The sequence below is a fragment of the Cryptomeria japonica genome, chromosome 2, assembly GCF_030272615.1.
Source record: "Cryptomeria japonica chromosome 2, Sugi_1.0, whole genome shotgun sequence".
Lineage (NCBI taxonomy): Eukaryota > Viridiplantae > Streptophyta > Pinopsida > Cupressales > Cupressaceae > Cryptomeria > Cryptomeria japonica.
The window spans coordinates 618,642,794-618,714,882 of NC_081406.1; the positions used below are offsets into that span (position 1 = coordinate 618,642,794).

Sequence of the window (72,089 nt, forward strand, 5' to 3'; positions counted from 1 at the left end):
TGACTCATACCCGAGATAACAAAGTTGCTGAGTTTTTGTATGAACAAATTTTCACAAGATTTGGGGTTCCCAGAGAGCTTGTAACTAATCAAGGACCTCAGTTTATGTCTAATCTGATCACTGCACTAATGAATGACTATAAAATCAAACATAGGAAGTCCAACCCTTATCACCCTCAAGCCAATGGTTAGGCTGAGATAACAAATAGAGAAATTGAGGTGATCCTCACAAAGACAGTGCAGATCCATAGAAAAGATTGGAGCAATAGACTTCCTGAAGCAGTTTGGGCCTACAGAACTACATGGAAAACAACAACTGAGTTTACACCTTTTGGGCTGCTTTATGGGAAAATAGCCATATTACCCATAGAATTTGAACACAAAAATTTGAGGACAGCTCTTGAACTCAATATAGACATATCTGAAGCACAGAAGGACCGTCTCCTACAACTAAATGCTTTGGACGAAATGAGAAAAGCCGCCCTACAGCATACAGAAGCAATCCAACAGCAAAGGAAGAAATGGCATGATCAGCACATCAAAACCAGGAAATTTTCTACTGGAGATTGGACTTTGTTATATGATTCCAGATATCAAGAAAACCAAGGTAAGCTCACAACACGCTGGCTTAGCCCCTATGAAGTTGAAAATGTGTTCGACAATGGAGCTGTATAGCTGGTAACAATAGACCCAGTCCGCTTCAAATTATTAGTGAATGGCCACCGACTCCAATTATACCACAAACTAGTCTCCAAAGAAGAATTCATGTAGCAATTCATTCAGGTTCCTCCCACTACTCTTCCTGTAGCCGAAGGCTTTAGCCTTTCTCCTGCAGCGTCACCGTAATTTTCAAAAAGCATGCCCATAATAAAGGTTTTCTTTTTAAAAAAGGAAACCCCTTTTTGTCCATTCTCATTTATCGCCCCCATTTCACTTCTTTAACTTCCGTCCATTCATTTCATCTGTTAATTTCACCCATCCACGTCACCCATCTACAGCAGACTTAATTAAGATATCTTTCCCACTTGTCAATCCATGCAGATGTCGTCATCTTTCTTCACACGTACGTGCAATTATCAAAGGTACGTCATATCTTTTCTTATCGCATATTTGATTTATTTCATTCTATTCATTTACTGCTATGCATGTACTGGTCATTATTACCCGAATCTTTACCTGTTCTTTACGACATGTGAGGACACATGTCATACTTTAAGTAGGGGGTGGGGTAATCCATCCTTTAAAACCTGTCTTTTCGCCGCTGCCATAACTGCAAAATAATCTTTCTTTAATACTTTTCTAGTACTTTCCAACTATGATCGCATGTCTTTCTTTATTGCATAATCATGATTAAGACTGCTTGTTCAAAAAAGTTCATTTTTGGAAAAGAAAGAAAGAAATGTGACGGCACGAAAAAGAAAAAAATCAGAGCAGAAAGGGAAGCAGAGAATTTGAATCTTCAGCAAAGAATTGAGTTCAGTTAAAGGAAAACTACAAACATGGGTGGTCAGTTGGTGCGACATGAGCCTATAGCTCATGAAATGCTATTGCAAAATCCACAAACAGTCCACGCATTCAGCCTCTGTGGATGGTTAAATTATTTCTTGAGCTTAAATGATTTTGATGAGGAGGCTGCTGGAGAATTTTTGAGAACCCTTTCTGAAGGGGAAGCCACCGTATGGGGTCTAACGGTTGTTGCAACTGAAAACAGAATTGCAGAAGTCACTGGGCTTCCAGCCGTTGGAGAAAACTTTTCTTCAGATGCTGCAGCTGCAAGGGCTGAGTTTTCAATGCCTACTGATGGACCTTTGAAAGTCTCCAAGCAGGGATGGAAGCATGTATCGTTGCCTCCTTATTATTCAGAGTATGCTACTTACATAATCAGGTATTTGACCTATGAAGACCGTTTTTCCTATCTACATTCTCATCATTTTAAATTATTGAGCCATATGAGGCATGGGTTAGTTATAAATGTTCCAAATTTCTTGTTAAAATTTATAGAACACAATGCCCACAAAACTCAACAAGGGAAAGATAATTCTGTCGCTCATCATGGCCTTATTAAATTACTGATTGAGCGCTCTTTGAGGGATGTCTCACCTCTCTCCTGGCAATAATTTGTTGCCCAAAAGAGTTTGCAAATTTCACAACCCCCTAGGGTACTTACCCCACGGCCTCAGAAAAAGAAGAAAGAAATTGCATCTACCAGTAAAATAGGGCAAGGGTCATCTACTCCTATAGCACCTGGTCCTCCAGCTTTCGCACCTGAATCCTCTGCTAGGGTACAAACAAGGTTTGCCACTAGGAGTGAGAAGGGAAAAACAAAGGCAGAAGGGTCCCCAGAATCTGACCCTTGTTCTCGGAAAAGGCAATGCCCTTCTCCTGCAGCACCTTCCCCTGCAGTTGTTTCTCCTACAGCAACACCTGTTGCTATTACTAGTTCACCGTCATCCTCTGGTAGGGCAAAGCTCTCTAAACAAACAAGGAAGAGGAAAGCTACCGGAACACCTCCTGTAGCCGCATCAGTGCCAAGAAGGATTTCCGCAAGGAAACAATTTAAGACCTCCCCTGCTTCACCGCAACCAGAGGTGATTGTAATTTCAGAAGGGTCTGTTGAGTCTGAATTTAATATTTTTCAGAATGTGTCCGAAAATGCTGCCCAGAGTTCGTTCGTTCCTGAAGAGGAACAAGTTGAGACAAAAGAAACATGGCATAATGAGTAGGGGTTACCAAATCTTGATGATTTGGCTACTGCTGCTATGCAATTTTAAGAGGAAGCACAAACTTCTCCACCGCAAGAACAAGAAGAATTTATTTTGCAGCAAGAGCAAGAACAGACTAAACAATTGAATGTGCCTAGTGAAGTTGTATTTCATCCTGCAATTTATAAAGCCATTGTTGTGTATAAGAGAACGTTTTTAATGGAGTTTCGGGAATATGTTAAAGCTAATTGGGAAATAGTTACATTGCAAACCCTAACTTTCTGATACATAGCCCAGACTGACATGCAATAAAGTCTATGGGAAATAGAAAAGAAAAAATTGAAAAAGAAAATTGAAAGTCAGAAGCAGGAAATTGCTGAGTTGAAAGCAAAAATGGACAAAATGTTAAAAGTAACTGGTCAGATTACGGAATGTAGACCACCACCCAGAGTTTATGCTCTGTGCCTTAAAGAACAGTTTTTATAGTTCCAATTGATGATAATTTCTAGAAACCAAGATCCTATAATTCATTCTACCAAGGAATTCTATGAAGCATACCAGGCAGCCCCTAACTGGTTAAGAAATTCTCTTTGTGAATTCTATTTGCATGGCTTTTTAATACCATTTGAAATAGAATGGAATTCTCTTCTATATATTGGTGATATTCATTTGAGAGCATTTATGTCATGGACAGCCAATGAGGCGAATTATAGCAGACAATGGGAAACATATGAGGAAGCTGAGAAAACAGAGCTTGTTCCATTACGTTCTCAAAGTTCAAACCCCCATGCAATGTTGAAAGATTGGTTTTCTCTGACATATGGTATTAATAATGTTTCAGCAAGAAAGAAAATATTTGATATCAGAAAACAAGTGTATGATGAATTCCAGGCACAACAATATTCATTTTGGAAATTGGCATTCACCAGAAGTGAGAAAAGATGGGAGAGATTAACTGTTGGGTTAAGAAAGTCAGAACCACATGGTCCCTTAAATTTCACAACAGCTCTCAAGCGAACCAGCAGGTATATTCAATTGGGACTTCAAACAAGATTTGAACTGTGGTTGTCGCTGACATTCAGACCCCCTGTGCTAATGTGGCCACTTTATCCTCACCAGGCTACAAATCTTAACAATGAATTAGAAGACCAAAGGTATGAAAAATGCTGGGATTTCAGAGGGTTTTATTACAAGTTTAAAAATCCGTTTCAGAGTCATGTAGCAACCACCGACTTCAGAGAAACTACTAGGAAAGTTAATGCTGGAGGACCAGCATTAGACTAAGTAGGGGGCAGTGATGAGCTTAAAATATGTTCATAATTTGGATGTTATGATAAAATTTTAAATGCTTTTACTTTTGTTATTTCATGGACGTGCAGACTTTGTTGAAACCTTTTTGGGATATCCTGTAGCAAGATACTTTTATATTCCTGCAGCTCATTATGTTGACTTGATTTCATTTATTGCCCCGTTGACTCCCTAAAATGACTGGTATATCGTATATAGTTTTTGAGAACCCTTTCTGAAGGGGAAGCCACCGTATGGGGTCTAACGGTTGTTGCAACTGAAAACAGAATTGCAGAAGTCACTGGGCTTCCAGCCGTTGGAGAAAACTTTTCTTCAGATGCTGCAGCTGCAAGGGCTGAGTTTTCAATGCCTACTGATGGACCTTTGAAAGTCTCCAAGCAGGGATGGAAGCATGTATCGTTGCCTCCTTATTATTCAGAGTATGCTACTTACATAATCAGGTATTTGACCTATGAAGACCGTTTTTCCTATCTACATTCTCATCATTTTAAATTATTGAGCCATATGAGGCATGGGTTAGTTATAAATGTTCCAAATTTCTTGTTAAAATTTATAGAACACAATGCCCACAAAACTCAACAAGGGAAAGATAATTCTGTCGCTCATCATGGCCTTATTAAATTACTGATTGAGCGCTCTTTGAGGGATGTCTCACCTCTCTCCTGGCAATAATTTGTTGCCCAAAAGAGTTTGCAAATTTCACAACCCCCTAGGGTACTTACCCCACGGCCTCAGAAAAAGAAGAAAGAAATTGCATCTACCAGTAAAATAGGGCAAGGGTCATCTACTCCTATAGCACCTGGTCCTCCAGCTTTCGCACCTGAATCCTCTGCTAGGGTACAAACAAGGTTTGCCACTAGGAGTGAGAAGGGAAAAACAAAGGCAGAAGGGTCCCCAGAATCTGACCCTTGTTCTCGGAAAAGGCAATGCCCTTCTCCTGCAGCACCTTCCCCTGCAGTTGTTTCTCCTACAGCAACACCTGTTGCTATTACTAGTTCACCGTCATCCTCTGGTAGGGCAAAGCTCTCTAAACAAACAAGGAAGAGGAAAGCTACCGGAACACCTCCTGTAGCCGCATCAGTGCCAAGAAGGATTTCCGCAAGGAAACAATTTAAGACCTCCCCTGCTTCACCGCAACCAGAGGTGATTGTAATTTCAGAAGGGTCTGTTGAGTCTGAATTTAATATTTTTCAGAATGTGTCCGAAAATGCTGCCCAGAGTTCGTTCGTTCCTGAAGAGGAACAAGTTGAGACAAAAGAAACATGGCATAATGAGTAGGGGTTACCAAATCTTGATGATTTGGCTACTGCTGCTATGCAATTTTAAGAGGAAGCACAAACTTCTCCACCGCAAGAACAAGAAGAATTTATTTTGCAGCAAGAGCAAGAACAGACTAAACAATTGAATGTGCCTAGTGAAGTTGTATTTCATCCTGCAATTTATAAAGCCATTGTTGTGTATAAGAGAACGTTTTTAATGGAGTTTCGGGAATATGTTAAAGCTAATTGGGAAATAGTTACATTGCAAACCCTAACTTTCTGATACATAGCCCAGACTGACATGCAATAAAGTCTATGGGAAATAGAAAAGAAAAAATTGAAAAAGAAAATTGAAAGTCAGAAGCAGGAAATTGCTGAGTTGAAAGCAAAAATGGACAAAATGTTAAAAGTAACTGGTCAGATTACGGAATGTAGACCACCACCCAGAGTTTATGCTCTGTGCCTTAAAGAACAGTTTTTATAGTTCCAATTGATGATAATTTCTAGAAACCAAGATCCTATAATTCATTCTACCAAGGAATTCTATGAAGCATACCAGGCAGCCCCTAACTGGTTAAGAAATTCTCTTTGTGAATTCTATTTGCATGGCTTTTTAATACCATTTGAAATAGAATGGAATTCTCTTCTATATATTGGTGATATTCATTTGAGAGCATTTATGTCATGGACAGCCAATGAGGCGAATTATAGCAGACAATGGGAAACATATGAGGAAGCTGAGAAAACAGAGCTTGTTCCATTACGTTCTCAAAGTTCAAACCCCCATGCAATGTTGAAAGATTGGTTTTCTCTGACATATGGTATTAATAATGTTTCAGCAAGAAAGAAAATATTTGATATCAGAAAACAAGTGTATGATGAATTCCAGGCACAACAATATTCATTTTGGAAATTGGCATTCACCAGAAGTGAGAAAAGATGGGAGAGATTAACTGTTGGGTTAAGAAAGTCAGAACCACATGGTCCCTTAAATTTCACAACAGCTCTCAAGCGAACCAGCAGGTATATTCAATTGGGACTTCAAACAAGATTTGAACTGTGGTTGTCGCTGACATTCAGACCCCCTGTGCTAATGTGGCCACTTTATCCTCACCAGGCTACAAATCTTAACAATGAATTAGAAGACCAAAGGTATGAAAAATGCCGGGATTTCAGAGGGTTTTATTACAAGTTTAAAAATCCGTTTCAGAGTCATGTAGCAACCATCGACTTCAGAGAAACTACTAGGAAAGTTAATGCTGGAGGACCAGCATTAGACTAAGTAGGGGGCAGTGATGAGCTTAAAATATGTTCATAATTTGGATGTTATGATAAAATTTTAAATGCTTTTACTTTTGTTATTTCATGGACGTGCAGACTTTGTTGAAACCTTTTTGGGATATCCTGTAGCAAGATACTTTTATATTCCTGCAGCTCATTATGTTGACTTGATTTCATTTATTGCCCCGTTGACTCCCTAAAATGACTGGTATATCGTATATAGTTTTTGAATGATGAAGTAGATTTAAAATGTGTGACTAATGAATAGATATCGTGTATGTGCCATGCACCTTTTCTGTTGCCTGTTACCTTTTGTTTCGTAGGTTGTTGAAGAATGATCAAGTCAAGTGCAGCCGATCTCGGCCTTGCAGTAAAGTCCATTTCCTGCACGACTTTGAGGAAGCTTCGACAAAGACTCTTTGACCGAAACCATGGGAAATAATTTTAATGACAAAGAGTGGAGTGCTAGATTCTCTCTGGATCGGGTTGAACGCATAAATTCATTTATGAAGTTTGTTCCTTGATTCGAGGATATGTTTTACTTCCATGTCTTTCTTTGATGGGGTTAGTTAGTTAGTTGCTCTCCTATTTTTAAATAAAGCTTCTCCTCCTACGCGAGAGGAGGGTTAGAAGAGGATAAAACCAGAGTAGTAGATGTCATGTAAGAATCAATATGATAATGAAAGAAAAAATCTATTTAACCAGAGACAGAGTTTGTTGTTAGTTTTCATATCAACAAAACAATGTATATCATTCTATTTTTATGAATAAAGTTCAATGAAGTTCTGAGTTTAGCATCTGTGTAATCACGAGATGCTTTCTAAGGGGGTCCACTTAGTAGGTATCTATAGCTAGTTAGTTAGTTGTTCTTTCCTGTTAAGCTTCAGTTTGCTTTCATCTTTAAAAGTTTTTATACAAACTCAGCTTTACATTGCTCCTGCAACACAAGAAATCCATCACTGTGCCTGTTCCTGCAACATAAGGCTAGTTCATAGTTTGTGTTTCAGTTGTAGTTATCATGGTTTCTGTTTTAATCAAATCATAGTTAAGTTAAAGAGCTTTGCATTACCTTCCTGTAGCGTAGGTAGAATTTCTTTCCAGTATGTATTTCCACTAAGATTTGACCAAAATGAGTTCCTAGTGCATATATTTTGTTGCGCCATTTAAAGTATACGTCCCTTGATTTGACAAGTAAATGAACATCTACAGAGAGAGATATTGGTCACCTGTTGGAATGCCCAATTCCCAGGAAAGGTTTTACTGTGATTTTCATATCCTTTTGTGGGCATGACCATCAATCATATCTTTTCATCCTCTCTATAGGGAGAAAAAAAGGAGTAGTCATCTAGTGTAGAGAATAAATACTGAGCCTCCTCCATCATTTGTCTCATGTTAGCATTAGAGATATTTTTGTTGTTTCTAACATGATCTATAAAGTTTCTCCATCTGACCTGATCCCCCTACCACAAAACATAACCATGAACAAAGGTGCCATAACATTGGATTAGGACCTTTTTAATCATCCTAAATTAGTTCAAGTCAGTAAGAGCTTTATCTTTTAACTAGATATCATCTAAGAACCTGGTACACCTTCCCTCTTCAGCTAGTTTTTCCCCTCCCTTTCGTAGTATAGTCTTGATTTTGGATATATTGTATAGACTATTGTGTTTAATGCCTCTCTCCAATATACATGTGGTAGGTTTTCTTCAGATAACATACTTCTAGCTGCATCCAAGATAGTTCTATTTTTCCTTTCTACAACTCCATTCTGCTATGGGATCTAGGGAGCTGATAACTGTCTTCTGATTCCATTTACTTTACAAAATGTATTAAATTCCTTAGATGTAAATTCATCTCCTTGATCTGATCTTAGACATTTGATTTTCTTGCCAGTTTTATTTTCTACCATCACCTTGAATAGTTTGAACTTCCCAAGTGCTTCTGATTTTTCTCTGAGAAAAGTAACCCAACACATTCTAGAATAGTCATCAATGATTAGCATTAAATATCTATTACCTTGTAAGCTTTTAGTTCTAGCTAGACCACATAAATTAGTATGAATTAAGTCAAGAGCATTATTGGATTTTTTTGGAATACTTTTGAAAGATACTGTAACTTGTTTTCCAGATTGACATTCCTTACATACTGGATTGTGAGGTTTAACAATCTTAGGTAAATCTCTAACTTCCTTGGTAGTACATATTTTCACAATGCAATCAAAATTTACATGATAGAGTCTCTTATGCCATAGCCAACTTTCATCAATATGTGCAATCAAGAATGTCTTTTCACTATTATTCAAATGAAAGATGTTACCTCTAGTTTTGATTACCGGTTGCAATTTCCAAACCAGTTCTGTTCATAATTTTACATTTCCCATTCTTGAATTGTAACTGAAATCCTTTTTCAACTAATTGACCAACACTCAAAAGATTATGCTTTAAACCTTCAACATAGTAAACATTGTCAGTATTATGCTTACCATCAAGAGATATAGTACCTTTTCCTTTGATTAAACAAGCTTTATCATCTCCAAATATTACTAGACCTCCATTATATTACTGAAAAGTCAAGACTTTGATTTTATCACCACTCATATGATGTGAACATCCTGAATCAATGATCCATTCATCCTTGACTTCAATTTTAGCTGCTAGGGCCTGATCTACCGGTTGAATAGTAGGTGCCAGTTGATCTTCAGTTATAGCAACAAAGACCCATCCATTATCTACAGGATCCTCATCAGAATCATCAGTGACTCCTTCATCAACAAGATAACAAGATTTATCTTTATTCTTCTTAAATCTGCATCTCTGATATTCAGGGTTAGGCTTCTAGTTAGGTTTCTATGTTCTTCTAGCATCTTCTCTTAGTCTAGCATGTCTATCAAGGTATCTTGAAGCCATATGACCAATCTTATTATAGTTAAAACATAAAGGGTGCTTTACCTTCATACTTACTTCCAATTGGACCTTTGGGCATTTTCCTTGCAAATAGTGCTTCAAAGTTCTTCATTGTCTCTCCTACTTTCTTCAAGTTCTCTTCCATAAAAGGATTTCCAATCAGATTTGTCAAATGATGGTTTAGATGATGTTGATGCCTTAAAAGCTAAATCTGTCTTTATAGTAGCAACAAGACAAAATTCCTTAATTTTAAAAGCTGAAAGTTTTCCCATCAATGTGTCCCTAGTTACTGATGTATTAGGCATTGTTCTTAACTCATTTATAATAGTAACTTTCATTTTGTATGCCGGTGGAAATCCTCTTAAAACTTTTGAAACAATTTCATCTTCACTTAATGTTCCTCCACAACATTTAATACCCAAAAAAATTTCATTAACTCTTTCCATAAAAGAAGAAATCCTTTCATCTTCTTCCATTTTCAGATTTTCATACCTGACTTGGAAGCTTTCATGTTTTGGAATTTTGACTATGGAATCTCCTTCATTCAATGTTTCCAAATGGTCCCAAATAGCTTTAGCAGTAGATCTCTCTAATAATCCCATGATTTGTTGATATGATAATGTGCTCAAAAGTGCTTCTCTTGCTTTGCAATCATTTTCTTCATATTTTCCTAAAGTAGGTGGAATAAGCTAATTTTGAGTAGGAGCAGTATAGCCATTCTTTGTAACTTCCCAGATGTCCTTTCCAATGCAATTTAGATGTGTTTCCATCCTGATCTTCCATATGCCATAGTTGGTTCCATCAAGATTAGGACTGTCCTTCCTAAAAATAGTTAGAAGACATTGGATCTCCTCAAGCTGTTAAACTTCTGCAAAAAGAGGACTAGGCTCTGAAACCAATTGTTAGGTCCCAGAGACAACTGAGGCAGGGGTGGTGTGAATAAGTTGTCTAATAAATTCAAACCAAAAACAACTTATCCAAACTTAATGCTTAATACCGGTAAACCAAACTTTATGTCGGTAGACAGTTAATCAATTAATTGTAGTACCGGTAAAGATTAATACATGAAACAGAAAGACAATAACATCCACAACACATAACACCAATATTTGTACATGGAAACCCTATAAGTGGAAAAATCGTGGTGGGAAACCTTACCCACAATCAAATGATACTACTACAGATAGTATGTGTATACAAATGGTTCCTACACATGCAGAAAGCCCAAGTGCCTAGAGCTCACTGCTCAAACACAAATAGGAGTCACATTGACTACAATTGGATGGTTAAATCCAATAATAAAGTACTGCTCAAAATAGCCTCCTTCGCCTTCAAATGATGTCTGTGTGTATAGCTCTACTTATTCTCGCATATACCTTCTTACAAATCCTTTTCCCAATCACATAGCAATATTACAAGTACGATCTTACATATATACCATAACCTAAGACCAATTTTAGTAGGTCGGCTCTAAAAGATATTACAATATAAACAATTTATAAGTAAAACAATAACCAATGCAATATATGATTCAACATGTCGACTTAATGCATTTACAATATTGATAAATCATCTCCAAAGCGTACCATGCTGATCTGGAATAGATAAGCCTGTCGGTGCTTATTCTGTACCTATTTGTCAATAACAAGAAATATGCAAACATGAATATACCAATGAACAAATCTCCAAGACAAAGTGTCCAAAGGATGTCTTCAACATAACTAAGTCTTTTCAATATCATTCCGTGTGCCGATGAACAATATATTATGTTGGTAAACCAGATACCGGTGCCTGTGCATAAAGTCACTTGCTTGCCGGTGAACATTGCCAATTCTCCAAAGTGCCAGAGTTGATAAGTGTTAATAGGTGTTGACATCAATGACAAAACCATATCAACATATCCAAAATACCAACATGATAGGATCCAGAATAGAAGCAACTTTAATACTTTTTAATCTACCTACCTCTTTAAGCCTTTGGATATTCCTTCCTAATACTTTGGCAACAATGATAAATAGGTAGGGAGAGAGAGGGTCCCCTTGGAGGAGGCCACAATCATAGGAGAAGTATTTATGAGGTGATCCATTAACTAGTATAGAGAGCATCGAAGTGGTAAGGCATTATGTAATTATCCTTATAATTTTTTCTTTAAAACCAAACTTGTTAAGCAATTCAAAGATGAAGTTCTAGGATACTCTATTATAGGCTTTTGATATGTCTAATTTAAAAGCCATACTAGGTTTTCTAATATGTTCCATGAGTGGACTAGTTCATGGGTTGCGATAACAACATCCATAATATGTCTCTCTTTGACAAAGCCTTTCTGGTTAATAGATATCATATTTTCTAGCACTAATTTGAGCCTATTAACAATATGTTGAGATAAGATTGTACATACAAGGTATTAAATAGGCTAATAAGTCTAAAATCCTTAATGGAAAGAACATTATCATTTTTTTTAATCAAATCAATAAAGGTAGAATTGACTTGTTTAAGGAGTTTACCAAACTTGAAGAAGCCCTTGGAAACATTGAAGACATCCACTCCAACAATATCCCAAAAAATATTGAAAGAAAGTCAAGGAGAAGCCATCCAGCCTTGTGGCCTTATAATACCCAAAAGAAAAGGAAACCTCCCTCACCTCCTAGAATGAAACTATGGAATTAAGAAGGTTAAAGTCCTCATTTGTGATAAGCTCAGGAATAAGCTCGAGCAAGCCATCAGAGTCCCTGAAGCCACCCTAACTATTATTGTTTTGATTTCAAAAGAAGAAAACAATAATCTCAACAATCTCCAACTTGTCCTCCTTTAGCTATCATATCTTGTTTCTGCTTCTATGCCTCATAGTAGATAGGTGAAATAAATTGGTATTCTTGTCTTCTTTTGTGAGCTATTTAATCCTAGATTTTTGTTTCCAAAAGATCTCTTATTTTTTATTTAATTTGAACCATTGCTCCCTCAGCAAAATATCCTCCAAAAAATAATCATGAGATGAAATATTTCCTTCAATCTTGTCCTGTATAGCCTTCAACTTGGTTGAAATTGTCTTTTTCCATTCAAATATGTTCCCAAAAGAGCATTTATTCTAGATTCTCAGTTTATTTCTTAGCAATTTTAGCATTTGGGTCACATAAAACATGGGGTACCATTAATCTGAATGTTCCACCATTGCTCAACCAAGTCTCTAAAGTCCGGATGAAGATTCCACATGAACTCATATATAAACGAGTAGTTCCATTTTTTGACACCATCCTCCCATGACAAAATAATAACATTATGGTTCAATCCTGACTTTGGGAGGGAGCTAAGTGATAGGGATTGAACATCTCTCTAGTTAATTGAGGCCAATAATTTATCTAGTCTAACTTGGATAAGGTTTTGTCCCAATCTCCTATTGGACCAAGTGAATTTGGAACCAACAAGGATTATATCCATCATGCCTGCCAAGGAAGTAACGTATACAAGGTCATTCATACTATTAGAATAGTCTTCAAGGCCTCCATATTTCTCAGAGGGATATTGGGGGGACTTGAAATACCTAGCCAACATCCAAAAGTCATCTGTGGAGCTTCAAATAAAGGATGCCAGAGAAGACCAAAGGCTAGCATGAGGTGATCTCGTAATGGGAGCGTAGATATTTATGAGGATCCATTCAAAGTGGGTTAGTAGGAACTTTAGTTTGACAATAAGACATTTTTTGGATAAGTGGATCAATCTACCTAAAAAGGAGGCAAGATTCCACAAAGTAACAATACCCCTTGATGCTCCTTAAATATCACTAACAAAGAGCTGAATAGAAGGCAAGATGAGTAGGACTATTTTCTGAAATTTTTCAGATCTCATTTTTTATTCATATGGTAGGAGAATATCATCTTTTTGATCCAACGACATACATTTCAGCATGTGTTCTTTCATAGGTCTATTAGGTCCCTCATGTTCCAACATAAGATCTTCATCAAAAAAAAGGATCCAAGAAGCTACTCAACCTTGAGTAGTATAAACATCTCTCATTTGAGGGACACACATTTACTTTTTCTTCTTCTTTGCTTTCAACAGACCATCTCATGGTCTTCTATTTTCCTCTAGCAATATCTCTCGTTGCATCCTTGTTTCTGGCATTTTATTGTGATGGTATAATAACTTTATTCTCACCTCCTACAGCGGATTTCTTCTTATTTTTGTTCTTAGAACCTACTTGAGTCCAATCCAAGTCATCCTCTCCTTCTTCATTAGTTGTTTCCTGCCAGGTTGCTTTTTGCATTTGGAAATGAGATGATCATATCTTCTGCAAGATTGATAGAAGGCTTTAGCATTTTCATATTCTATGGGTTGAATGTAAGACCCAAGCCTAGAAAGGAGCGTGACCTAGGTCAACAAAATAATGTTAATAACCACATTAACAAAATTTCTAGAAAAGAAGAGTCTAGATTTAGATTGGATGATTCTATCCACCACTATGAAATTTCCAAAAGAATTAGTTATCCCTTTAAACATACCTAGATTCCAAAACTCTAGGGGTAACCCAGGAAGACAAATCCAAGTAGGGGCAACAACTCCCAGATATTTTCGACGGTAAAGACTGGGTTTCCATTTGCATAGGAATAAGAAATTATTACTACAATAAGTTCATGAGCCCTCTATCGTAATCTTGACCAAATCTTGTTGCTTAAAAAAGATGAATAGGAAAAGTTAATTTACCATAAAATTGATAGACATACTACCTTTAAGTTTCCACCTAGCATTAGCCCATTTCTTGACCTGATTAATAGAAGATCGAATAGCCAGAAACTTACAAACAAGAGATAGGTTGACCTCAACAATAGTCGTATTGAGAAACACATCAAGAAGCTCAACTCATTTCTCTTTCAAGATGCAACCCACTGGAGGAGTCATTTGTACTGGGGATTTACCCATTTTAGGAGAACTTTCCCCTAACAACTTATCAACGAATTTGGCAGGTTCCTCATCCAAAAAATAGGATTCAAGATGGTACTCAAGTGAGGATGAAGGAAGGAAATTCACCTTGACCAAAGAGTTATCTTTCTATCTTTGTACAAATGAATCCATAGAGGTCACATGATACCCCATAGAGTGGGGAAACTCATAGGGGGCCCTGTCGTTCCCATCGAACATTGTACAAGCAAGAACACAACAAGCGGAAATGATCAAAACCCTAGAAGACGTAGAGCCAACATGTTTATGATACAGTGACTTGCTCATTTCTGGAGTAGATGTTGGACAACTAGCTATATTTCTTAATACCCCACTTCTTTTTAATTTTTATTTTATTAGCTATTTTTACTTGATTGTTTTTAAACTCTAGTTATTTTAGCTTTTATATGTACGTTTTATAAACTCTTCATTTGGTGATCTTTCCTAATCTTTCTCTCCAAACCATATGGTGGTTTTTTTCTATTTTTAATGGTTTTTAACTTGGATATGTAACGGGTCAGAGCTCTTAATATAATAAAAATGAACAAACAATAACTATGTTCTAGCACTAAAATTGATTGGGAATGCTCGTTTAGGAAAAAAAACTCTACCACTAAATATATACCAAGCTGGTATTATTCAAAAAAATAATGTAATCCACTCTAAGCTTTTCAATCTAATAACATTTTGGCAACATAACATTACCTACGAATAATCATACTAAAACCCTAAGAAATGGATATAATTTACAGAGATTTAAAGAAAGAATATCATAAGTAGTTTCTTAAAAGAAACAATAAAATAATCATTCTATAATTAATTAAATATTGAATAATTAATTTAAATAGATAAAATGATACAAAATTTACCATACACCAAATTTACCAGTCCTTATTATCAAAAATTATAAAATATTAATTAGACATGTTCATAGGATTTAGTTTCTTTGGAAGAACGTTCTATTTATCTCTTTCTAAGAGAACGTCTATTTTCAATTTTGTTTAGCTCATACATAAAACCATTGAATTTATTGAATTTTGACTAAGATGAGCTAGCCATGGATTCAACAACACATGGATCTAACAAAACCAATAAATTACATATTCTTAAAATAAAATGCCTCACAAATATTCTAAAATAGATTTTTCTTAGATTTAAATTGTAAGATTCGAGACAAAACATAGAGAAACTTATGAACAACTATTATGAAATGAATAAAGATAAAGTGATTAAATATAATTATACAAAATAATAAACATGTGAATAACATGGATAAAAACTTAAAATTTAAATAGAAATTAACAAACAAAAAATAAACATGCCACAATACAAAAATTTATAAGAAAAGTCTATTTAGGAAAAAAACTCTAATACTAAAGAGATACCAAACTTGGGTTAAACATTACCTACAATAAATATACTAAAATTGTTTTTAAATGGATCTAATTTATAGAGTGCTAGAGAGAGAAAAGCATAAATTTTTTCCTAAAATCAACAAAAAAAAAACAAAAACAATGATTTGGAAAATTTTAAATGTCCCATGATTAAACTTATTAATTCACTCGATATTGACATCATGAAGATCACATTTTTGACCCATGAAAAACGTGAGCAACATTCTCAAATCTAGCAGTAAAGTTTCTATCTAAAGTTTCTATAGATAATGTGGGCCCGACCATTATAACAATATTCTCGATTCTCCACATTGCTACCACATCTAAACAATAAAATCTATTTTAATGTAAGATCAAAAGATGTAACTCCCTCACTCAATATAGTTAAAACAATATTGCAACTATCTCATATATAATTAAATTTTCTCTCAACCACACATAGGAACATTCAAGTAAACCTACATATATGCAGATATATTATCGTATTTTGATTCATTTAAATACACATCATAGGCACAAGGTTCAAACACTTTTAGAACCCACAACCACTTAAAATAGTAAAATTATATATATAAAATTAGTTAATTCTAGAAAATCTCCATAAATAGTGAATATACAATACGAAACCGGCATGCGGCATGCATCTGTGAATTAGCACTGTGGAAGAAGAATCTTCTCCCATCATTGCATGGATAATTGCTTCAACATCCAAGAGTGAATATACTATACGAGACTCTGCTGTAGTATGAAGGCCTCAATATTGGATGCCTGAAAATTATAATGCTTTAAGGGCAAGCTTAAACAGTAAATTCTAAGTTCTATTTGTTTACGTAATTCATTTGAAATCTTAATAGCTTCTTCAATACGACCCAAGTAGTAATAGTGTATTTCATCCAAATTAATCAAAATTCTACCATTTATAAATATAATTTCAAATAAATCATTTGAACAAATCAAAACTTAAACTATAATATCTGAATCATATGAACAGAATCAGATACTTGCTGACGACTATAATATCTGAATCATATGAATAGATTCAGATACTTGCCGTCAACAGTGAAACATCATTCCCTGGTTGTGGACCAGTTGCAATGTGTTTGATTTCTTGAATTGACTTTCCTTCCAAAGACACTTCCCACTTCACCAGACAATTAATATCCAATTAAATTATCCGAATAAGAAGAGTCAACTAGAATAACAAGAAATATATAAATGACAACGAAAAGTGTGTGAACAAAGTTGACATATAACCTTAAATCTTATTCATTCATCTCTAAGAAAACCAAATAATCTTTGTGGAGAGACAGGAAGCCAGAGTGAAGTTGCAGGAAATATGACAAGCTTCTCATGAGCTTTGCTCATTCTTCTGCGTCAGAGTTGAATGGAACAACACTTAAAAAAATTAATACTATTGAAGAAAAATTAATACTTAAAAAAATTGAGAGGTTGCTTCTGCTCTTTTATTGAGCATCGCCAATTGCTGACATTTTCAGTCAAGGATAGCCACCCATCGCTGTGCATCAAAGAGCTTATGAAGGGGCTCACTGTTCTCAACCCATGTTACCTATAACCAGAAAATAGTACAAGCAGATTGCCTTTGTAGTTAAATATACCCATATAAAGGCTTAAAAAATTTAAGGTTGGCAAAAATGGAGCCACCAAGAAAGAATTTTCGTACTTCTATACTTTTATCTGAAGATAGACAGTAAACTTTTTAACAATCTCCTGCACCCACAAGTACCATAAAGTATGGAAAGAATGAATATATTTGTAGAATTTTGAACCTGACCTATCCTCTCTGAACCAACTAATTAGCAAACAATAACAACAAAAAGAAGAAAACACCAATATCTTTATTGAAGCTTAATTAAAAAATTACATAGAGGCTGTATATATAAAGAATTTGCAATCTAGAAGAATAAATAATAACTATAGTTCTAAATATATTCCTAGCTTTGCATGGAAAGCTACTAAGGCTCTCAAACTAAAAAAAACAAACTACTGTCTAAATTAAGAATACAACAAGTGCATGCACAACATGCTTTATTTACTAAAAACAAACTCATGCAAAAAGCAAAACTAAAAATAGTCCTAAGGATTCATGCATGTTGGATTACATGCTTTATTTGCATGAATAAACAAAAAAAAAACTATTGACTAAAAATAGCTTATGCATGGTGATGAATGGATAGCTTCATGTCCAAACTGGAGTTGCATGGAGCTGTATGCTAGAGCAGCATCACTTATCAACATACTCCCCCTTGATGCTGAGAGGGCTGACAATCTTATCTCGTAGTGCTATAAACTGAGCTTTCGCAATAGCTTTGGTGAATATATGTGCTAGCTGATCCTGGGTGTTGATGTGCTTCAATTTGACATCCTTCTTTTGCACCAAATCTCGTATAAAGTGATATTTCAAATCAAAATGCTTAGTTCTGCTATGATGAACTGGATTCTTAGCTAACTTGATGGCACTTCACAATAAATTACTATAGGCTGAATTTATTTTTCTCCAATTTCTTCCAAAACTTTTTTGAGCCAAAGAGCTCGTGTACCTGCTGAGGTAATTGCAACATACTCCACTTCTATAGATGAGAGGGCAACAATACTTTGCTTTTTTTGAGCTCTAGGTAATTAAACTAGAACCAAAAGAAAAACAATTTCTAGATGTAGATTTACGGTCATCTATACTACCTCCCCAATCTGAATCACTAAAGCCTACAAGATTGAACTTTTTAGAAGAGTAGTAATGAATACCAAAACTTAAATTCCCTTTCACATACCTCAAAATCCTCTTGGCTTCCTTCATATGTATTTCAGATGGATTTGTCAAATACCTTGAAACAAGTGAAACTGAATAGGCAATATTAGGCCTCGTGTGGATTAGAAACATCAAGCTCCCCACAATACTTCTATAAGTTGTCTCATCAACTAAATCAGCACCATCATCTCCACATAACAAATCTCCATGAGCACTTGGAGTGGAGGCAGGGTTACAATCAATCATATTAAATTTCTTCAGCATATCCTGTGCATACTTTGTTTGACAAATAAAAATCTCATCCTTACTTTGATAAACCTCCATTCCTAGAAAATATTTCATTAGACCAAGATCTTTCATCTCAAATTCTTTCATCATAGCAGCTTTGAATTCATCTTTCATCTTAGAACTACTACCCATATACAAAAGATCATCAACATACAAACTTATGATGAGAATATCAGTACCTTCTTGTTTGTAGTATAGGGTAGGATCACTCTTACTTCTCTGGAAGCCATTCTCCTGAAAGTATCCATCAATCCTGGCCTACCACGCTCTTGGTGCTTGCTTGAGGCTGTATATGGTGAAAATGGATAACAATAATAACAATATTGATAGGCTAAATGAATCCAACCACAAAAACCCTAGCCTAACAACAACAAAGATCTGCCATAACATATGAAGATTACCTAAGATAATGCAAATCAAATGAAATCACAAATATTATACCATCACATGTCCAATAGGGTTTTGATCTCCATTCTTCCTATCTCCATTGATCTTGCTTGATATATTTGCTCTCAGATTTTATGTGCACAAGAGCTCAACAAAGAACGGAATGTGGTTGCAAGTAGGATCGTAGTGTAGCCAAAATAATCATTAGGTCATTAGGCATTAGGGTTTGATAATGAAGAAGGCATCTCCTTAAATAGAAGACACAATATGAAATGGAGGGATAAGATTAAGAGGTGTAAAAAAGGAGGTCGGCTAGGAGTAGAGGGTAGGTAAAAGAAATACCAAAATAATGAAAGAGGTAGGTAGTGTAGGAATTAAGAGATGAATGACATGTGTCATGTGTAGAAAAAGCTAATGAATTAATTAAATAAATAAATATTTATTTAATTAATAGAGGAAATGGGATAATTAAATAAATATTTTTATTTATTTAATTTAGGAAAAGAATAATTTAAATAAATAAATGTATTTATTTAAATGAGAAACAAGGCTAGAAGAGGATAAATGAATTAATTAAATAAATAAAGATTTATTTAATTAATAGAAGAATTAGGCTTAGATAATTAAATAAATAAAATATTTATTTAATTAGACATGACAATTTTGGGTGTCTACAGAGGCCATACAAAGCCTTCTTCAACTTGTAGACATAATTATCTTTTCCTTCCACTTTAAAACTTTGTGGCTGCTCCACATATACTTCCTCTTCTAAGTACCCATTCAAGAAGGCACTTTTCACGTCCATATGATGTATGCTCCACTTCTTTTGAGTTGCTAATGAAATCAACATTCTTATGGTCTCTTGTCTTGCTACTGGTGCAAATGTCTCTTCATAATCAATTCCATACTTTTGTGTGAAGCCTTTAGCAACTAATCTCGCTTTGTGTCTTTCAACACTCCCATCACTGTTAAATTTGGTCTTGTAGACCCATTTGGTGCCAATCCTTTTTTGTCATGTGGAAGTTTTGTTAACTCCCAAGTATCATTCTTGTGAATGGAATCCATTTCTTCTTCCATGGCTTTCACGCAAACCTCATTAGTACATGCATCTTAAAAACATGATGGTTCAAAATCAGCCTTAGCTAATAAAGCAAAATTCACTATTTCACCTACTGGGTTTTCTTCATGTACTTGATTTCCACTCCTCTGGTAGATATCACTCAATCTCCTTACTTTCCTTGTAGAACTTGGAGAAGAAGCTGGACTTGAACTTGGTACTAAAGAACTTGATGAAGGGTTGCTTGGTGGAGTTAAACCACTGGATATAGAAACATTAGTTGGCTGCTCATGATCAATATCAGCAATTATATCATCATTCAATATACATTTTGGCTTCTCAACATGGCCTTTTTTATGACCATAAACTCCCCCTTCATCAAAAATCACATCTCTTGAGACAATAAGCTTGTTAGTGAGGGGATTATACAATCTATAAGCCTTGCTTTTCTCACTATACCCAAAAATACATGACTCACTCTTTGCATCTAACTTCTGTCTATTCTGATCTGGTACATGCACATAAGCCAAACAACCAAAAACTTTGAAATGATTAACATTAGGCCTTTTACCATACCAAGCTTCATAAGGAGTCATCTTTTCTAGTGTACTGGTGGGGCTACGGTTGAGGATGTACACCATTGCAGCAACTCCATCTCCCCAATAAGAATTGCTCAATCCCTTGGTTTGTAACATGCACCTTGCCATTTCAACCACAGTATGATTCTTCCTTTCAGCTACTCCATTCTATTGAGGTGTGTATGCAGTAGTAAGTTGCCTCTTGATGCCATTAAAATCACAATAATTTTTGAAAGCCTTTGAGCAAAATTCTCCTCCATGATCAGTCCTTAAACATTTGATCTTGCACCCTTTCTCATTTTCCACAATGGCTTTAAACTTCTTGAATGTATCCAAGGCTTCATCTTTGGCCTTCAAAAAATATACCCAACAATTTCGTGAGTAATCATCAATAAAAGTGATGAAATATGATGACTTACCCAAACTCTTAGTCTTCATAGGACCACATATATCTGAATGAACAAGCTGAAGTGGGTGATGAGCCCTCCATGCATTGCCCTTTGGAAACTTTTCTCTTGCATGCTTTCCTTTAGCACAACTTTCACAAACCTCCTTGTGTTCCTCAACCTTGGGCAAACTAGAAACTAATGCATGTGAGGTTAGAAACTTCAAACTATGAAAATTTAAATGCCCATACCTGAGATGCCATAACCAACTTGAATCTTCATAAGCCATATTTGCCAAACTGTTGTTATGTTCACCAAATCTCAAGGGGAACATCCTATTTCTTGTCATAGGAACAACAGTGATCACCCTATTATCCTTATTCTTATCATAGATAGTACAAGTCTTATTCTCAAAGACTACTTTATAATTTTTCTCACATAGCTGCCCAACACTTAACAAATTGTGCTTCAATTGTAGAGTATAATAAATATCATGAATACTCTTTATACCTTCTTTTGTTTAGACCTCCGTAGCTCCGTTGGCAGCAACCTCCAATGATTTATCATCACCAAGCTGGATCTTGGATTTGAAACTTCCATCCTTTGTTGAGAACAACTTCTCATTCCCTGTCATATGGTTAGAGCATCCAGAATCTAGGTACCAAACATCTTTACTAGTATTTTCACCCTTGGCATAAGATAAAAATAAGTGATCAGGAGGATTCTCACTACTTTCTTGAGCATAGTTAGCACTTTTACTTTCTTTCAATCTGCATTCTCTTTCAAAGTGGCCATACCTGTTACAATGGTAACATTGAACATTTCTCTTATCAAATCTGCCTCTACCTCTTCCTCTGAAACCACCTCTTCCTTTTGAGCCACCTCTTCCTCTGCCTCTTGAAGAATTTTGGCTTTGCCCTTTACCTTGGCCTTGATTGATTTTGGCACTACTGCTGCTTGTATGTTCATTTTTTGTGATTAGCAATTTAGAGGAAAATGCTTTCTCTACACCTTCAAAAGAATCTTTCAATCTTTCTTCATGAGACATCAGGGATCCAACCAGTTGATCAAACTGTAGTTTTGTCAAATCCTTGCTTTCTTCTATGATTATTGCTACATGATTCCATCTGGGTGTCAAAGATCTCAACATCTTTTTTATCAAAACTTCATTGCTTACAATTTCTCCGAGTGTAGCCATTTTATTGACCACATCTTTGACTCTAACACAATAATCACTTATACTTTCAGCTTCTTGCATCTTCAAATTCTCAAATTCTCGCTTCAATGTCTGAAGCTTGACCACTTTAACTTGATCACTACCTTGGTAAGCTTCTTGTAGAGTCTTCCAGACATCTTTGGCAGTTGTTGCTCCTGATATTCTTAGAAATAAGCTCTTATCAAGAGCTATCTGAATGTGAAACAAAGCTTGAGCATTCTTTTTTCTTATTTCCTTTCTTGTTGTTCTTTCATTGGCTGTAAGGGCATTCCAATCAGTTGGCTCTTCATAACCTGATTCAATAATCTCCCACAAATCTTTTCCAATCAAAAAGGTCAGCATCTTAATGCACCAATAATCATAATCATTCCCATCAAATTCTGGAACGGGCATATGGTTAGAATTCGACATGATTAACTTTGGCGAAATTTCAACAATAAAACTTTAACCCAAAACAATTTTACCTACTTTGATACCACTTGTAGAATTTTGAACCTGACCTATCCTCTCTGAACCAACTGATTAGCAAACAATAACAACAAAAAGAAGAAAACACCAATATCTTTATTGAAGCTTAATTAAAAAATTGCATAAAGGCTGTATATATAAAGAATTTGCAGTCTAGAAAAATAAATAATAACTGCAGTTCTAAATATATTCCTAGCTTTGCATGGAAAGCTACTAAGGCTCTCAAACTAAAAAAAAGAAACTACTCCCTAAATTAAGAATACAATAAGTGCATGCACAACATGCTTTATTTACTAAAAACAAACTCATGCAAAAAGCAAAACTAAAAATAGTCACTTATCAACAATATTAAGGAAAATAAAGAAAGAAGGTAGCATAGCCGTTTTAGATTCACTGTGCAAACCTTGTACTGTCCGTTTGGAAGTAGTTGAATAATACGACCTGAAGTATTTTTTTTAAAGGCATGATGCATACCCCGTCCATGAAGGTTTCGACCAGCGTGATTCCGGCCATGAAAACAACAGAAGTGGCTTTTGTGTACAAAGATGATCTGTGGTACCCATGAACACTGGAAAGATCTTTTGTAGGCGTTGTCGAGGACCCAGAAGAACCCACGAGTGCCATTTGAATGACCTCTTTCGCGACATTCATGGCAGCTTTGACTAAATCACAGCGGATGCGTATGCTGTGACTAATCTGCATCAACAAACGATCTCTATTAAGGTTTGAAATTCATAACCAAAAAATAGGAACTTTCATTAATAAGATCCCTAATTACAATCTTACGTCCTCCTTCAACATATTAGGGTTTAGAATATATAACCAAAATAATAGCAACTTTGATAATAAAATCTTTAATTACAATCTTACCTCCTCCTCCAACTTGGAATTCTCCAAAGTAAGACGCTGCACATATTCATTCAGGGGAAATTCTCGAGACAAAACAGGTCCTTCGCGTGTTAGCTTGAAAATTCTCAATCGCATCTTTAAGACTTCGGTTTTCACTTCTCAGAATTTCGTTCTCTGCATGAAGGTTGGTCATTCGTGCAGCCTGCGACTCAACTAAAATAATGAGGCTTAATCATTATGGACCTTTAAATTCAGCCATTGGAAATAAACTGAAATAAATAGAAACAAGATCTAACCTTCATCTGGGCAAGCCTATTTTGGAACCAATATTGCACCCTGTGGGGTGCAATACCCAATATTACACCCTGTGGGGTCCAGCTTCTGCCTCTTTTTTGGGCGCGGGCACACCCTGAACAAGCTGTACGTTCAAGGGCAAAACAACATTAGTAGCCAAGCCAGTACAGATATCATTCCATATAAAGAATTGCAGAAAAAGAGTTAATTAAGGCTTACTCCTCCATTTCTTGAATTTGTGCATCAGTAAGGCGCACCCGCTTTCTTGACCTCGCCGGTGTCTGCTGGTTATTAACTTGGATCTTGTGCTTGTCCATGGGATTCGATTTTTTGTTCTCACGGTTAGATTAGAGGAAAAATGCTTCTCAACTCCCGTCACTTATAGCTATTTCCACAATTCCTTTTTAAGCCTTCAACATACAATCTGTGAAAGATTTTGGATGCTATCGATGTACATCATCTCACTAGTATTATTTCAGTTGTAATTAATTAATTATTGAAACCACTCCATCAAATATACAGACAACTTTTGCAGTTCTTCCTCTCCGTAGCTATGGTGTTTGGACTAATAATCAAATGGAAGCTCGTGCTTTTTTTGTTGGGAAGTAAAAAGCTCGTGGTTTAATTCGTAGCATGTTGATTATGAGATGAATTTTATGAATTTAGTTTCTCTTTTCAATTATAAATTTTGTAAATCTTGTGTCTTTTATTATTCAAAATTTATTTCTTTTGTTCATATTTCTAGAGAAAAGAATACTGATACTGATTTGCTTGCTAAGTGGACATCTTTGGCTCTCAATACATAGAAGATTTGAGATTGGAAATCTCTTTCTCTTGAGAAAATATCTTAGTTTTCAAATCTTCTTTAAAAAGATTTGGATTACAGTAATTTGTTGGAGTCATGTGGTTTTGAACATGTTTGTTTGTTTGGTAATCTTTTAGACTCCTTTTGGTTTTTACTATGATAGCTATGACTATCTCAATTTTTTTTTGGTTTATTTTTGAATTTTTTGATTCATAACAGTTATTTCAGTATTTGCTCAACGTGAAGAAACCTCTACTATATGTGTAGTAGGCTTCCTTCCTGGCTCTATTTATGGAAAAATTGAGTTTTCCCCTACTCATGATTGAGAGGGTTAGGGTGTTCCAAGGCGCTCCTTTTATGGTTTTGTCTGATACTAGTAGATCTCTTGTTGTTTTTTATTAAGGATAAATAGGGTTTGAGGGGACCCGAAACCCCATACAATAGGTTTTGAAGGGACTCGAAACCCTCAGATTTTACAAAAATCTGGATCTTGGAACCAACAATAAAACACTTCCTAGAGGAATAAACATCAAATACCAGCAGCCCAACCACAATCGAGACTAAAAAGACTAGCCTCTAATATATGCACAAGGATTTCACCAAGGCTCCCTTAACCTTTGAATGACACCATGGGTGTTCCAGGAACCCATAACCTTCAAAGACACCAGACTATAGTAGGTAGCCATACATTCACAATCTGGAGTCAAAGCATTTTGAAAGGCTCCCCTAACCATTAGTCTAGGTTTTGAACTGGCCCCCAAAACCAAAAACCAAAACAGCAAGTGGGCAGGTTGGGCCCTTGAAAAATACTAGCATCCAACCCACCTGTGGGTTTCAAAAGGCTCCCACAACCTGAGCCGAGCATTAAAAAAATAAAAGGAAGATTTTGAAAGCCATCCCGAACCTTCAAAATGGGTTTTAAAGTGGATGCACTGTCACTTCCCAGCATGTGATGAGAGTCTATCTTCCAGCACAACACCTCTCCACCTCTAAAGGAAAGGGAACCACCAAATAACCCAAAAACATAGACTAGAAACCATCAAATAATCACATGATGCTTAGCTGGAAGGAATAGTTTTGAAAAGGCTTCCAAAACTTTGAACATAAAAAGAGGCCAACACCAGAAAGACTATATGCCAATCACAAGAGCACATCCAACCTCGAAAAGAAAGGTATCTGATACCCCCAACATGAGTCATCCCACCAAACTCTGACCACAACTCTTCCCCTCTATAGAAGAGTGGTCCACCTCAATAAGACAAAATGAGAGAAATGGAAAGAAGACAACCTATGAAACACTAGAGAATCTCTTGAATTGAATAGATCCATAAAAGAACTCACAATCTACAAGAGAAAACTTAGAAAAACCACCCCAAAATGATGCAGGGACCTCCCAAACAGAGTCCCCCATCCACACTAGATCATTCCCAAAGGAAAAAACACAACCTAAGGGGAGAAAGGACTCCAAAAAAACATAACCTCCACCTGTATCCCAAACATCCCTATTGCACATGATGATGTAGATAGTAGATAATTTTTCCTTCTTGTGAGTCAGTGCATCAGGATATTCCTTGTCTTCCAACTTCAGTTTCTTGGGATTACTACTTGATAGATATTGTATATTTGGGAGACATCATTGATGATATTAATCTCCTCTTTGATGAAGATGATCCTTCTTCGATTGTTGCAAGGGAAAACTCCGACCCTCTTGTTCATTCTCTACCTGATCAATTTTTTTAGGTTGACATGATTGTGGATTCTTATGTACAGTAGTTGGAGGGGGTCTCTTTATCTTTAGAGAAGACATGTGAGTCTTTGGATATTGGTTTGCATTCATCTCCACTAGATATTGGAGTGCCTTTTTCAGCAGTGTGGATCAGTACACCACCTTTGGAGGGGGTAACTTTCAGCATCAACATGGGGACATTTGAGCAGTTTTCAGAGACTTCATTCATCATCAGTTTTTTTCCTACATCTTCCCTTCATGGTTGGGGAGACTTCATGGATACATCTTTGGTTTTTTTTCTTCCAAACGGGAGGAACATTGTTCGATGATCGTGGAGTAGTTTCTTAATTCATTCTCGAGCTTCTACCATTGGCAGAGATTCTAAATTGAGGGAGGGATACTTAGTCTCTCTTCCTTGTCTTCTTCTTCTTCTCTCATATGGGGGGGACATTTTCCTCACATGGGGTTTGCTCCTTCCCATGCTTCTTTGAGAGTTCTTTGTATAGTTTTCATCTCTCTTTTAGGAGAATTTTTTTTCCCATTGGGTTTTTCTCTCTTTCCTTGCTTTATGGGAGATTGGATTTTCATTTGTACATGGGTACCTAATATGGCCTTGTAGCTAGGACCCATCTTGCATTGCTTAGTTACATTGTAGACTTAAGTGCATTCCTCTAAGTTGCACTTAAGGGAGGGTGTTGGTGTAATTATTTATTCATCTTGGTGTAATTGCACTTTCATGGTGTGATCTTCTTGTTACATTCCACCTTCGGTGGGTGATCCACCTCATGTGGAATATTTTACTATTTCTCCTATCTATCTCTACCTACCCTTGCACCTTATTGAGCCACATGTCATAATTATGTGCTCTCTTGTCTTTTAGCATTGCCTTTAGAAGCAGGCTCATCTACATTGTATGTAATTATAATGATGATTCAATTGATCTCTTTTACATCTTGATAGGAATAGAGTTTATTCTTGTCATATTTTATCTCTCTTGTCATTTTCCTATCTATTGGTCTCTTTGATCTTGGTTGCTTCAAGCATAATCTCACAAAATTGAAGGGTTTCTTGTCAAATTTCTAAGCAACCACATCATTCTAGGAGGTGACTTCAATACTATTTTTCACATCTTGAAAAAAAGGGGTGGTTCTCAATTGATGGGTCGATCCTAGGTAGATTTCAATGATTGTGTCTATAGGAACAATCTACTTGAAATTGAGATGGGCAAAGGAGAGTTCACCTGGAATAATAGGAGACTAGGCTTTAGTCAGATTGCTAAGAAATTGGACAGGTTCTTTATTAAGGGAGACTTATCCACTCTCTCTTTTGACCTTAAAGCTTTTGTTCAACCTTGGTCAGGGTCAAATCACTACTCAATATTGCTAGAAATAATAGGAAACAAAAAACCTCTCTGGTCTCCTTTCAAATTTGTGTTTATGTGGTTAAAGCACAAATATTTCTTTAAAAATCTTTAGCAATGGTGGAGGAAGGATTAGTTTTCAGGTTCAATTTTTTTTGTTTAGTGTCTAATCTCAAAGCCAACAAAAGAAAACTTAGAAAATGGAATAGGGAGTAATTTAAAGATATCTTCTCAAAAAAGATAGGGATAGAAAACAAGATGTTAGGTTTGAATGAACAAGTTCTTAGAATAGGGATGGATCAAGAGAGTTTCATCCTCAAGAAAAATCTCTTGCAAGAATATGAAGACATCTTAGCCAAGAAGCAAAAGTCTAGGGAATCCTGGCTAGAGGATGGAGACAAAAATTCAAAACTCTTCCATAACTCTTTCAAGAAAACAAGAGCAATGAACAAGATTACAAGAATCTACAAAGAAGATGGATCGATTCTAGATGACCTGACCTTGATTGTGAAAAGTGTAGTTGACTACTTTAGAACCATTCTAAAATAATTTGGAGGGTACAAAGCTAGTAAGAGAAGATGCATTCAATTCATCTCGAAACTGATATCTGATGAGAAAAATTGGATGCTCAATGAAAGAGTATCTAGGTTTGAGGTAGAAGTAGCCCTATCTCAGTTTTAGATGGATAAGACACCAAGACTAGATGGCTTTCTAGCTAGTTCCTATTACAAATATTTGAATATCATAGGTGATGATGTGGTGGAAGCCTTAATAGATGCACAAAAAGCTGGGAGATTCCTAATGGAAATCAACAATACCTATTTAGCTCTTATTCCAAAGAAAGAGAATTCCTTAAGGTGGGAAGAATTCAAACCCATTTCTCTGCGCAATATGCTATATAAATGGCTAGCTAGAGTCATGGCTAACAGACTAAAAAAGGTTCTTCCAAGCATTATCTCAGATGAACAAATTGGTTTTTTCCTAGGTAGATCAATTCTAGATGGCATAATTCTAGCCCATGAGGTCATTAATTCAATCCAAAGTCAAAATAGGCCAAGAATTATTATCCAGGTTGATATCAAAAAAGATTATAATAAAGTTGACTAGTGCTTCTTGTGCAAATGCATGGAGGCTTTTAGCTTTAGTAAAAGATGGATAGATTGAATCTTATCATGCGGATCTACTCCTCGCCTCAATATGTTAGTAAATGGCTCACTAAAAGGATTCTTTGAAACTTATAGAGGACTGAGAGGCCTTAGGAAGGGGATTCTTTGAATAAAAAAGACTAGGAAAGATTGTAGGCATTCAAATTTCTAGTGGGGTGGAACCATGCACTCGTCAGCAACTTGCAGATGACACCTTGTTGATGGGTTTCAGCAGCAAAAAGGAGGCTCGAGAATTCAAGCTGATTCTTAACTAGTATGAGAAATCCTTAGGCAAAGAGGTGAGCAATGAGAAATCTAAGATATCATTTTTTAATATGGACCCAAGAAAGGAACTTGAGATAGCCAATCAAATGAGGTTCAAGAGTGGAAAGCTTCCATGCTCATACCTAGGAATTCCTTTAGATGGAGGCATTCGAAATGCTAAATTGTGGGAACCACTCAATGAAAAGATGGAAAGAAGGTCAACCTCATGGGAAGATAAATGGCTATCTTGGGCAAGGAGATTAGTGATGCTCAATGAAATCTTATCAGCCATGCCAATATACATGTTATCTTGTCTTGATCTCCCAATTGGGACCAACAAAAAATTAGTCCAAACTATGAGAAAATTCTACTGGCAAGGAATCTCAAAAAAGAAGAAACTTTCTCTAATATCTTGGGAGAAATTATGCAGATCTCTAGGTAGGGTGGGGGTACAGACATCGGAAACTTGATCTAGTAATATCACGCTCTGGGAGCAAAACTTGCTTGGAAAATCTATTCCCCACCAAATCTCAAAAGGGTAAGAGTCATTCAAGTGAAGTATTTAAACTCTGCTAATAGAAAAAAGATTTTAAGAGTACCAAACCCTCTGAAAGGATCTAGAATATGGAACTTCATCCTGAATAGTAGGAAGGTGCTCTTGCATCATATTTCATGGGATTTTTTTATGGCAAGTCTTCTCTTTTATGAGAAGATTCATGGGAAGGTATCCCGTCAATTAATAAATTGATGGACGCCAGTTCATTCAATGATTTCTTCATCTAGAATTGGGGCACAACTCTTCACTTCTATGTAGATTTGGATTCTCATCACTCGCCTTGGGGTTGGAGATGGAAGGATTTCCCACCTCACATGAGTCAAGTTGACTAGGATGGACTGAATTATATTCTATAATCTAAGACTCTGATCTTTCAGAAAGGCTATGATAAGTTCATATGGGCTAAATAAAAATATGGCCAACAGTATTCCAAGGATGGATTCCATGTGGTTTACAATGATTCTTAGCAGATTAGGGATAATTTATCCATCATTATTTGTTGGGACAAACTATGCCCACCAAAAGTAGGATCCTTTCCCTTGGAAGCCATCCAAGGTAGGATTTGAACTTCAGATTATTTCAAGAAAATTGATGTTTTTAGTCCCATCTAGGTGTGTCTTGTGTAAAAGGGTAGAAGAAAAACCAAATCATTTGCTTCTAACATGCTCATTTGCCTGGAGCGTTGCTAGAAATGGCTAATCAACAAGCTAGGATGGTCAACAACACTGTCCTTGAGCATTATTCAATGGTTCAAAGGGTGGCCAATCATGAAAAAATCGAGTTTGTTTACCAATCTATAGACTTGCAGCCCATCTATCTTGATTTTGGAGTTGTGGAAAGAGAGAAACAACAAAATTTTTAAAGATAAAGAGTTAGAAGCAAATAAAGTCCTCGTCAAAATCGAGGTTGCCATAGTTAAAGTTGTGAATAGTAGAAACTTGAAGCATGTTAGAAAAGATTCCAAATTTGTGCACTAGGATAATCTACTGAGAAATAATCGGAAAGGTATAAGTATTCCCCCCTTCTTTGGAACAAATAATGATGAAACACATGGTAAAATAAGACTCTATGTTTGAACTGAGCCTGAGCATGTTGTTGTTAGGTGTTGGGTGCATCATTCAATTATGGGAAAAGAAAATCATTGCATACAAAATTGTTTGCTTGCGGAAGGCCACTAGCAACTTTGTTGAGTTCCATGGCCTAATTGAAGGTCTTTTACTATGTAAGTGTGTAGGGGAAAAAGCGAGACTAGGTTAACATGCCCTAATCCTACCTTTTGACACACATTACGGAATACGAAAGAGCCTAGAGGTATCACACAATTGGCTACTTCTTTTTGTGAAAGAGAGAGCCACGGGCTACCTATTAGGATTTCTATTCCTTTGTTGTAATTGAAAGATAAAATGATGCAAGTTCAAGTCCTAACCCCAAAATGCAAGTATGAACTAATAACAAGATTGCAGAATTGAGATTAAACAATGAAAAGCTGTAAAAACAAGGACAAAACAAGAATGCAGATGCGTACCCAGAGTCAAAATCTAAGTGAAAATGTTCAGGACGGAGGTGCGGGCGCCATTGTCCTGATTCTGTCCTGGAAACTGCTCCTGAAACTGTTGTTTTGCAACCTGGAAAACTGTCGGAAATGCCAAAAATTGCTGTCTATCAGGAGGACCAGGGTGCCCAGCGCCTCTGTCCCAGGGACCAGGGCACCCAGTGCCCCTGTCTTGGTAGGACCAAGGTGCCCCACGCCCTTGTCCTGGTCTTTTGCTCTGCAACTTGGTGAGAAGGTCGGTCTCAGTCTGCTTCTCCCGGATCTGCAACCTGCGGCGTCGTCCGAGTCCCGAAACCTGCACTTATATCTGAAAAGGGTATGGTGGGCGGCTATATAGGGTTTTGCCTTAGTCAAACCCCCGCTTCGGTGATTTCCATCTCCATGAATAGCCAAGTTGTATTGTAAAAGTATTGTGTGTGCAAACCTTGTGTGTGTGCAAGATCCTAAAATGCAAGTAAGCAAACTAGAGCAACCTAGAAAGTAAACCCTAATTGCTTGTAAATGACAATGTAAATGCTCTAAATCAAAATGCAAAGTGATCTGAAGCATGAATAAGTGATATATTGAAGCTTATGCAAAGACATGAAAAGAACATGAAATCATACCCAACCCCAAGGGAGGGGTACAAGCCAATCTTCAGTCAGTAATCTCCTATTGCTCTTCAATGTCTTCCAAGCCCTAAATGGATGAATGAAATTGATAAATAATTGATAGATGGATGTTGAATGTTGTTGAAGTCTTCAAAGATCTGCTCTTTCGCTGCATATGAGGTTCCTGAAAACCAAAATTTGGATCCTTTCAAATGAAGAAACAGAGCTCTTATGTATGAAACCCTAGGTCGTAATTTCAACTTTTAGCCAACCTAGAGATTGAATCTCCAGCCAATTTCTTGGGGTTAAGATTTATTTTATGATTGGATTGTGCTCCCAAAATTTTGAGAAAAATGTCTGGGACCGTGTGCACTCCGGGCGCCATGGTCCGGACAACTTTTCACCAAATTTTTAGGGCTGTCAGATGTGATGGTTTTAGAGAGAATCCCAAAGTTACAGGTGACTTCAAGATGTTTTGACCCCCGAAACCAAGCCCCCAAGTTCAAAATAGGACTTAATTAGGGTTTTTGATTAAATGATGTATTGGAGGAATAAAATGAAAAGGGCATGCTTTAACGAAAGGGCCCAACTTTATGATGTGGAAAATGATGAAATAGGACCTTAGACCTAATTAATTTGATTAATTAAGTGCTAAAGGGGAAATGCAATGCAAAATGTAAAATGTGCCAAGGTGGGTGCTAAACTAGGTGTGAAATTGTACCATCCTAGCAAGTGCGTACAATTTACAATGCTACATTTAGCCCCCACTTTAGCGATCATATGACTACTATGTGCATATGCAAGCTAAAGTACAGGAAAGTAAACATCATTTGAAAAAGGATATATCCATAAGTTGTCGGACGAAGCTCCTAGCGGTATCTGTAGTACACAGTTAGGAACCGCACCGTACAAAACACACATTAGATCACAAAATCACCTAATGCTTACTAAGGAAAGTGATGAAATTTGTGAGTAGCTATATGCCCCCCCTGTTTCGGCTTGCTTATTAGGGAGGTGAAACAGGATAGCATGTTTACTTACGACAAATTGTGTGAGCGATTATTGATGAGGGATGTTCACTGAAGAGGCTTCATCAAAGCACTTTTTGGAACATCTCGAGAGTAAGGGAGTGAAAATATGATTCCTACGCAACAAACGGTTCAAAAATCACATCTCCCAAACTCAAGTTATGATGAAATGAGTAATAGAAGAAAATTAGGGTTTTGAACATAAAGGAATGAAAATATATACCTTGAAAGTGACATTTGCATTTGTCACTTTGTTGATTTCTGAGCACTGTTCATTGCAGCGAAGTCCACATAGCCATCATCATGCCTTCACGATGACCGGAGCGTCCCACGAGGATTGAGATCATGTGACAGGCCGTGATCGATGATGAGTCACTGGACGAGGTGAGTTGACCAAACTTTGACTTTGACTTTCTGCATTTCTATTATCTTTGACTTTCTGTGATCGTTTGCGGGCCCTGTAACTTGACCCTGGGTCCCACCCAGGGCGCCATGGTCCCTGTGGGGCACCATGGTCCCTTCAAGGCACCATGGTCCCTGTGGGGCACCATGGTCCCCTCAGGGCACCATGGTCCCTAACAGGGTGCCATGGTCCCTAACAGGGTGCCATGGTCCTCTCAGGGCACCATGGTCCCAATCAGGACTTGGCGAGGGATGTCAGGGTTAGCATACGATGTTCAACAATTTGCGTGAATGATTTTGATGATTGAGTACTGATTATACTTATGTTTTTGTGTTGCAGGGTCTCCCATACATGAGAGAGCATACGGCGGGGCAGATTCTTCATAGTTTGTGAGATCAGATTCCCCAGCTGACTCAAGCATAGAGAGACACATTGTCGATCGTGGGTTTATGGTATGCGATCCTTATGCCGGCCATTCGATTCCATCCTGTGATGCTGATGGCACTTATGGAGCGATGGGATCCTGACACATGTACATTCCATCTCCCAGTAGGAGAGATGACGGTTACACTTGAGGATGTCTACCGCATACTTCGTCTTCCTATCAGAGGAGCCACTGTGACATATGCGACTGATCGGTCAGTGAAGGACCATCAGAGGGAGCAGGTATACTGTATAGGGAGAGTCATGCCGAGTGAGATGAGAGGTCGCATCATGATCAGCTGGCTCTTACATCCTATAGGAGAGGTGCCCCTTGTGAGACATCTTATGATTGCCATCATTGCACTAGCTGTCTGCCCTAACGGGCGAGGTACGCACATGCATGGGGGTCTCACATGGTGCATCAGAGCTATGGAGAGACATAGGAGAGTATATGCTTGGGGTCGGAGTATGCTTGCACATCTCTATCACGACCTCGAGGAGTATGTTTTTGGACAGGGTTGTAGCTTGATGACATGCACACTTCTGCAGGTGTGGATATTTGAGCACTTTACATGCACCAGGCCTATCGGCTATCCGATGAGTACGGCTAGCGAGCAACCTAGGGTGTTTGCCTATCCACTTACCAGCGAGTGGAGATTTGGGGATTTGTTATATTGGAGAGTGATACTTGATAGATTGATAGCCGAGGTGACAGTATGGAGACCATATTTGCGGATGCACAGATGGGATGGGATGGAGAGGTAGTTAGCATGCTTATAGAGGAACCGCCTACTACGGGGACGATACTCACATATCATAGTCCCATTCTACTTTGACCGAGTATGGAGGCAGTTTGGGCTAGAGCAGTGTGTTCCAGCCGATGTACCCATCTATACTTGACACTCACGAGTCCTTCCCAGACCTAGAGCAGTAGCGAGACCGATGATAGATGACATCGAGACTACAGATATAGAGGGATCCGATCAGGATGTGGTGACTGATTACTCTGCAGAGCCTGGAGCACAGCGTAGGTATCTCTCATGGTTTGTGAGATCATACCCAGGGCCTATCTTTCCACCAGATTACCCGATAGGCCATACAGGCCCATGGAGACATGGAGACCGAGATGAGGATCAGGGATCCAAATCAGAGGAGCCAGAGGAGGGAGAGGGTCATGAGGAGGTAGGAGGTCCTGATCCACCCATAGGAGATCAGCCTAGTGCCGAGGAGGAGGAGGGAGAGGAGGATGACACAGATAGAGATGAGGAGAACGAGGATGCAGGTGAGGATGCAGACGAGGATGAGGATGATGAGGAGGAGGAGGATAGAGATGATGAGGAGGAGTTAGATGCAGCTCCCCACCATTCAGGAGATGATACCATAGCCTTGGATCCTCCTCTTATTCCCCAAAAGGGGGAACATGAGGCGATACGGAGACCTATTTCTAGTACAGGCCAGCCTACACCCATCGTGCACAGATTATTTGAGCGTGGGGAGCCTAGTAGTTCCCAGTCACAGATGCTACCATATCATGATCCCTACTAGCGTGAGGGAGATCCAGGTATAGTAGGTTTATATTGATTGATTAATGTTTTGATGACATAGAATGGTACTAATACAAAATCTGTTCTACTGCTACAGCTAATGTGCAGGAGTGGCATTCCTTGATTCAACAAGTAGTGACAGATATTTCCACAATGGCACAGATCCCTAGTTCCTCACAGATTGCTTATAGACCTCAGGGGAACGCAGGTCGGCATGAGGACTTGTTTTCCCCATTTCGAGTATAGGTGGACATATGGAGGGAGAGAGAGAGAGTTCTATCAGAGAACCTTCAGCGGGCACAGCGAGATCTAGCAGCAGCTCAGGCCGAGGCTACCTCCTATCATGCGATCCTTATGGATAGGGATCGTAGGAGTTCCTCTCGGAGTCATTCGCGGTCTATATCATGCTATAAACCTATGGGTCCACCTTCACGGCCAGATCAGGAGGGAGCGTCTAGTCGTCACTCTCCAGCCACTAGCCCTAGGGATAGGAGATGATCTCATGATGTAGGATAGGTCACATTTTGGATGTATAGTGACCTACTTTTGTATATGAAAACATGATCCACATATATATATACATGCTTCTCTTTGTCTCAAATGTGTTATCTTTAATGCCTAAAATAATGTGTATTTTGATTAAAGTTAATACATTTGGTAGATGTACATGTATGTTTTGAATTTAATTTCCATGTGATTGATTTCTCAATGCTCCATGATTAAATTGATACATGTGTGACTTAATTAAAATATTTAATCAAGTACTACATTGATGATAGGGAAGAAATATGCATTAAGTCTAAGAATCATATAACTAATGTGATTTAATTTTAATCTTAAACACAACATGATACGATCCCACTTAACACATAAAGACATTGTGTAATATGCTAGCATAATGGAAATGTAAATCTTTTACAATTTACATAAATGAATTCAAGACAAACTATAAAGTAAAGAAACACACTTGTCAAGAACGAAGCAATATAGATTAAACACCATATCATTTAATTCTATTTGCTCTAACCAAGATATGCTAACATATTACCCAATTTTGAAGAACTGAAAAGAAGCTAGATGAAATGAAAGATAAGGAATGAGGAATTAAGCATAGTATCTATGCAAGTGCATAGCATTGATAGGTTCTTTAAGAGGCATACCATCTACATCCGCTATTTTGTAAGCACCGGATCCATAATCTTCAATAATGATATACGGTCCAAGCCAATTAGGACTAAATTTTCCCTTTTCTGCAGGTAAGGCATTCACATTGCGCTGATTCTCATAGAGAACTAAGTCACCTATTGAGAAGGAACGTTGAATAACCTTATCATTATAGCTTCATTGTAGAGTTTTGTGATATGCTTGAATATGCTCAAGAGCGTTTATATGTTGTTCATCAAGCATCTCAAGCTGTTGAAGTCGTTGTTCTCTATAAGAGTCATCATCTACTATACCTTTGAGAGAAACCCTAAGTGATGGAATCTCTAACTCTAAAGGCATAATAGCGTCAGCACCATAAACAAGATTATAAGGGGTAGTTCCTGTAGCAATTCGTACACTCGTTCAGTAGGCCCAAAGAGCATAGATTAGCTGATTACTCCAATCCTTACCATGCTTATTCACGGTTTTGCGAAGAATTTGTTCAATTATCTTATTGGATGATTCGGCTTGACCATTTGATTGAGGATAGTATGGTGTAGAAAATCGATGTTTAATATGATATTTCTCAAGGAATTTCTTCACGTCCTTGTTCTTAAATGATGTCCCATTATCTGAGATTATAGTGGAAGGTATCCCGAATCGAGAAATAATGTTTTCTAGAAGAAATTGACAAATCACTTCAGCAGTAGTAGAACGAAGGGGAATAGCTTCTACCTACTTTGTAAAATAATCTATTGTGGTTATAATGAAGGTGTGTCCTTGAGATGAAGGAGGAGAGATTTTACCGATGAGATCCAAACCCCATGCGGAGAAAGGCCAAGAAGCTACTTGAGAACGAAGTTCTTGGGTAGGAGCATGAATCATATTATTGTGTTGTTGACATTGATGACATTTCTTAACAAATGAAAAAGAATCCTTCTGCATAGTTTGCCAATAGTATCCCATACGAAGCAATCTTTGAACTAAGGATTTGCCTCCAAAATGCCCCCCACAGGCACCTGAATGTGCCTCTTCAAGAGCAACAGGGATTTCCGATTTGTTAAGACAACGAAGGAGAAGACCATTATAACCCCTTCGGTAAAGAACATTAGAAAGAATGATATATCTAGTGGACAGCTTGCGAATTCTAGCCCTGGTGTTCCTATTGGTGGAATCAGGAAAGGTACCATTGGTCAAATATCTTATGATATGCGAATACCATTCATCTGAGTCTATAAAGTCACAACACGTCACCAAGCTAGAATCATCTACAATAGCTGGAGAAATGAGGTTATGAATAACAAATTTAAGATCAACCACAGGGTCCTCTAAAGATACAAGAGAAGCCACACATGCCATTGTATCCGCATGTCGATTATCCTTTCGAGGAACAGGTTCCATGGTATAGGAATCAAATTTTTGTAACAAAGAGATAGCAAGGTCTTTATATTGTGATAATTTGTCTTGTTTTGCTTGATATAGTCCTGTTACTTGTCTTATAATCAATTGAGAATCTCCATAAATATGTATGTGTTTTATATTCAAAGCCAAGGCCGCTTTTATTCCTGCTATAAGGGCCTCATACTCAGCAATGTTATTGGTACATAGGAAATTGAGACGATAAGATAAGGGAATGGATTTCTTTGTAGGAGAAATCAGAACAACACCTACCCCCGATCCCGTGCGACACTTAGAGCCATCAAACAATAACTCCCAAGTTTCATCTTTCTCTATAGAAACAATGAAGTTATCGGGAAAAGACTCAGGATTAGGGAAGGAGAAAGGTGAAGGGTCCTCAACTAAGTGATCGGTCAACGCTTGCCCTTTGATTGCTCTTTGTGAAACAAATTTAAGGTCAAATTCAATTAACATCATAACCCACTTAGCTAGGCGTCCTGATAAATCAGTTTTAGAGAAAAGATGCTTCAAAGGATCAAAATTTACCATGACGTGGACTTCTGAATTTAAAAGATAATGTCTCAATTTCTGAGTCGCAAACACCAAGGCCAAGCATTGTCTTTCTATCGCAGAATATCGGGTCTCATAATCGAGTAAGGTAAGACTTATGTAATAAACCAAACATTCCTTAGCATCTTTATCATGTTGTGCCAACAATGCTGCGAGAGCATGAGAGGAAGCAGCCGTATAAAGAAGAAAGGGTTTAGAAGGTTCGGCAGGTTGAAGGATAGGTGGACTAGCCAAATATACTTTTAAATCTTCGAATGCTTGCTGACAATCTTCGTTCCATTGAAAAGTGATATTCTTTTTGAGAAGTTGAGTAAAAGGAAAGGTACGATCCGCAAGTTGAGACACGAACCTACGAATAGCTTGAATCTTTCCTTGTAAGCTTTTAAGTTGAGACACATTTCTAGGAGGTGGCATGTTGACAATAGCATCTATTTTCTTAGTGTCCACCTCAATCCCACGATGTGAAACTATGAATCCTAATAGTTTTCCACTATCCACACCAAAAACACATTTTCAGGGATTCAAGCGCATGTGATATTTACGAATTCTTTCAAAGATTTGACAAAGGATTTTAATATGATCTATGCGAAGAATGGATTTGGCTAAAATATCATCAACATATGCTTCTAAAATCTTATGCATATAATCATGAAAGATAAGGGTCATCGCTCGTTGATAAGTTGCACCGGCATTTTTAAGTCCAAAAGGCATCATTATCCAACAAACGTACCCCAAGGAGTGGTGAAAGCGGTTTTGAATTGATCTTGAGGATTAACGAAAATTTGATTGTATCCTAAAAAACCATCCATGAAGGATAACAAGGCATGTCCTGCCATAGAATCAACTATCATGTCAATGTTTGGGAGAGGGAAATCATCTTTTAAAGAAGCCTTATTTGAATCTCGAAAATTGGTACACATTCTTATTTTATTATCCGGTTTAGCCACAGCGACAATATTTGAAATCCACGGGGAATAATCAATAGGGCGGATAAATCCTGCCTCCAATAATTTTTCAATCTTAGCCTTAACAAGCAGAGCCACCTTAGGATTCATTTTTTGAATCTTTTGTTTTAGGGGCTTAGCATCAAGAACTAAGACAATATTATGAGTGACAATCTTAGGATCTATACCAGGCATGTCAGAGTATGTCCAAGCAAAGATCTCGGGGAATTCATGCAATAAATCTATATATTGTTTTTGTTCTTCTTCATCCAAGCACTTTCCAATTTTAATAACTTTTTCTTTATTGCAAGGATCCATCTTAACATCAGTGGTGTCACTTATGAGAAGATTACCTTGTTGAGGAGTATCCTTTAACTGAGGGAATTCTTTCACAATCTCATCATTATCAATCTCTTTTCCAAAATAAGCTTCAGTGTTCAAACAATAAGGGAGTCCCCTATTGTGATGATAATGAGGAAGAGTATCATATGCTCCTAAAAACTCAGCTAAAGCATCATCGGTAGGAAAGACATCCAAAGCACAGGCACACGAAGGATCCCTATCAATATACTCAGGGTGTTGCATTGATAGAGATGTAGAAATAGCATTAACACTAATACATGGTCTCTTAGAAGCTTTAGTGCACTTGTAGGGATTATAACCAAGTCCAAAGATCATATCATAAAGATTATTCTCTAGAGGAACCTTTATTCCTTGTTCGTGAGCGCCACAACCATTTCCATGATACCCATGCTTAGCTAAAATATGAAAACCACGACCATAACGATCAGCCATTTCAGAAAGAGAAGGTGGTTTTTCATAAGACAAAGAATCAAACTCTTCAGAATTAGAGGTGTGAGGAGAAGAAGTTTGAGAAGCGGCCATGAAATTATTGCTCATAGGTTCAGGTAGGATTGACTGATTTTTAGCTTCTTCCTTCTTTTCAACTTTAAGTTCTCTAGAAGGAACCTTATATTCACCTACAAAGGTGGGATTAAAATCAAGAGATCCCCAATCGTCTTCTGTGAGAACCTTCTTAGGATCAAAATCCTTCTTATGTGTAGATTCAAGTCGAGAAGAATCTTCTTCAGGAGCTCCAAACTCATCCAAAGAATTTTGATCATCAGAGAGCGAGGATTCATCGATAGGTATCTTGTTTAAAGAGTCATCACTAGATGAGGACGGCTTAGAAGAACCCCCTTTGGAAGTAGATGTTTGTAAACAAGCTTGGAAATTAGTATCACCTATCAAGGTATATGTCTTATTGTTATAAATAAATTTAACTTGTCTATGCAAAGTAGAGGGGACAGCTTGCATACTGTGAATCCAAGGTCTCCCTAATAACAAGTTGTATGTTAGATTTCCCGACATAACATGGATAGGATTAGGCAAAGTAACAGGTCCCACTGTGAGGGGTAAGGTGATAATACCTAATGAAGTCTTAGCCACATTGCCAAAGCCTCGGATGGGACGAGAGTCAAGCTCAATGAGGGATGTATCCACATTCATCTTATGCAATAGATTAATGCTACACACATTAAGGCTAGAGCCGTTATCTACTAGTGTTCGTCTTATAGCAGTGTCTTTCATGATAACCACAATCATCAAGGGATCATATTGATGTTGAATTTCACTAGTAGGCAACTCATCTTGGGTAAACAAAATTTGAGCTTTAGGATTCATCACAGAGTTAACCAAAGATGCTATATTACTAGATGTATTAGGTGGAGGCACATTCAAATCTTTCAAGCCATCTTGTAACATTCTGTGATGAGTGGAAGAAGTTTGAATCAAATCCCAAAGGGATATCTTAGCAGGGGTAGCTTTAAGTTGTTCTATGAGATCATATTCCTTACTAAGAACTTGTGAGATACATGGAGCTTGTGGAAGAATTGGTTGAGGATTAGGAAGAGAAACCGGAATAACAGGAGGAGGATTAGGCTGCCTATTATTTCTAGTATGATAGGTATGGGCAATTGCATGATAACTCTCTCTAGTTAATTGCTTGGCATAACTATAAGGACTTATAGGTTTTCTTCCTTGTACAGTGATGATAGGTTTATTCGGAGTAAGAAAGGAGTCATGATCATACCCTCCTTGGACAGTAAGGAGAGGTGATTTAGGAACTTGAAAGGTGGGAGAAGGATAAGCACCTTGGACTTCAAAAAGAGGTTTATTATGCTCATTCAGGTTTATCATGTTAACCAATTTAGAAGTCTTGTTCTTGTTTAAAGATTTCGATAAAGCCACAAAGTCATCAAGAGCATCATCCAACAAAGTATGATCATAGCTATCGAAAGGTTTATCTTTTGATTCAAAAGGAGACATCTCTTCATAGAGGGGATTATTGAAAACAACCATGTTACTAGATTCAGTGGAAGAGTTGATAGGAATGTACCCTTGAGAGGAACCATTCGACTTATCTTTCTCATCACACCTAAATGGCATAGTAACAAGGTTTATGAGTTTTTGGTAAAATGAATGTTTGGCATCTTTAGGGTTCAAAAACTCATCTAAAGCTTCATCTAATTCATCTTGGCTAAACTCATAATCAACATAATCATCATAAACATGAACATCTTGCAAATAAAAATCTGACATTTTGAAATGAAAGTTGCATAAAATTTAAACACACAATGCAAAGAAACAAAGAAACACACTCTTTTGTTTTTTCTTTTTTTTTTCTATTTATTTTTTTTTTCTTTTTCTTTTTAATGAAAATGAAATGAAAACAAACTAAATCTAGATCTAGATCTAACAAATTCAATGCAAGAGGAAGCAATGATAGAATCACGTCGGGTTCACCAAAATGTGTAGGAGAAAAAGAGAGACTAGGTTAACATGCCCTAATCCTACCTTTTGACACACATTACGGAATACAAAAGAGCCTAGAGGTATCACACAATTGGCTACTTCTTTTTATGAAAGAGAGAACCATGGGCTACCTATTAGGATTTCTATTCCTTTGTTGTAATTGAAAGATAAAATGATGCAAGTTCAAGTCCTAACCCCAAAATGCAAGTATGAACTAATAACAAGATTGCAGAATTGAGATTAAACAATGAAAAGCTGTAAACACAAGGACAAAACAAGAATGCAGATGCGTACCCAGAGTCAAAATCTAAGTGAAAATGTTCGGGACGGAGGTGCGGGCGCCATTGTCCTGATTCTGTCCTGGAAACTGCTCCTGAAATTGCTGTTTTGCAACCTGGAAAATTGTCGGAAATGCCAAAAATTGCTGTCTATCAGGAGGACCAGGGCGCCCAGCGCCTCTGTCCCAGGGACCAGGCCACCCAGTGCCCCTGTCTTGGTAGGACCAGGGTGCCCCACGCCCTTGTCCTGGTCTTTTGCTCTGCAACTTGGTGGGAAGGTCGGTCTCAGTCTGCTTCTCCCGGATCTGCAACCTGCGGCGTCGTCCGAGTCCCGAAACCTGCACTTATATCTGAAAAGGGTATGGTGGGCGGCTATATAGGGTTTTGCCTTAGTCAAACCCCCGCTTCGGTGATTTCCATCTCCATGAATAGCCAAGTTGTATTGTAAAAGTATTGTGTGTGCAGACCTTGTGTGTGTGCAAGATCCTAAAATGCAAGTAAGCAAACTAGAGCAACCTAGAAAGTAAACCCTAATTGCTTGTAAATGACAATGTAAATGCTCTAAATCAAAATGCAAAGTGATCTAAAGCATGAATAAGTGATATATTGAAGCTTATGCAAAGACATGAAAACAACATGAAATCATACCCAACCCCAAGGGAGGGGTACAAGCCAATCTTCAGTCAGTAATCTCCTATTGCTCTTCAATGTCTTCCAAGCCCTAAATGGATGAATGAAATTGATAAATACTTGATAGATGGATGTTGAATGTTGTTGAAGTCTTCAAAGATCTGCTCTTTCGCTGCATATGAGGTTCCTGAAAACCAAAATTCGGATCCTTTCAAATGAAGAAACAGAGCTCTTATGTATGAAACCCTAGGTCGTAATTTCAACTTTTAGCCGACCTAGAGATTGAATCTCCAGCCAATTTCTTGGGGTTAAGATTTATTTTATGATTGGATTGTGCTCCCAAAATTTTGAGAAAAATGTCTGGGACCGTGTGCACTCCGGGCGCCATGGTCCTGACAACTTTTCACCAAATTTTTAGGGCTGTCAGATGTGATGATTTTAGAGAGAATCCCAAAGTTACAGGTGACTTCAAGATGTTTTGACCCCCGAAACCAAGCCCCCAAGTTCAAAATAGGACTTAATTAGGGTTTTTGATTAAATGATGTATTGGAGGAATAAAATGAAAAGGGCACACTTTAACGAAAGGGCCCAACTTTATGATGTGGAAAATGATGAAATAGGACCTTAGACCTAATTAATTTGATTAATTAAGTGCTAAAGGGGAAATGCAATGCAAAATGTAAAATGCGCCAAGGCGGGTGCTAAACTAGGTGTGAAATTGTACCATCCTAGCAAGTGCGTACAATTTACAACGCTACAGTAAGCACCTTGGCATCTCAAAAGTGGAAATAGAGGGGGACTCAAAAATTATTATTAATGCAATTATAATTAGAGATATTTAGAGCTAGAAGCTTAGGGACCTTCTTCATCGTACCCTTGGAATCTTGGATATGATTCAAGATTTCATAGTCAATCATATTTATCGGGAGGCTAATGGACTAGCTGAAAAACTAGCCAATCGAGGTGCGTATGGAGAGAATTTAGTCATGAATGACTTGGAAGCCAACTCAGCGTTCGATAGCACATAGGTCAGACATGATTCTCATGTTATAGTCACGATATGAAATTGCCAAGGTTTGATATGAAACTCACATCAAAACAGGTGTGCACGGTAATCATTCCTCATTTAAGTCAAAATATTATTGATTGTGGATAGATTTATCAAGTTGGATTGAATTTTATTTTGGGCAAGTTGTGAGAGGAGTTAAACAATGTGTATGATTGCCTCAAGATTATTTCCGTCATTGTGAGACGACATCACTCTAAGCTTATGTTTTTATAAGTTAGAGAGAAATCCTAGAATTGGAGGATGAACTGGTTAATAGAGCCACGAGGCAAGTCCCGAGGGATGAATTCATTAAAATTGAACATTGTTATCGGGTGAGCATGGACATCCCTATGGTGTTTGTTTCTGTCCTTCTGGTGATGGGTCTGCCTAAATTTGAGGCTACAATGATATGTTGTGCCCTTTTTCGAAAGGATATTTTGTGCAACTTGAATTTGGTAGTTGATAATATGGATGTGAAGATAAAGGATCCATACCCTGAGGATTATTTCGTTAGGGCTGGCCTGAGGGATTCAAGATAAATTAGGGAGCAAATCTCTAAAAGGCCCATCCTCATTGTAAAGGATGAGGTATCCTTTAAAGAAAGGAAACTAAGTATTGTGAGGAATAATGAATTTATGTAAATGTGGCTCGGCTAGAAAGCAACCTCAGGTGGCAATTGGTGGAAGAATTATAGGCTTGTTGAGGGTTATGTTCCATGGTCCCCTGAGATGGCAAAATCCAGATAGGAGGAGGAGGAGGTGGAAATTCTATAGACCCTAATGAAAAATAGGCATGATCGGCCTAGTTAGAGTGAATTGTAGAAGGAGGTGATTCGTGCTACTAAATAGCCTTTTCCCCTCATTGGGGTTGTGTTTATGTCGACCAAAGCATATGCTGAAGGTGAAACGTAAAGGTAAAAAATGAGGGATAGTTCCTTGAGGCTCCTCTTCAGATATGGCTTAGTTTGGTTTTCTTATTAACGATATGAAAACATGAAAACAAATTTAGTTATTCATGCTTAGTTTATAGAATGCGTGATCCTCGAAAGTGCCATATAGGGTGCTCTGCTATAGTTTTTTTTTAACTATAATGGTATGCATGAATTTTGTGTAGATACTCATGCCTAGTAGATGGCAGTTGGCTTAGGGCTTGTCGGATACATGGTAGTAGCTGTAGAATAGTAGTCTGAAGGTGCCATATAGGGCATCCTGCTATAGATATCAGATATGAACTACATATGCAATATTTTGTAAGACTTTTAGTATTATTTTTATAATATCACTGCAGCTATGATTTACCAAAAAAATAAAATAAAATATCATAACTACTAAAAAAGTTACAATATAATTAATAAAAATTGCTCTTTAATGCTTGGTTTATATTATGAAGATGAAAAAATTATTATTTAAAAATTTCTTTGATATGTTGGCGAAATAATATTTATTATTAATGTAGTAAAAAATTGACATCAATTTTTTATATTTCAATTTATAAAATTATTTCAATTTAAAAGTATAGACATCTTAAATATATTTATCTAAAACATATGAAGAGGTATCAATTTTAATCAACATTTTTATTTTATTTATGTGTTTGTTTCTATATTTTATTTTGTTTATGTGTTTGTTTTTATATTTTATTTTGTTTAGATAATTTTTAATTATTTAATTATTTGATGTTTATATTTTACTCAATTTGTGCCCATGAAATTTTCAACTATATAATATATATTTTTTACTTCACTCACGACTTAAAGAAAAAAAATCATTAAATTTAAAATTTTAAAAATTTCATGTCTTTCCATGTGTGTGTGTGTCTATTTGTATGTATATATACATATATATACATATTTATACATACATACATACATACATACATACATACATATATATGCATATATACACACGCACACACAAACATATAGATATATACACACATACACACACAGATAAACATTCAATATTATATTTTTATTAAAATCTCATGCCTTTAAATATTATATTGTAGAATGTCTTTTATGTTTAAATATAAATTTAAAAAATTCTATAAACATATAATAATTTTTTATATTTTAAAAAATAAATAGAAAATAAAACCTTAGGGGCCTTCTTGATCGTACCCTTGGAATCTTGGATATGATTCAAGATTTCATAGTCAATCACATTTATTGGGAGGCTAATGGGCCAACTAATAAACTAGCCAATGGAGTTGCGGATGGAGAGATTTTAGTCATGAATAGCTTAGAAGCTAACTCATCTTCCAATGCCACATAGGTTGGACACGATTCTCATGTTATAGTCACGATGTGAAATTGCCAAGGTTTGATATGAAACTCACATCAAAAGAGGTGTATGTGGTAATCATTCCTCATTTAAGCCAAAGATTTATTGATTGTGGATAGATTTATCAAGTTGGCTCAAATTTTAATTTGCGCAAGTTGTGAGAGGACTTACATGTGTATGATTGCCTCGAGATTGTTTCCATCCTTGTGAGATGACGTCACTCTAGGCTTATGCTTTCATAAGTTGGTTTGTGATAAAAGATTCAAGGAGAAATTTGGTTGCGCTGAGAGATCATTTGGTTTTCCATGGAGTCCACACTGTGCCTTCTATCAAAAAATCGATAAATGTTATTTCTTGGTGTCATCAAGGACAAGAGATGGAGGGAAATCCTAGAATTGGACGATGACCTGGTTAATAGAGTCATGAGCAAAGTCCTGGGGAGTGAATTCATGAAGACTGAACATCATTATCACGTGAACATGGATATCCCTACGGTGTTTGTTTCTATCCTTCTAGTGATGGATATCCCTACGGTGTTTGTTTCTATCCTTCTAGTGATGGGTTTGCCTAAATTTGAGGCTACAATTCTATGTTGTGCGCTTTTCTGAAAGGAGATTTTGGGCAAATTCATTAAGACTGAACATCATTATCAGGTGAACATAGACATCCCTGCAGTGTTTATTTCTATCCTTCTAGTGATGGGTTTGCCTAAATTTGAGGCTACAATTCTATGTTGTGCCCTTTTCTGAAAGGAGATTTTGGGCAACTTGAATTTGGCAGTTGATAATATGGATGAGAAGATGAAGGCTCCATACCCTGAGGATTATTTGGTTACTATTATAAAACCTTTCCCAATTTTAACTTGATGCACAAATTTGATTTGTAGCAACTGAAAAGAAACACAATGACCTTGGAGTAGCTTAATTTAACCTTTAATTGTTGAATGGACATGGACTGATTAAAGCACTTTTACAAATAGAATGAATGATCACAAATGACTCCACATTATTATGTCAAAACTTATTGTTCATTGTTCATATAACAATACTTGATTAATTCTTTCTCAATGCTTTATATTCCCACAACTTTATGCATACATTTAAGAACTTTTGTGACACTCAAATTTGGATTGACATATGAATAAAATGAATATTGGAAGCTTTCCTGAGTGGAAAAACCCTTATGGGATATAAAAAACCACTCGTAAACTTTCCTTTTTATTCATTAAAAAGAGCACCAACAGATCTGTAACAAAGGTGGAGCACCAACTCCAATACCAAAATCTAAAGCACCAACTCCTTTATAAAATTTTCCAATAACAGAGTAAACTATCAAGACTTTATAATTGCATTGTTTGTGCAATCATAAAATCTCAATAGAGTACTGTATAAAGATTTTTCAATAAATCCATTACAACTTTACTGTATTTGATAGTAAATTAAGAATATAAAATATTCTCAAGATGTCCAATGATGTTCAACCTCTCACTTTCGAAATATTATCTCTGCATATAAATCAGAGACCTAAATCCCTCTTTTTAAAAAAAAAAAAATGTTAATAACTCTGTCTTAACTCGTTTGAATCTGTAACAAAGAAGTGATTGAAAGGCATGCTTAAATAACAATGAAATCTCTAACAAACCCTGATACAAAATATTTCCAAAATATTAAACTTGGGTTGTATCAAAATTAAAATGCAGTTCAATAACCTAAATGCAAACTGAAAAGTATTTACCAATCTTTCCTTTCACTGAAAGAAACCATTTTCATTTTTCACTTTAAAGAACAAAGATATCATGCAGATTTTACCTCATTAAGGTAGTCAACAACTAAACAAAAATCTCACAAAATCTACCACATTTACCTGCATGTCCAGCTCGTCCAAGTTCCTCTTACAAACTCCCAAATCCACCATTTTACCAGCTCAAACAACCAACGATTCACTCAGCAGAACCGGTGGCTAGTGTTCAAAGGAATAAGAACACAAATTGAAAACAATTATGTTTTTGCCTAATCTCCTTCCCACGAAATTTTTGAGACCTTTATTCCTTTTCATAATCATTTCAAGTCTGGTCATGTAAAACTGTTCATAATATTTAAAGTCCATGTGATTCATATGAAATCACCACCATAATAATGGCTCAGTCAATTGCCAATTTGAATTCCACATCATATTGTCTCTGTGTGCAACACTGTCCACGTGAATCAACCATATAATGCCCTCAATCATAACCTACATTGTCGATTGTCCAAGTGTGTATGCAATATGATAACCAATGACTGTCTGAGTCTAAGTAACACGACAATGAAAACCGACTATCCAGGATACATATAACACCGATGTCGACTGTCCAAATGATAATTCCATGTAATATGTGACAAGTCAATGCTCATGTGAAGACTGACTTAACGTTAAGTTGATGCCAATATAAATGCAAATTGGAGCCCGATCACAATATTAACATATTGTGTATCAATGTGAAATGCTTGATGCTCAAGTTTTTATTCTGAACTAAAATCTGAATATTCCAAACGTGATTATCCAAAGCACAAATGATACATCAAATATCCTCAATGCAGATATCACAAACATGTCACTAAAGTAAACTCTGAATAATATTTTTTCTTGTCAAAACATAACAAGTATACAATGAAAGAGCATAAGTAATAGTGACTATAATCAAACAAATGTGATGTTATCGAATGTCACAAATAATTGTCCCTAGAAGATAACCAACATGTCTTACTGCACATGAATCCAAAGGATTAGTCCAACCAAACAAACTGAATGGGGCAAGAACTGAGAGCATACAACAAGCCAAAAAAAAGAACTGAATACATCAAATGGAACTCAAGATACCAAGCAAGGGACTGTGCCAATGGCAATTGCATATGCCCACCTCAACACCAATAACCAAGGCATGTATGCTAGGTAATCAATCAATGCCAATGCATAACCAGTTTTGACATCAAGGACAAAATGCATAAGAAGCCAACACTGGCTTGAGGGATTCGAGAGAAATTAGGGAGCAAATCCCTAAAAGGCCCATCAGCATTATCAAGGATGAGGTAGCCTTTGAAGAAAGGAAACCAAGTATTGTGAGGAATATTGAATTTTTGCAAATGTGGCTCATTTAGAAAGCAACCTCAGGTGGCAATTGGTGGAAGAATTATATGCTTGCTGAGGGTTATGTTCCATGGTCCCCTGAGATGGTAGAGTCTGCTAAATAGCCTCTGCCCCTCATGGGGATTGTGTTTATGTCAACCAAAGCATATGCTGAAGGTGAAAGGTAAGGGCAAAAAATGAGGGCCAGTTCCTTGAGGCTCCTCTTCAGATATGGCTTAGTTTAGTTTTCTTATCGATGAAATGAAAACATGAAAAATTTGTTTAGTTATCCATGCTTAGTTTGTGGCAGGAAAGTGCCATATAGGGTTCTCTACTGTAGCTTTTTTTGAACTATAATGGTATGATAGTAGTTGTTGGATAGTAGTCTGAAGGTGCCATATAGGGCATCCTGCTATAGATATCATATATTTTGTAAGACTTTTTTTATTATTTATATAATATCACTGCAGTTGTGATTTACCAAAACAAATAAAATAAAATATCATAATTCATAAATAAGTTACAATATAATTAATAAAAATTACTCTTTAATGAGGTTTATAGTATCAAGATGAAAAGATAATTATTTAAAAACTTCTTTTGATATGTTGGTGAAATAATATTTATTATTTATGTAATAAAAAATTGAGATCAATTTTTATATTTCAATAGAATAAAATAATAAAATAATTTCAATTTAATAGTATAGACATCTTAAATATATTTATCTAAAACATATGAAGAGATATCAATTTGAATCTATATTTTCATTTTATTTATGGGTTTGTTTCTAGATTTTTATTTTGTTTGTGTTTGTTTTTTATATTTTTATTTTGTTTATATATTTTTTAATTATTTAATTATTTGATGTTTATATCTTACTCAATTTATGCCCATGAAATTTTGAACTATATAATAAATATTTATTCCTTGACTCATGACTTAAATAAAAAAATCATTAAATTTAAACTTTAAAATATTTCTTGTTTTTCCATATGTATATGTATGTATGTATGTATGTATGTATATGTATATGTATATGTATATGTATATGTATATGTATACATACACACACGCACACATATAAACATTCAATATTATATTTTTGTTAACATCTCATGTTGTTGAATATTGTTTTGTAGAATGTCTCTTATGTTTAAATATAAATTTAAGGAAATCTATAAACCTATAATAATTTTTTATATTTTTCAAAATAAATATAAAATAAAATAATAAATAATGATTTTTTTCCAAAAATAAATTTGAAAAGTATACATAAAATTAAATAATTTAAAAATCTTGGACACAATTTAACCACGAAGCATCGTTATCAATAAAATAACTCTTAAAATAAAAATACTCATGAAAAACATTTGAAACTATTTTATTTACTCTTTTTACTTTTATTAGAGACATTGAGAGAATTTTATGTGTTGCTTATTTTGAAAAAATTAAATTTATTATTAAATATTAATTTTTTGATGTGTATTGCCTCTCTACTTGAATAAATAATGTAAAAAAATTAAAATTAACATCTATATATCTATATAATAATATAATCACTATTAATGAATATATTTAAAATATCTCTACTATTATAAATTTAACTAAAATTTAAATATATTATCAAACCTTATATTTTAACATTAATAATACTCATTATAAAAAACCAACAAGAAAATTATTCAGAAGAATCAACAAGAAAATTATTCAGAAGAATACTGATGGTGTTGGGTCTTTGTGGGATTTATCCCCTATTTTTGCTTATTATTAATGTATTTCACAAGAATAGTGATGGTGTTGGGTCTTTATGGCATTTATCCCCTATTTTGGCTTATTTAGACCAATTATAACAAATATTTTTCTTTTTCAAAACTTTTTAAAGTTATTTTAAAGTATACATGCATATTTTTTAACTTTAAACGATTGGCGAATATTGTTTTCCTTGTTATACACAGGTTTTTTCCTCCTTGCATAACTTTGTTGTCTGCCATGCAAATTCTCTTCCCCTCATAATCGGATTCTCTTTTCCTATTTAAATTTTTTATGGAAATGACATTTCATTCAAAAAGATTCAGGGACATCTGTAGGGAATACAATTATCTGTTCTGTTAATATTTTCATTGTTTAAATCTTGCATACGGTGAGACGAGCAGAAATTTTTTGGTTGTTTTGAAAATGGGCGATAATGTTTCTTCTGCTATTTATCTGAACATATTTTAGGGTTTCTCTATTCTCAGCCTTTGCTATTATTTCCAGTTGTTTAGGGTTTCTCCAAACCATATGAAGCAACAATACAATCTAGAATGAATACTATCCCACAACTTACACAAAATGGATACTATCCCAACATAAATTTAAGTGAGCCTAAGTTTTGATAGTCTATTAACACAGATATATCTAATGGTTGGTTGTTAATTTACTGTAAATAGTTTCATAAATTTCATTTTCAATACTATTTGTGTGAGTAGGTTTTCGTTGTCCCTGGGAAGTTTTGGGGAAATTTTTCATTCTTGGGGATTGAAAATTATAAGCTTTATGAAGAGGTATCTATGTGATCTTTATAATCATAAAGTATATTTTTTTTAATTAATACACTAATTAATTTATCTTTATTTCTATACTCCAAATCTGCACCCTTATATCAATCATAATACAGATCTCATTACTTGTGAAACACAAGGCAGATTGTAACCATCACTCAATCATAGCAAAGGAGAATTGTTATGGACAATACTGCTATATTGATCATTTTGGTAAAAAGCTTGATCATCTTTATCTGGAGGTAGCTAAGTGTTAATAATTATACAGCCAAGATGGACCATTATTGTAAATTAACAAACTACTGAATTTCTATTAGTTTCTGTAGTGGAAGTTAAAATCATTATATCAGTCATTGTCCACATTTCAAAACTTGCAAAAATAGATAGAGTTGATTGTGTATTTACTACAAATTTTCAAATTTGACATAAATATATTATTTGGATAGCTAGTAGATTGAAGGCATGCATTCTTCCCATTGAATATGTAAATCTGATTTCTCGGATCTCGAGTTTCTACATGTAAAATATGTTCCTAGATCTCAAGTTTCTACATGTAAAATTCATCTTGGAAACTCTATTCCCCTCTAGAAATCCTTTCTAATTGCTAGTTTCTTCTAGTTCATAGTTTGCAAATTTTAGTTTGATAATTTATAGCTGTAATTGTGATTGCACTACAAATAACATTCTAAATCTATCTTAGCTGTGCATGCATTGATAATATATCTTTATTGCTTTGTTCCTCTTAGATAGGGGACAAAATTGAACAAGTTTACCTTTGTTAGCTAATGGCTTTATTGGCTTCATTGTGTTGAGGCTGCTATAAGAGGTCCTTTGACATGTCAAACCAATGAATTTCTCTAAATTGTATGCTACTTGCCTCATGAAACTTTATTGTTATATTACTTTCACCATTTGTTCAAACAACTCCAAAGTCCAAGCGGTCACCATTCATTTTGTAGATATTAAACTAAAATGATGACATTTATTATAGAACTAGGCAGACCTTATCCTCTGAGTGTAGGTAGATTGAAAGCACAATTTCAAAAGGGCTAAAGAACTTTGGTTAACAATCCTCCTACCTCAAACTTTCACCACTGATTATGACAACTGCAAAAATATTACAGTTTTGGATTTAAAACTAATTAACTTCTAATAGATATAAAGTCAATTCACAAGAGCTTATAACATCCATCATTGCTCCAATTAAAATGATATAAGTGAAACACTTACAATACAAGATCATGATAACTATAATATAATACAAGATATGACAATCTCAACAGATTATTTCCAAACAAAGAGATGCTTCCCAATACAAAGTACCATTTGAAAAAATGAACCTATCAACAAATAAAATACATAAGAACACTCACATAGCCAATGACAACAACTTTCATGACAAACTCAACTTCCTATGCAAATACCTATCACTCATTTGTCTATCTTTGTCAATCACTTTCTCTAGTTATGCACTATCTTTGTCAGGCAACTGTATAATGATTTATCTTAACAAATATAACTCACTTTGTTGTTGCGTTTGTTGCTGAAAACAACAAAAATTACTAACTCCAACTATCTCATATCAAACTACAATATTGAAATGTTAATTTGTATAAAGTCTTTATCTATACACTATAGTGTACAACCTCCACATAGCATAATTAAAATATAGTTGTTAATGTGTTATTCACCATATATTTTATAATTATAGCCACAATAATGTTTTAAACTCACCCAAACTTTGCATTTACCATGAGAGAATTTGTAATATAGATAAAGAATATAACTCATGTATCAAATGGTAAACAAACTTCCTAACAAAATGTCATTGAACATCCAAAGATTTGATCCTTGCATACCAAGAAGGTTTTCTACCCAAAAAAATTAAACTTTATCATAGCCCAACACTACATGAATAAAACTTTCTCTCACCAATCAAATTATTAGTTATTAATGTCTTATTAGCTACTGGCCTTGGTATGTAAAACTTTAGATTTCAACTCTTGTAAAACCTGTTTATCTTTAATAAAAACAAAATTCAAACATATATAATTAAAACTAATACAAAATTGAAAAATATTTTTATAAAAACAAAGTTAAAACATATATAGTTATATTAAATCTTAATATAGGGAACAGTTACAATAAATGGTATATAGAAAGAATAGTGAAAATTATTTGGTCACGGCCTGATCATAGGGCCATATATCAGGAATCAGTGTTATATATGTAAAGTATCATAGAAACATAAGTAAAGTAACGCACAAATGCAAAGTTCTGTGTAGAGGAGACATATAACATCAGTTACTACATAGTAAATAGAAGCAGTGTCAAGAGGAGACACACAAGCTATTTCAGTTCCTATACCAGGAGTTCAAATTCACCCAGAACTCAAATCTTAACTCCACTAGAATTTGCATAAATCCACCCAAACGGTACTCACGCCCATTTTGGTAACCATAGAAATTTCAATTATGTCATCAAAATAAACATATTTTAGTCTTTGTGGGTTTGAATCGAATCCACCTCCGTAAATGGACAATGATATATTCCTGAGACTTCTGTAATTTGAGCACTCAATCATCTATACAATGCCAGAAATTTTTTTATTCTTTGGACGGTGTTATTCATAGTATTGTGGATTTTTTCAACATATGCACCGCTCAGACTGCAGTTGGTAAACTCTGTCTCAATATTTTGGAATATTAGTGTAAGTACTGAACCTACACTGTCAAGGCTGGTGGCCGAGGCTTCCTCATGTAATATAGTGGTTGGTATAAGTGAATTAACGGCAGTTGAAGTATGATATGGTAGTACTGCAAATCCATGATGAGCGGCAATGGGTAATGAAGAAGCATCCTTACCATGGATGATGTCAACATTTATTTCTGTATACACACAAAAAGAACCCGATGCGTCTCTGTAACTATGTTTCAGCATCTTCTCTGTCTCGCCTTCCTGCGAATTCTAAAAGCATTTAACTCAAGACAAATGAAATGCAATTTGAAGGGTCTGATCCATTTCCAATGCTTGTGAGTTCCTTCCATTCTCCACATGATAATAGTTTGTACTTAACAGAATAAAGGACAGAAAAAATCTTAGAGAATGATAAACAAAATACAATCCAGAGATTCCTAATAAGAATCGGAACACGTATAGTATACCTTTGATGCGGTTCGCTCATCCCCCAAAAAATTAAACAGTACGTTTGGGGGGACAGAAAGCTTGATAGAAGTTCCAACACAGACAATAACACCACTGGATTGTCCCACTTCGGAAGCGTTTCTTGTTGTGATTTTAATAGGGTCGTTGCTGGATTGTGAGAGTGCACTTATGTTTGCAACAAATTGACTGCTTATGTTCTGCGCCAATCTTATCATATTTGTCCGGGAAACAGCTGCAAACGTTATATACATTACATATTTGCAGACAAATTAAAAAGACTTGCTTGATAGCCTGACTACAATTCTACTGTACTTCTATTATAACAGGATTTGGGACCGATCAAAAACCATTTTACTTTAATATAAAACATGTCTTTTCCAAAAATTGAATACCTTCTTCGCTGGTGAGATCTACTAGAGTTTTAAACCAACAGCATTGCCTCTGCAAGCATGTCAGCCAATGCTGGGCGCCAAAGGCCATTTCGCTGTTGATGACTTGCTCAAATATTTTATGAACTATTCTATAATCTGTCTCACCCTGCTCTATCCAAATCACCTGCATTATATTATAAGGCATGATAACTGTTACATATAAATTCCCACTTAAAGTTGTCATTTTCAAATAACAATACAACAGATATATTACATATATCCATCTAAATTTTTTCAGGAAAAATCAGCTTATACTTAGATTCATTACAATTTCTTTGCTACTATTATAGTTAGGCCAATCGACAGAACTAAAAAGAATAAAGACCTTTGAACACCCATTAGGCATATCTTGTATAACACATCTAGACGGATGCTTATGGTACCATCCAACGGAGGGTGAAATACTGTAGTTCAAATTTTCTAGAGAAAAGTCTACCACTATCCACATTCCATTGGTTGGCTGCTGGGAAAACCGAAGAAAAGATATATGTCTCGTGGGAACAAGAGGAGATAGAATCTGTAGCTTAGCATACATCTGCACGAGGACATACCATATTAATATTCCATCGTTATGAAAATATTCGCTGAGAAACCATTAATTTCTTTCTTTATTGAGACAGACATTCATACCAGTTGAAGTAAACCATTTCTGTGACCACCAACCCCTTGAGACACAACTTGCAAGGTCTCTGCTCTTGTTACAATTAATGAAAATATTTTCATCCATTTATTCTGCAACAACATATAGAAAGTCCGATTTAATGTATTGCATATAAATTTGTTCTAAGTATCTAAAATGGTAGTGCTTTCCACGGCTGTTTCAAATAATCAAATATTCCGCCGAATCCTTAAATGCTCATCTTCGAAATAGCTGATCCAGTTATTGGTGGTGTGCACAATTAGCAACCAACCTTGTTATATTTCCAAAGTCTTATAAAAGACAAAATATTAAAGTTTATATTTTAGGGATCATAAATCTTATCCATAGAAAAATTTGACAGACTAGTCTTATAATCCAAACACATTAAAAAAACAGTAAAGAGACAACTGACGAAAAGCAAAGCACCCACCAAATAAACAAACCCTAAAACACTTACAGAAAGTTATGGAAAGTTATCTGAAGTTAAACGGAATGGTTAACATGCATCAAATTAAAAATATCAGTTTTGGTTAAGACATGTTACAAAATTTAGAAACAGATGTAAAATTTGAAAAAAAAAATAGAAAGTAATTCTCAGATAACATTAAAATCTCTAAGCCTGAATTTTATGCCTAAATCTCATGATATATAAATACAAGCATGAAGCCAAACAATATCACACACATAGATATATAAAATCTTGAGACTCTAGGGAATCATAACAGTGCAAGTTATAAGGAATTATTAGGAAAATATCATGATTTAGTACAGAATATCTCAATCTTTGTCATAGAACATGTAAAAATTGCAGGGATCCTAAAAATTTCTGAATTAAAACCTTTAAAATATCATACCACATCCATGAAGACATCAACCAATTCAGCTCCTGTGATAGAAACAATTGAGGTGTCCCCGCTGCCTTCTCTCTTCATGTTGCTGCTGAGCCCCATGCCCTGAGGAAATGTTCCGTACAACTCATTCGTATTCAGAATTTCTGTTGTACCATCCGCAAAAGGTTTCTTCACCCAAACAGGCTCGTTTGCGTCTACCATCCAGATAAATTCTTCAGTGGCCTTTTGCGCTGCTTCCATTGCCGGGGATTCATCCAATGAAACACAAGTGGTTGTTGGCAATGTAATCTGGTTCTGTCCTGAGCTTCCCTCTTCATGGTGTGAAGAGTACATCATCTGTGATTGATCTGCTCTGGTTTCTAACAAGGGGATTGTTCTTCCAACACAATTCGAGGCAACTGCTTTCACTTTTTCAATCTACAGGACCAGAAGAAGATCGGCAGTGGACAATGAAAGATTAAAAAATTACAACACACAGAAAAAAAATAGAACTAAAAGAGAAGAACACAAATATTTTCAGAACTGATAATCTTCATATATTGGAAAATCTCTAACTCTAAATTACAATAAGAGTAATTGTCTTATAGACAATCATTTTCCTAAGGATAGGAAAAACAAAAACTTAAAACAATAAAACTAAAAATCTGCTTTATAACTAAAATTATAGAACTTATTCTATCCTATCTTAGCAATATATATTTGCTGATTAATAAAAACAAAGAAAGATGTTTTATTTAAAATGTAGCAGTTTGGATATGGGAACTGCTGTTTTAAAAACTGGTTTGTTAAATAAAACTAAAAACAAGAAAGCAGACCGCCTTCGTGATCTCCACGATACATTGTATCATTCGAGCTTATCTTCAATCTCCCCCTGAATGATCAATGGAGTGGAGTCCCAACTGATTTCTGAAGGCAATAAAACTTGTGGTTAGAAGAGCTCTAGTAAAAATATCAGCAACTTGTTCAGATGAAGGACAAAACTACAACTCCAGAAGATTTTTTGTCTGCAACATGCTTCGTGCCATTTCCATAATGGTACGGTTCTTTCTTTCAGCAATACCATTTTGCTGAGGTGTATATGCGGCAATAAGTTGTCTCTGGATGCCATTCTTAGCACAAAAATCAGCAAACTCATTAGAAGTAAACTCTCCCCCTCTATCTATTCTGAGTATCTTGACAAAATACCCGCTTTGTTTTTCAGCTAGTGCTTTAAAATTCTTGAAGCATGCAAAAGCTTCAGATTTTTGCTTCAAAAAATAAACCCAACTGTGGCGAGAGTAATCATCAATGAATGTCAAAAAATAAAAGTTCTTACCCAATGATGGCTCTTGCATATCACCACAGATGTCAGCATGCACAAGCTCTAGAGGAGATTTGGCTCTCCAAGATTTTCCCACCGGAAAACTATCTCAGTGATGCTTCCCAAGTGCACACCCTGAACAAACTTCTTCTTTTGCCTTGATTGGAGGAAGACCTCTCACCATATTCTTCTTATTCAACAATGTTAGCCCTTGAAAATTCAAATGACCATATCGTTGATGCCATAACCATGAATCATCTATGGTTGATTTTAGTGCATGCAACTTACTAGAAAGCAATTTGAGAGGAAACAATCTATTCTCCGTCATATAAGTCTTTGCTACAAGATGATGATTATTAGATTTATCAAAAAATTTGCAGCCACTATCTTCAAATGCAAGTTTATAGTTCTTTTCTAGAAGTTGTCCTATACTCAAAAGACTATGCTGTAATTCAGGCACAAAGAAAGTATTATGGATATTTGTAGTGTCTCCTTGCTTAGTTTTGACTGCAAGGGTACCTTTTCCCATTACATCAACCTCCTTATCATCTCCAAATTTAACTTTACTCCTCATTGAATCATCTAATTTGACAAAGAAATCAGATTTACCTGTCATGTGATTTGAACAACTGCTGTCCAAGAACCAGACATCCTCTTGGGGTTCTTTTGCCAAATTGCATGCAAAGAATGTAGAATTCTTTGTATCAGAAGATTCTTCTGCATAACTAGCTCTTGACTTATTCAAGTCAGATTTATTCTTCCTGCACTCAGATTTATAGTGCCCATATCTTTCATAATATCTGCACTGAATACTCCTTCTATCAACAGAACTTCGTTCTCTTCCTTTATTATTTCCCCTTCCTCTTCCTCTACCTCTTCCTCTGTTATTTCCAGAAGTTTCACCTTGAAATTTAGCAGTATGAGAGGGAGGAGATTTGGATTTTTCCGCAATATTCATAGAAGATTGGAAAGCTTGCACAAAAATTTCCATAGAATGCTACATGAGCTCTTCATTAGACTGCAAAGAACCAATTAATTCTACAACTTTGAAAGTAGTTAGATCTTTACTTTTTTCAATAGCAATTACTACTGGATCAAATTTAGGAGGAAGAGACCTCAAAATTTTTTCTACAATTTTCTGATCTAATATAGTTTCATCTTGAGTTCTAAGCTGATTCACAATACTTTGAGTCCTTGTAATAAATTCATGAATAGACTCAGATTCTTTCATCCTCAAATTTTCAAATTCTCTTTGAAAAGTTTGAAGTCTTACCAATTTGATTTTATTTGGTATGCAGTTTGTAGAGCTTCCCATGCCTCCTCTTTGAAAAGTTTGAAGTCTTACCAATTTGATTTTATCTGTACCTTGGTATGCAGTTTGTAGAGCTTCCCATGCATCCTTTGATTTTGTTAGACTGACAATTCAAGGAAAAATTGAGACATCCAAGGCAGATTGAATGGTGAAAAGAGCTTTGTTATCCTTCTTTCTATCTTCTTTCAGCTGATTTTTCTATTGTGGTTTCCATGTATTGAATGCATTCTGATCAACAGGTTCTGTGTATCCACCTACCACAAATTCCCAGAGATCTTGGGATAAAAGTAGGGTCTTCATCTTGATACTCCAATAATCATAGTTTTCTCCAGTAAATAATGGACGCTGAAATGCTAAATCTTTTCCATTAGCCATCTGAAGATAACTGTTGTTCCAACCTAGAATCTGCACAATCAGAATTCTTGCAACCTGCTCTGATACCAAATGAAAGATTAAAAAATTACAACACAGAGAAAAAAAAATAGAACTAAAAGAGAAGAACACAAATATTTTCAGAACTGATAATCTTCATATATTGGAAAATCTCTAACTCTAAATTACAATAAGAGTAATTGTCTTATAGACAATAATTTTCCTAAGGATAGAAAAAACAAAAACTTAAAACAATAAAACTAAAAATCTGCTTTATAGCTAAAATTATAGAACTTATTCTATCCTATCTTAGCAATATATAATTGCTGATTAATAAAAACAAAGAAAGATGTTTTATTTAAAACGTAACAGTTTGGATATGGGAACTGCTGTTTTAAAAACTGTTTTATTAAATAAAACTAAAAACAAGAAAGCAGACCGCCTTCCTGATCTCCACGATACGTTGTATCATTCGAGCTTATCTTCAGACCAAACTAACTTATACAACACATAAATGCAATTATTTTGGCAAACCTCCGTTCTTAAAAGCTCATTTTCTAGAGCCAAGCTTTGCTGTTTGTAAACCATCTTTGTCATGAAATTAGATCCTCCGCACGTTTGACACCTGATATTGTTAAGTGTATCTCTCAGCGCCTGTCTATCCAGTCGGAATCTCTCGTTTTCCGTACGCAAATTAGCGTTGTCAGTACGCTCCTGCTGAAACTGGACCACAATAATGGATTTTTCAACAGAAGATTATTCATATATATCAAAAAAATCAGTGAAATAAAAATTTGAAAGAGGAAGAGTCGTAATTGTTAACCCTAGCTTTGAAAGTAAATATATGTATTACCTTTACTTGGGTGCGCCGGTTCTGAAACCAGAATTTAATTTGCTGTGATGTGAGACCTAGTTTAGTGCTTAGTTCTTGTCTGTCCTTTTCGTCAGGATGTTGCAACATCTTAAACACTCTACAACAATAAAATATTTTAAAAAATAGTTTCAGTTTCATTTAGATCTGCAAGAATTAATGTTTTCAATTCAGAATCCCTTACAAATATATAAAATAATTAAGCTTATGTTCATGTACAGATGATGTAATGTTTGATAAATTGATATTTTTTATAATAGAAAGCAAAAGATACTGTTAATAACATTAGGTTTTCACAGATCTAAGATTTATTATGTTAAATCTAAGATCTAAGAAATTCTCAACAAGGAGCTACATGATTCAGGGGCCCCTCGGTCAAGTGAGAGAATCTTGTTTAATGTCCCTAGGGAGCTAATCAAGTATTACCCTTTTTTGCTAGACCTAAAAGGTAAGGAGGTGAAAGGTAAGAAGGTGGACAAACATAGAGCATTTGCTGAGGTGGGGCTCAGATTCCTCAAGTGCCGCTTCATGGACGAGAATCCAGAAGACCTGGGAAGAGAGGAAGAACTTATCTCTTTTGCAAGGTTGAACGGAATTCTACCACCTAAAATGGAAAACGAGGATCCCCAGGCTAACAGGGTAGGAGAGGTGGTGCCAGAAGAGTGGGTCGTGGGGACGAGGAAGATCTTTGACTCCCCCTGCTGTGCCCCTCGATGAAGTTTGAAAGATAGGTTTCATATTCTGGTTATGCTTTTAGACATTTCGATGCTTTTTCATGGATACTGGTGTTGTTAAAGTTTTGGCTAATAGACATGTTAAAAACTCTCTGTTTCAATATATGAATTTTTGGCTCTGCCTTTACTAATTTAAAAAAAAAGATATTTTATGTTAAAAATAATAGATTTCCATAATCCATGAAAATGTTATGAATGATTTTAGATTTGATTGTGTATCAATTTTTTAGCATCAACATGAATACACAATCAAATCTAAAAATATTTCATTACATTTATTATGTTGATAATCTAATATTTTTGTATTAGATTGTGGGAGAGTGCATAAGAAAAAAGAGAAATTATAAATTGTTATAATATGTAAATTACATCATGATCTTATTCAATTTAATATATTATAAAAGAAATAAAACATTAAAAAGTTAAAAATCTTACTCTTCCATTACTTCAACTTGATCACTAGTATAACGAGTATGTTTTCTGCCCAAATTCTTTCTCTCTGTGGAGCTTGCTCCTCCATATTCATTGTGGCCACTATTTCTATCTCCTTCACAATTATCACTCATTTTTCCTTTTTTGATCAGTAATCCTCCTTTTAATCAAAGAGGTTTGATTGAAATCCTTTTCCTCATATAAGAGTTCTATAGTAGTAAATTACAATTTATTTGGATAGCAATCTTCTTTGAGTGAATTCCTCTAGTTCTTTATAATGGATAATAGTTATGTAGTAATGAATTAATAAATGTCACAACTTCCAATAAAATAATAGAAATATATATCTTGATCCCTGACATCTATTTATTATTTATGTTTAGTTGATCAAGTGAAGAATATGGATACTTTCTCTATATATGTAGCCAAATTGACTTAAAAAAAGCTAGGGCAGCCCCCAAAAAAAGAGCTTGGAAGCTTTGGTATTCTAGTAACCAAATTTTACCTAATTTTTATCGAGATATAAACGGAACAACAAGATATCAAAATAAGTGGCATCTTAAATTATATTAGCATTTTTAGATTTACATTAATATTGGTGAAACAATTATTTTATCATTAATTATAGGCACAAAAAATTTATTATAATTTAATATTTATAAAATAAAGATTTAAATTACCAACAAATATTTAATATTAATCAAGAAATAATAAATGAAAGCTTGTGTTATAGAAATTTAAAATTAAATGTTGAAATTCTTGTTTTAATATAAAAAAATATAATATTTTAAATTATAATTAATGAATTTTTTTTCAATAAAGGGGTAAAAACTTTATTAACTCTCAAACAAGAACATTACAAAGACAATCCAGAGCCCTAGGCTCCAAAAGAAAAACTCACCCAGCCTCATAACCATTCATATCCTCCACCAAGATCCTCTCAAACTCCCGGTGATAGTTGAGAGAAAGGTTACCCCACCCCTTCACCTTCTAGTTACCATCCTTCTTAGAGGCCCACTTAGCCAAATAATCAATGGCCTTATTTCACTCGCGTGGAATGTGGACAAACGCCATGTGTTCCATCCTAGAACTAATCTGCAAGATCTGTTGAACAACCAAAGCAAGCTGCTAGTTCACACCAAACACCTTCTTGACAATTAGCATATTGACAATAATCTGGGAATCCAATTCATAAATAACCTTAAGCCACCCTAGAGCAAAAGTGTGTTCAAGGGCATGACTTGAATAGCAAGACCCTCAATAAAATTGTTAGCCTTCTGCCCTTGATGAATAGAAAAGAAGAACAAAACCTTGCCCATCCAGTCTCTTCCTACTCCACCAATCCCTGTTGAACCTAGATTACCACACAAAGAACCATCAGTGTTGATCTTCAAAATATCTTCAGGAGGAGGTAGCCATCTGCCCTCCCTTTGAACCTTCTTCTTCACCCTTCTACCTCTTCTGACACATGCCGAAGACAGAGACAAACCCTTGAGGCCTAGTCTTTCCACAATATCAACATCTTCTCTATCCAGAGGGATCATCTCCTCACATTTTTCTTCCACTGTCATACCCATAATTTTGTGCCAAACTTGGGAGACAACAAGGTTTTCTCCCCGAAAAATTCTTCAATTTCTCTCTAGCCATATTTGCCACTAAATGAATGTAGGTTCAATACTCCACATTATCTGAAGAAAAGGGACCAACATAGGAGGCTTACCCCATCTAATTCAAAATTCCACCAGGGATGAGGCATGGACACAAGGATGTTTCCAAATACTCCACTACAAATGCCAGAGCTGAAAGGAGAAAGGGCACCGAAAAAACAAATGTGAATATTTCTCCTCACTTGTGCCACATAGAACACACATAGAAGGACCTTGAAAGCCACACTTTCAAATAGTGTCTCAGGTTAAACATTTGTTCAAGGCAAGCATCCACATAAATAAATTGCACTTAGGCCAAGAAAACTTATTCCAAACATATTTCCACCACTGAACCTCCCCCCCAGTCAGTCGTGGAGAAAGAAGTTTCTAATACCCACTAGCAACAATAAAAGTGCCCTTGGTATATACGATCCAAGCCAAAGTATCGTTCTCCTTGATGGAGTTACAATATCTACTAGTTAAAATATCATACGACTCATCACGTTCCTCCTGCAAGCCAATCATAGGCCAAGCTCCAGGATCCTTCCACTTTGCCATCTTCAACAGCCCATTCTGATAATAAGACTTGAAATCACTAACTCTAGACCAACCTGCCTCTTGGAAATGTTGACATAAAAGTGTCAGATTGGGGTACTGTGAGATAATGGGAGGAAAGCCATCCCAAGAATCAGACAAGAAAAGAGCCTCCTCCCCGCTTTTACAAATCCAGAATAGGCCTTCCTTAACAAGAGAAACTCCCTTCTTAAATGTATTCCATATCATAGACCCCTTCCCTATCATAGGGTATCTAGGGATGTCTTCCTTTGGAACCCCTAGAAGCTACTTATGGGCCAGAATCTTTGCTCAGACTTGGTCCTATTTCACACACAATCGCCAATACATCTTTGCAGCCACCGCCTACCCAAATAGAGTAGCATGCCTTAAACCCAATCCCCCCAGCTACTTCGAAGTACACATTGTTTCCCATTTAACAAGGCTCCACTTTGAGCCCAAAAAATTACCAACCCACAGGAATTGTCATGCCAAAGCATCCAAATCATTAACAAATCCCATAGGAGCCACCTGGATCTAACATCTATAAGTGGGGAGAGCCTGAACCACTAACTTGAGTAGTTGAATCTGCCCAGGGAAAGACAACCACCTATGAGTCCATAGATTCACCTTCTGGTGAAACTTATCTATGATGTACTGCCAAGAGTCCGGATGAAGATTCCTAGAAGAGATGGGAATACCTAGGTGTTCCAAGGGAAGAAAACCAATCTGGAACCTTAGAATTTGAGAAATCCTCAACTGAATAGGGCCACGTGTGTTGAAGAAGAAGATGGAAGATTTATCCTTATTAATTAATTGACTAGACACTGCAAGATAGATATCCAAAACCCTGCATAAATTTGTAGTTTCTCTTGTCTTAGCTAATCCCATCAAAAAAGTGTCATCCACAAACTGAAGGTGCGACTAAGAAGCCACACCATCTCTCCATCTTCACCTATGAAAAAGACCCCTCTCCATGTTCTTCTTCATCAATCTTCCAAGCCCTTCAGCAAGAAAAATGAAGAGATAAGGGGAAAGGGAGTCCCCCTGCCTCAAACCCCTAAAGGCACTAAAGAGCTCAGAGGGCTCACCATTAACAAAAATAGAGAAAGAGGTTGAATTCACACAACTAGTAACCCAAAGGATCCACTCCTCATCAAAACAAAAGGCTCCAAGAGCTTTTCAGAGTAAGGACCACCACACACGATCATAAGCCTTTGCCATATCAAGCGTGATGAACATGGATTTTTCCTTGGAAGTTGCCATAGAATGAATAGCTTCTGTAGCAATGACCACCCCATGAAGAATTTGTCTACCCTCCATTAAACCAATCTACTCCTTTGAAATTAGATACTTCAGCCATTTTTCAATCCCCCAGCTATCATCTTAGAGATGATTTAATAAAACATTGCGCAGAGAAATAGGGTGGAACTAACTTAACCGATCAGCACCTCCACACTTGGGAATAAGTGCAAGGAAAGTGGATTTCAAAGCATGGAGCATCTTTTTGTTCCTCTAGGAATCTTTGACCACCTCCATTAACTCCATCTTGATTATATCCCATAATTCCTGGAAACATTCAATAGGAAAGTTATCAGGGCCCAGAGCTTTCTGTTTCTTCATCTGAAAAACAACTTTGTCTAGTTCCTCAAGTGAGATAGCACCCATAAGATGCTCATTCATCTCCCTATTAACCAGAGAAAGTATGCAAGAGAGGACCTGGGATTCCTCCTTTGAACCCCCTTGAGAATCTTCCCTAAATAGGGAAGCGAAGTACAGAACGGTCTCTCGAGACATCTCTTGCATCGAAGCCACTTGTTCACCCATATTGTTGACAAGAACAGGAATAGAATTATCATGACGTCTAGCTTTCAGTGACTGAAAGAAGAAAGCAATTTTTTTATCACCTTCTTGAAACCATTCAATCCTTTCCCTTTGCTTCCAGTAAATTTCCTCACGAAGTTCACCTTCCTCCAAATTTTTCATTGCCTTAGCTTCCTCTCTGCTAAGGACCTCAGGAAAAACAAACTCTCTTATCTTTCTAGTAATACCATCCAACTCTTCTTGGGCAGCCGCTTTAGCATAGAATATATTTCCAAAACATTGACGGTTCCAACGTTTAAGTTGGTACTTCAAAAATTGCAACTATTTGGCAAAGGTGTACATAGCAGTGCTGAAGGCAGGTCTTCGATTCCTCCATCACTCCACCACATAGTCATACAAAGATGGTGTTGGAATGGTTTTTTCTTTCCTTACATAGCATGTAAGACATTTGAAAATCCTAGGGTTTAGGGTTTTAGGACATGGGTTTTTCCTTTTTTCAAAGTCCTTGTTTTCCCTTTGGGTGTTGTTTTAATTTTAGGTTGACCAGCTGCTGGCGGTTCCCGGTTTTTAACTTAAAATGTTAAGGGGTCTGTGTTAGCTTGATGCTGATTTTTGTATTGGATGACTTTATGTGTTGTCATTGATGGCACATACACACACAGACATGTGTTCATATTGTCATAGTCATCTTAGTTAAGTCAAACCAGTACTATTCCTAAGTCTTGATATTGCACACCGGTATCATATGTATAGAGTAAGTCTAACCGGTATGAAGGTATCTAACCGGTATATTTTGACAACCGGTATATGTAGTAAAGACAATTGGTTTTGGTCAATACCACTGTTACCAGTTTCGAGATACAACAGAGAGAGGCAAGGAGGTGAATGGAGACAATCGGTATGTGAGTTGGAAGCGGTCAACACTCTACTGGTATCGCTGTTCCAACCGGTTTCATAGATTGTGTGATGAGTTATCACCAGTCATGATGTGTTATCTCAAACCAAATTTTATGGCAGTGATTTGTGATGTGTTATTAAAGATTATCCTGATTCACTGAACCTAGGAAATTGTGTTGAGGTTCTTGAGCCGACATGAAATCTAATGTCTATAAAAAGACATTGTGGTGAGTTATTTTGATATGCAAGTTACAAGTGATTTTATGAGTTAGAGTTGATGCAATTTATCGAAGGGGTTGCAGAGTATGTCAGTGATGCAGTATTGAGTGAGCAGAAAAGGATCTATACAAGAAGAATGTGCTATTCCTAGATCATACCACCTGTTGTTTTCTAATCACTATAATAGTTAAATCCCCTAATCAGGTAAGCTCTAACAAGCTTCATTGTAGAAATCCTCTAACAAGGTGATTCATTAACTTGGATCCAAATCCTCCATTAAGGTTACCTTTAAAAAGGTATAGCTCCTAATAGGGCTTTGGGATGTTTAACAAGATTTGTTCCTAACAAAACACTTTGTAAACCTTAAATGGTCAGTTACCTATTTTTGTAGATAGTTAACTTGTGAGTCCCATCTCACCGTGGTTTTTTGCAGTTGGGTTTTCCATGTATAAACACTTGTGTTATGGTGAATGTTTTACTTGTTGTGAATTCTTTATAATACTTTGGATTGCATGCAAAGTCTTAAGTAAACTGGTTAATTATTTTTACCATTCTGGGTTTAAAGTGTTATTGTTTTCACAATCATTGATGAACCCCCCCTCTTAGTGTTGTATAAGTCTATCAATTGGTATCAGAGCCTAACTTCGTTAAGCCTTAATCATTTGGAAGGAAACCCTAAAGACATTATGGAGGATATGAGTTATAGAGATATGGCTAGAGTACTTGATGAAACTAGGGGTGAGCTTGAACCCCTGAGAGATATATTAAAAGCTTCAAAAGTAAAAAGGAGAGAACTGACTAAGCAATTATTGGAGATCTCTGACAACAACTCTTCAGATGAGCCCAACATTGATGCACTAGCTGAAGAATTGGAGAAACTAAATCGTGAAAATCTTAACTTAGGGAGATAACTTAAAGCCCTTACAATCTGTATGAGTCAAGAACTTACTAAAATGTGGCCCTAAAAACTGTCATTCAAAACCCCGGTTCATAGGGTTTCACACAAGATGTGGCCCTAACTTGCAAATTCAATTATGGAATTCAATAGCTTCTTGGAAAATCCAAGTTAGGGGAGGGTACATTGAGATTCTAAAAGGCTATAATCTAGGAGTGAGAATTGGTGTGGTTACCACCAAGCCCTAGGCTAAACAACACAATATATTTAGTCTAGGCTAGAAGGAGGAAAGAGAAAACAGTCACCAAGGGAGTGCATGGAGACCGGTTTGATGATTGATTTGGTCCATTAGAGGACAGGAGAACATGTCTATTGATTTGGTCCATTAGAGGATAGGTGAACATGTCTAAGTGGTGAGTTTAGTTTTGCAAACCCATTCTCAAGTGGTTGCTTTGGAAAACAAGCCTAATTAGGCCTATTAGGTTTGTGTCCACAGTAGGTGCTTAGTGGTGCTGGAGCAGAGTCAAACCTCAGTCTCTTGGGCTGGGGTGTAAGCCCCAAAAGAGTATTCAAATATATAAATTTTTCCAAGGATGTTTCAGTGGAATTTTGAATAAAGTGGGAAATACTAGTCTGACAGGGCTACTAAAACTAGGCCTAAATAGGGTTTTCTTGACCCAGGTGCACAAAGGAGAGTTCCAAACTTGATTGGAATCTTAGGGTGAATTTTCCTAGTTGTGAAGATTGGAGGTGTAATTGGTGATTGGTTGTCATTAGCGTGTTTAGAACCCTAGTTACGGGGTTGTATTAGGCCTTAAACAAGGCATAGAGGGTGATTTTGGGTCTTCTACCCTTCTAGTTTCCAATCTCTACATCAATACTCTACACCATATCATATGATCAAAAATATCATTATCCTAAACATTTCTATCTAACTGCATTATATACTGAATGGGTCTTTATGAAATTAGCTTTAACCGGAGTAAAGGATTATCTCCAAAAATCCCTTACACACCATGCTATATTGATTACATTATATTGAAGAAGTTTGCCATAACACAGAAAAGACTTCCTTCATAACAAACATCTAACCTACTGATGATTCTAGATGGGACCAGATGAAAAACATCATGTTGCATTAATCGAGAAGAAACATATTATCTTATTACCTTACCCATAACAATGTTGTAATCCTGCATCAACACCAGAATGTTTGAATGTAGTCAACTGGAGATGTATTTACACTATAATCTCGAAGACTTATGTGACTTTTGGACTAGTAATCATTGTAGACCTTATGAACTCTTGTGTTGGATTATGTTGCATGTGAATTTTATGTTGGAATGTTCTGAATCAATGTTGTTGAATCCAAAAACATCAATGACATCAATACCAATATTCTAACACACCATTCTATTAGGAGTTGCAGAATCTCAATGAGAGTATTCTATTGTAGCCTTTCATGGCAAAGACAAAATGTGTCATCCCCGTTCTAGATAAAAGGTCCCAAACCTCTTCATTTTTTGTGGATCTCTTTGCAAATTTTTGGCTCCAGCCTCTTCAACCGACCCCCCATGTTGATTAACAAAAACATAGTCTGTTTATAAAAGATCTGAAAGTGACATAGAGACAACCCACAACTCATAACACTAACCCCACAAAATGAAGAACAATTACCAAAAAGGAAAATTTTAAAATTATCTTCAAAATTGCCCACACAAATGAAAAGACATCTCACATCATGAAAAAACTTGCCAATATGCAAGATAAAATTGTCGCCTTTCCATCTAATTATTTCCCCATCCTTAGTAATTAAGGCCAAGTGGTGAAAAGAATGCTTCTTACCACTAACATCATTAATTAAATTAAAATCTTTTGATCCATCATAAGTCCTAGTTGGACTCTAGCATGCCCTCCACAATAACAACCAAGTCAGCATCCAAATCATCTCTGTAGTTTGAATTCAAAAAAGATTGGAGCACATTCTTTGAACAAAAAATAAAACATCCACATCATTTCTCATTAATAACAATATAGGAGACCAAGTTTGTCAAATATGACTGAGTCCTTTCCTTCACCAATTTTCTTTTTAGCCTACTAGGGCTGTAAAGAAAATTAAATAAAAACCATTCATTGTGGTTTAATCCTTGATCAGGAGCTTCATTAACTACACTATTCTCCTCCCTGAAAATTTGTTGGATCTTAATTTTGGGAAAGAATCCCATGAGTCTTTTACTTTCTTCCAGAATATTTTTTATTTTCTAGGGTATATTTATCTTTCCATCCAAGCAATCACAATAAGTTTGGAGTCACCTTCCAAGAAGACATTTTGATAATTTAAATTATAGAGTCAGCTAAGCCCTTGCCCAGAAGTGATTTCCTCCACCTTGTTATTAGATCCTCTTCCTAGGTTCATATAGTACCCTTCTATCAAATGTTCCCTGTTGTTTCCAATAATGCTTCCCACTCTTCATAAACTAGGGTTTTCCTTAGATCAGCCATAAAAATTGCATTTGATCCATCCATCATCTAAAGGGTTACAATGGCAATCTTTTCTTAATATAAATTTATTCTAGTTCAGGTTCATAAGATTATGATTTATGCCCCAGTGTTATGTTATTCTTAAGTCCCGAAGGTTCGAAATTACCTTTGAAGAGATAAATGAAGCACCATTCATAATCTCTTTAATCTACTATTTTATGATATGAAACAATACTTTACTGTTTGAAGCCTCCTCTCTGAATATCCTGTGGTTATGCTCCTTCCAAATGTTTCGTGCAATGAAAGGGGGGATTTGAAACCATAGGTTTCTAATAATTGGATGTGTAAGAGGATTGTGATTCCACTTCTCCATTAAGACATTCATACTCTCTGAAAAGGTCTACATTATCATAAAATCAGCCAGCAACTCTTCCCAATCTCCTTTGCAAATTGGCAGTGTAGAAAAATATGATCTATACTTTCATGATACTTGCAGCAAAGAGTACATTTGTTGACAAGAGAGAAGCCTCTTTTATTTAGGATTAGGACTTTAACCCATGTCATGTTCCAATTGAATTTCTCCTTTGGATCTTCCTAAATAGCAATGTAGGCAGATTTAATTGAGAATGGATCTAAGGGATTATGACATCATATCTATTCATCCTCTCTGTAGGGAGAAAAAAAGGAGAAGTCATCCAGGGTAGAGAATAAATACTAAGCCCCCTCCATCATTTGTCTCATGTTAGCATTAGAGATATTTTTGTTGTTTCTAACATGATCTATAAAGTTTCTCCATCTGACCTAATCCCCCTACCACAAAACATAAACATGAACAAAGGTGCCATAACATTGGATTAGGATCTTTTTAATCATCCCAAATTGGTTCAAGTCGGTAAGAGCTTTATCTTTTAACTAGATATCATCTGAGAACCTGGTACACCTTCCCTCTCCAGCTAGTTTTTCCCCTCCCTTTCGTAGTATAGTCTTGATTTTGGATATATTGTATAGACTATTGTGCTTACTACCTCTCTCCAATATACATGTGGTAGATTTTCTTTAGATAACATACTTCTAGCTGCATCCAAGATAGTTCTATTTTTCCTTTCTACAACTCCATTCTATTGTGGGGTCTGGGGAGCTAATAATTGTCTTATGATTCCATTTACTTCACAAAACGTATTAAATTCCTTAGATGTAAATTCATCTACTTGATCTGATCTCAAACATTTGGTTTTCTTGCCGGTTTTATTT

General features: G+C 36.0%; 1 protein-coding gene across 1 annotated transcript; it reads right to left on the bottom strand.

Moving 5' to 3' along the window:
- Positions 1 to 24,129: 24,129 nt before the first annotated feature.
- Positions 24,130 to 57,543, bottom strand: LOC131078714 (homeobox-leucine zipper protein HDG5-like). Its single transcript, XM_059215650.1, has 7 exons — positions 57,307 to 57,543; positions 56,443 to 56,544; positions 56,081 to 56,347; positions 55,774 to 55,936; positions 55,381 to 55,613; positions 54,935 to 55,174; positions 24,130 to 24,189 (listed from the first exon to the last, which is right to left on the bottom strand). The coding sequence occupies exons 1-7, from the start codon at positions 57,541 to 57,543 to the stop codon at positions 24,130 to 24,132; spliced, it is 1,302 nt and encodes a 433-aa protein (XP_059071633.1).
- Between the last annotated feature and the right edge of the window lie 14,546 nt (positions 57,544 to 72,089).

Excerpts from the sequence above, each read along its gene's own strand:
- LOC131078714 (XM_059215650.1), bottom strand. The coding sequence starts at position 57,543 with ATGGAAGCAGCGCAAAAGGCCACTGAAGAATTTATCTGGATGGTAGAC. Across the intron at positions 56,545-57,306 it reads TTGATGTCTTCATGGATGTG|AATAAATGGATGAAAATATT; the intron begins GTATGATATTTT and ends ATGTTGTTGCAG. Across the intron at positions 55,614-55,773 it reads AGATCTCACCAGCGAAGAAG|CTGTTTCCCGGACAAATATG; the intron begins GTATTCAATTTT and ends TAACGTTTGCAG.